At 37.0% G+C, this 72,089-nt stretch overlaps 2 pseudogenes; both read right to left on the reverse strand.

Moving 5' to 3' along the window:
- Positions 1-8,105: 8,105 nt before the first annotated feature.
- LOC112306679 (actin-related protein 2/3 complex subunit 3 pseudogene) lies at positions 8,106-20,819 on the reverse strand (annotated as a pseudogene).
- Positions 20,820-70,341: 49,522 nt separating this feature from the next.
- LOC128779899 (U2 spliceosomal RNA) lies at positions 70,342-70,438 on the reverse strand (annotated as a pseudogene).
- Between the last annotated feature and the right edge of the window lie 1,651 nt (positions 70,439-72,089).

Here is a 72,089-nt window from a genome sequence, read left to right on the forward strand (position 1 = left end):
TTTTAATTTAATTTTTGTTACTGAAAGCAAATTTAAAAATAAAAAATATAACTATGCTAAGATTTACCTTTATTAGGAAGAAATGCCAAAAATTAAGATTAAACTCAAGAAGTTAAGAAAAGACAAAAGAAATTGGAATAAATAAGTTTTGTGGTATATAAATTATTTAATGAAATAATAAATTGGATAGGTAAGTGGAAATTTTCTTAATTTTGGCATTTATCATTTACATTAACATTTATTTCTTGCTCAAAGATTATATGTTCTATTTAAAGATGAGTATTCAAAGTTGCTTCTCTGTTCTCTATTAATATGCAACAACTCAGGTTGAAAAATATAGCAGGTGTGACTGTATGTATATGTATGTTTTGTATATGTGCTTGTGTACATGTATATGTGTATACATTGCATCTATATTAACATAATGTCCTGTAGTTTAAAAATATAAAGATGATTAAATCTCATCATTCTTTGGGTGAGTGCATTATGGTCAGAATCTTATTTTTCACAGGTAATTTGGGGGACCCCATAATGGAGTAATTTAAGATAGGATAGGTTAAGGGCAGTTAAGAGGGCCCTACTAAGGTCATGCCAAACATACAAAGGATCAGAAAGGAGAAATATTTGGTAATGATTTGAGGGAGCTTGGGGTGGAGGAGTACAGGACACCCACCAGATTACGAGCTGAATGCTTGTGGCAATGACCGACATTAACTGAGAAAGGAACTAGGGGAGGAGATGCAATTCGAGGCGGCGTGGAAAATGTTTCCAGTTTGTGACCATGCTAATTTTGGGTTATTTGTTGGTCTTATAGGTGAATACGTTTTACAGGGAGAATGTAAGGCTCACAAGACTGAATAGAATGCAGACCAATCTTAGGATCCATAAGCATATAAACTGCAGTTAAAAATTCAGGGTAGGGCCCTGGCTGGTGTGACTCAGTGGATTGAATGCCAGCCCGTGAACCAAAGGATTGCTGGTTTGATTCCCAGTCAGGGTACATGCCTAGGTTGCAGGCCAGGTCCCCAGTAGTGGGTGCGTGAGAGGCAACCACACAATGATGTTTCTCTCCCTCTCTTTCTCCCTCCCTTCCCCTCTCTCCAAGAATAAATAAATAAAATCTTAAAACAAAATTCAGGGTAGGAAGATACTGCTCAAGGATAATCCATGGAGTGAGAACAATGGTAAGGTGGAGCTCTTGGGAAACTACTGTAAATTTAAAAGCTTCATGCAGAACAGGAGTTGCCAAACTTTTTGACATCAGGGACTGGTTTTGTGGAATACAGTTTTTCCATGGGCCTGGGGTATGGGGGACAGTTTCAGTAGGATTCACTCACATTATGTCCAAGCTCACCTTCTACTGTGTGGCCCACTTCCTAACAGGCCCAGGTGGGTACCAGTTTGTGGCCTGGAGGTCAGGGACCCCTGGTGTAGAAGATATTGGGGGATAAGGAGATCCAGGGATATGGAGGTTCACAACATCAGGAGATGAACAAACATATTAATTATCAATGACACCCTAAACAGCAGGAATATTTATTAAAGGAAGTCTGAAAGGCAAAAAGTAGGGACTTTAATAATCTAAATCTAGGTCTTACTATAGGAGTAGGGTATGTGTGGAAACAGGGTGCAATTTATACATGGTGTTAGTATCAACAGGGTGAGTAGGTAAGCAAATGAGGCCTTTAAAATGCAAATGGTCTGTGTTAGGCGACTAAGCCATGTGAGAAGTAGATTGTACTGAGAATGAGATCCTGGATTAAGATTTAGTAGATAGAACAGTTTCAATGATGACACATCATCTGGCTTTTAGTATGGGTGAGTAGACATGAAGGTTCTTGGACTTAAGAAAAGGTGCTATCTGAGGATCCTTCAGGTGCCAGATGAGTCGCCCACAGTAATCTGAGGTCTCCCAGGATGATTATAGAACCTAAGGAGGCAGATCACTGTTAACCCGGGAGCAACATTGTTTAGAGATCATTAGGGAACGTGGAGAGCTCAGTGGGCGAGAAAAGTGAATCGACCAACATAGAATAAGGACCGGGGAGCAGAAATGCGGTATCAGGCAGTGTCTAAAGCGGGAGGAGGATGGAGCTTGCTGTGCTGGGACTGAGTGTGGTCAGACTGAGTGTGCAAAGTATAAGGAAGTGTCGGTGCGATCATTAGGATGCGGGGGAGAAACCTAGACGTTATGAAGTGGGGAAGGGCTGGTGCCGCTGGTCCAGGAGTGAACGCAGTCTTTAATGTGGGTTTGAGACACAGTAATGTCATCAGACTTCTGGTTTCTACGTGAATCCCTGCTGTAAACAGTGAGTTTAGACACAGTCATATTAAAAAAGTAATTGTGATTTTGTATATTGGTGTTAGGGCTGAAATTAGCAAATATTGACATAGATATAAACTTTCCTCTTTGTCCTATCAGTAGATGCATTTACTTTTTATTTAATATATTTTGCTAACTAAATGAGTCAGTAAAAATATAGGTATGGGAGGTTATGTGGAACCTACAGTTCTATTATCAGTAGACTCCCTCTACTGGTGAGTTCAGTATTAACTACTGAATTCTGTAATTTTCACATGGTTTCTCTTATATTTACCTCATGGCCCAGCTGAAGTACAGTAACGTAGTATGACTGAGATATTAATGTCTTGGAAAATTTTATCCAACCAAATGTACTCAATTGCGTGTTTTTATGGTATATTATTGACATATTTAATTATACTGTTGGACAAAAAATTGAGTTTCACCATTAGCCACAGGCCACCATGAAAAAGGAAAACCTAAACCAGTTATAACAACATTGAACTTTCCGACTAATTAGTAAAGTCTGAGGTGCTGTGTATATCATAACACACTTTTAATTACTTTTCCGAAGTACGTAACTTTCGGACGAGGTGCTCCCAAGCTCCACGGGAGGGCAGAAAGGCGTGTTGCGGAAGGATGCGAGCAGGGGAGGTGGTGGCGGCTGTGCAGGCCCGTGGCCATGAGTCGGGTGAGGGAGGACACTGACCCTAGGGAATGTGGCTGGAGTGAACTGGAGACAGGCTGAAGTGTAAAATATGCACTGGATTTTGAAGACTTAATATGAAAAAATGTAAAATATCTCGACAACTTTAAAAAACTGACTGCACATTTAAGTGATTGAATGTTCTACATACTGTGTTAAATGAAATATATCATTAAAATTTCCATTCTATTCTTTTCATTTTAAAAAAAAATCGGACTTCTAGCCAATTTAAAATTATATATATGGCTCATATTGTATTTTTATTCAACAGTACTGCTGGAAAAGGAGGACCAAAGGCAAATATGTGAAATCGATGTTTGTTGTCTTTGTTAGTGACATCTTATACATACAACTACACAAAATGAAGTCTTCAGAATCCCCTGTAAACTTTCACACATAACACCAGTATTCTTTCTTTCTATCACACGTTACCAAACGAGATTTTAGATTGCCCTCAACCCTAAGGCATTTTTCCACCTTCCTGCCTCCCCATCGTGGCTGGAAGAAGCCTCATGCTGAATGAGATTGTTTCTCTGCACTGCCACTGATACAATAGCCTGAATAGGAAGACGAGTCGGATTTCCATACTATTGCTGCAGAGCCAGCAGCGACTGTTGCCCAGGTAGTAACACCTGAGGAGCGCCTCACTGGAGTCTCCTGTTACTGTGACATTTAAATGTGATGGCTGCAACAGTGTCTGAAGACCCCTCGCGACTCACTCCTGTCAGATACACTGCCAGAGGGATTTTTCTTCAAAAGGTCTTGTTATCAGCCTCACTCCCCGTCTCTGAATACATCTAGTCCTAGCCTTTTGTTAAAGTAGGCAGATATGAGCCAGATGCCAGAAAAAAAAATCATATAAGTTGCTCAAAGAATTGGTAAATGTAATAATGAATGGGCATATTTTATTTTCAGCATTTTTGACTGACAGGTTACAAAATGGATTTTTTCTTTTCAATTTGTCTTTTAGTTGTGTCTAAACTGTAAAAAGAAAATGTCTGAAAGAAGAAAACTGAGATATAATCTACTCAATGAGTGATGATTCTGCAGAAAAATCCAAGCAGTCTACAAAGATACTGAGCGCTCTCTTCCCAAAGTGCACTGAGTAGCTGAAGCACAAACAGAACTGGCTTATGACAAGAGGTCATGTTGGGACAGATTGCTCCAGTTAGTAAAGTTAGTTACCACATATCGGAGAATCTCAGCTTTATCGAACTCATCAGAAACAAGAAAGTGGGAGAATGAGTGAGTAACCAAGTCAGGAATAGTAAAATTTTTTTGCAGTGAGCTATTACAAAAATAATAAACATTAATTAGGATAAAATAGCAATTATATTTATGTAATAAAATTATATCTATACCTAATGTATTATACTTACAAATTGCTGTCTGTATAGATTTACTAGGGTTTGGTAAAAGAATGCTGTTTCCAAAGTCATAATACCTTGCTCAAGTATAAAGGAAATGAAACCTTAACTGACCTCTGCAAGGACACGGGGACTTTGGGACTGACGGAATGATAGGCTTCTCCTGGGCAAAATGGTGGGCTTAGGCATGTTTGATCAGAGGTGCCAGACCTCTCTTTTCGGGGCTTCTCTGTTTTAGAAGCCTCCATGCTTCATTCTCAGGGAACAGTGCCTTCCTGTTGCCTAGAGAATACCCAGTACCCATGTGGGGTGGCTATGAATATTAGTGGACAAAAGGGTAAACCAAAAAATGTGTACAGTGTATAACTCCACCTGCTGAGCTGGCATGAAAGACAGTTCCAGCCTGAGCTCTCTGTTCTTTGGATTCATATAAGAATCCTGTGCATAGTCGGGCCAGGTGGCAAGATAAGCATCAGGTCATTTACCTCTGACTACAAGAGACTTCAGCAGAGATCTGGTCACTGCCTTCAATTCTGAGGTACTTTAGTGTCCTCTGAGAGGACTCAGGAGGGTCTGGCTCACTTATGAAAGACAGAATAGTCCCATCTGTTTCTCCCTGCTCCAGCTCTGCCGGTGGGGACATAACTCTCTGAAGCTGTGTGTTTCCCTCTTCTGCCTGCTCCCCGTTGCTCAGAAGAAACTCAGCATGGCCCCTCCTTCTAGAGCTTGAGCCTCTTCCATTCCCCTCCCTTCGGCCCACCATTACCAGAGACAGAGAGCAGTCTGGTTCACCAAGACTTTGAAAAAGAAAGCACAATATGGCTTCCTTGTTCTGAGATACGAGATGTTCACACTGGTCATTTCTTTGTGAGTTCTCTCTGTTGCATAAGTTTCAAAGTGAAAGCCTTTCCTGTCTTCAGCTCTTGATACCGTCTCCAGCTATTGAACGTGCTCCTCTCAGAGGACGTCTAGCACTGGGCATTGCACTAAGTGTCTCTCCCAATACTTGCAGAGCACTGGCTTTCCACAGCCAACAGCATACCTCAGACATTTACATTTTGTGATTTTAAGAACATTTAATATATTAATAAGCCCAGTGTATTTTAGAGTCTCTTCAGATGTACCGAGACAGCATTCCTGTCCATTCAGAGTCATTTTTTGTTATACAATTATGCATGCCTGACATATTACTAATGATCATTTGGGAATATTCTCAAAAGCAGATTTCTGAGAGCTGGGGTCAGAGGGTTTGCAAAATGCAGTGCTCTTTTCAAAGTTCAATAAGCACACATGATAATTGTGGAAACTCATATATGTAATAGGTGAGACTGTCAGGAATAACTATGAAAATAGTGTTAAGTTAAATCTGTTAGAAGATAGATAGAAGAATGAATGTGGAATGGTCCTTTATACCATCTCATTGTCTTCAGAATCATCTTAGTTATTTGTTGTATGCACATTAATTGTATGTACATGAGTCGTATGGTATTTCATTCAGCTCACTTACATAGTTTTGTTCTGTATATGTTGTATAATGTTTGGAAACCATTTAGGTTATGACATTATCAAAACGAAATATTCAGTCATGAATTATGGGAAGAATTCAAATGAGCCAAGCCTTCAAGCAGTTTCGGCACTCAAATGAGATGCTTTCCTGGGTCATCTCACTGGGTCATATTCCAGACTTTCCTCTTACGTTGCTGACAAACAAGAGCACAATAATAAAAACATCCAAGGGTCCGAAACAACTGCAGGACCTACGTACCAATAAACAGACATTTGAAGTTTAGATGTAGTAACAATTATTTATATTCCTGTTCCTTTGATCAGAACAGACCCATGTTCTCCAAACACAGGTTAAGACTTAAATGTGAATCAGCATGGCAAAAAAATAAATTGGAAACTTACAGTAATTTTTCACATGAAAAATGTTTTAAATTTGTTTCAAGACATACTGTTTCAGTTGCATTTAAGAAAACTCATTTGTACTGATCTCTTCCATAAGCTTGGGCCCTTTTTATTCCTGTCACCACCTTCCCTCGAAACACACGTCATCACCACTACGGTGCACATGAGGGCTGTCGCTCAGAAAATTACGCCTGTAACCCTGGAGTGCACAACCAAAAGAAAAGGGTGTCCCCTCCAGTCCTTTCGGAATGAAGCACAAGGAAAACAGTAAGAGAATGCCAGGCGATCGGTGGGAGAGCTGACCAAAGCCTCTGCTACTGCTCTCTCCTCGAGCAGTGATTTTCAACGGTGTACCACAAGAATTTTTAATACGTGCAATACCTGGCTTTCGAGTCTGGGGCACTGATCTCCTTTCCCTTAGATTGTCAAATAAAAAGAAAAGGACAATAGCCATCCCATATGAATGAATCAAAATTGTACCTATTTTTGTCAGATCCTCCAAAAATACAATGTTTTTTGGTGTGCCACAGAATTTAGTAATTAGCTTATGTGTGCCATGAGATGAAAGAGGTTGAAAAGCGCTGTACTAGAGTAAGTTGATGAGAGAGAGTAAAAAGGAGTTATAATTACTTTAAAACCCAAGGCTTGTATACGAGTGAAAGACAGGCACTGCTGTCTTTGTGACTCTACTAAAAACATCCGTTTTTCCAAGGTGCGGTTTCGTGTGAGAGAGAATTAAGATAGCAGCTTTGAAAATGACTCAGGTGGATAGCTTCATGTAGTTTCTCAAATCCATAATTACCTCTTTCTGGTCGTGGGAAGTGCTTCGAACAGTCAGGATCTGTGCTTTTGGGAAGAAGAGGCAACGGGTGATTTCACTTGCTTTTTCCTAACCTCTCTCGAAGCAATTTATTTCAAAAAAAGATTTCTTCAAGCAAAAATTTCTTTTGTTTGGCTGCCTACGGTAAGAAATAGGAAGTGTGAAGCTTCAGTGTGCTGCAGGGAAAATAAAGACACTGTGTCTCTCCACGACTATATTTTTTGTAGGTGAAAGGTTCATATTTCTGGTGTCCAGTTTTTTATGTGAGTTTTATGTTTAAACTCTAAACAAGGCAGTTGGATTAGAAAGATGCTTTTCAAACTTGTTTAAGCAGCACAGATTCTTTATTTAAATAAAGTTTAAGCATGAGTCGTTATATATAGATGCATAAGTAAAATTTTATTGAAATAAAGTTTCTTGTAAACTTTGGTTCATCATGTTTATTTGTGACAAAGACACAAAATGGCACAAGGAACTTAATCAACACACAAAAACTGAATCTAATTTTATGCTTAATGAATTATTCTATTAACATTAGATTCCAATTTGTTTCTGTATTCTGTGTATAGAAAATCCTGACAGTTTTTTAAAACCTTTTTAAAGCATATTTTTCTATTTCAGGATTCTCTAGTTAAACTAATCTAGAAATTTACAAAGGATGCACTAGGAAACTTTTATGTCCAAGGTCAATCACTTAAAATTTCTATAAATTGCTCACATTCCTCTTAAAATTTTTCCAGGTGGAAGAAATTAAAGTTTTTTGTTAGAAAATTTCTTTATTATTAGTTATAAGCAGCAGCTTAATACTGTAGAAAATTTCAAATCACCCTTTGACAACTCATTCTTCCTCTTCCCCCGGATTCTTGATAATCAACTTTCCAAGTAAAGGCATGTTCTCTTCTCTCTTCTGCATGAAACTTTATGAAATAAAGGCAAAGAACTGTGTTCATCCTGCTGTAGAAAGCAGCCCTCGGCTGTGGCAACAGTGTCTGATGGCTCTCCTTACTGTCCAGGTCCTGAACGACTCTTGTTCATGAATTGTCCCTTCACCAAGCAAGTCCACCACGTGCTGGGCTTGTCATTCCGAGGGTCAAAAACTGTCTCACAAAGTCTCAGTCCAGTCTCTTGTCTTAGCTGGTGTGCACAGGCCCGCATCATTCATCTTCCTGTCTGTTTGCAGGTTGGCATAAATTGTGTGAAGTGGAAAACCAGGCTCTCCAGGAATGGGAAAGTTAGTGCTTCCCAGTGTATACATTTCTTTCTCTCCTTGGCTTTTGGAATTGCACTTTTGGAGTTTCTTTAGGCACTCAGAAATGTAGAACATTATGTATATCAACTGTCCTGTCAGCTTTGTTCTTAACTTCATAGTTTTTGAAGAAGACATCGGCCTTGAAATAATGGCGGGCTTCATCCATAACATGTATATCTTTTGTCACTCTAGGGGCGGGCTCCGTGGCGGGCAACAGTGCCTGCCATGTTTCCCATGAGTTTGGTGTTGGGCCCCATGAGAGAAGAGTGATAAGTCAGCAACTTTGCAGCCCCCAAGTTTCCTAAAGAAAGCCTTTAAGTAGGCTTACATCTCCCAGTTATGAAGAAAGTGACAAAGTATTTTGTATTATAGTCAGTGACATGCTGGTAAATGTTTAATAATGGCACACAAGGTCTTGATATGTAGTACTTGCCAGTTTTTGTAGTGTAAACATTCAGACCATAGATGACTTCACGATATTAACAGAAGCTCACTAAACTGAAAATTGGGGAAAGATACACCCTGTGAGCCCTCCCATTCTGATTCCAGCTGGCCCGACCATACAGATGAATTAATGTTGTTTATATGCATAACGCTTAATAACCTCAGGCACCTAGGACCGTCTCCTGGCTTGATATTGAATAAAGGTTTCACAACAGATTTGTGCGTGTGTGCATGTGCGTGTGCCTCTTGCATCCAAATTTGAAACATCAGCCTCGTTCCTGATAGCATTACATATTGAGTGTGGTGATAGTCTTACTGCACTGAAAGTTTAGTCGTTTAAAATAATACCGGCTAACCATACACACACCCTGACGCCCTCGTGCTTGAGAAATAGAAAAGAAATGTGGTATCTGTCATCACTTGCAGTATTCCTAGCAGTGCCTTGCTTTAGAACAACACATAAAATTTGATTTAAGTAAAAGTTAATTCTGGATTTTTTCCCTTTAGATTATAGATAACTGCAACTTTTAAAATTCACAACTCATTAAATTTACTAAAGTTCACAATTTATTTTTACACTGCTGTGAAAGGAGCTAGCATCCATGCAACATGCCACAATGACATAAACTCACTTATAGCCACTCCTGAAATTTTCTTGTTATTTTGTACCTTGAGCAATAAAATGACACTTTTTTATTACTGAAATTATATGGAGGCCTATTAAAACTGATCTGAAAGATAGGCTTTCTCTTTATTTGTGTGTCAGATGTTTCATATCTATGATTTCCTTAAAACTAGCAAACCATCTACAGGAAAAGAAAGATATTGTGAACATCTAAACACTTCACCAAATAATTATAAACACCATCTTAAATATTAGCCCTTAGCAGATCAAAGCATTTCTTTGGCTTGTATTTTCACTCCGCAGAACTGACTGCATTCTGGAGTGTCTTGCTAGTGTTAGGTATTTGCTGTAGTGTCGGGAGTGTTGGGGTGAGGAAGGGGCTCCCTGACAGTGAGTGATTCCTCCTCGTGTGTGCAGAAGTCACTTATTTTCACCTGCATTTTCAGTTTCAGTTTTAGGTTTTAGAAGCATATTTTTATAATGATAAAGCTTTAAGCTGCAGAGATCTATCTTCTATTTATTCTTTGCCCTGTTCTATCTCAAAATGATATTACAATTTGATGGCAACCACTGAAATACTGTAAAAACATTTTTTTTAGTTAAAAAAAAACCAGGGACTGGTCATTTTTATTATCATAAAAGTGGCCTCTTGGTTACACACACACACACACTGTATATATTATATATATATAGTACTATAGATAATGTATATATGTAGTATACTATATATAGTATATATAGTATATAGTGTATATAGTGTATATATAGTATACTATATACTATATGTGTGTAGTATGCATAGTATATATACTATATATATGCATAGTATGTGCGTGTATATATATATATATATATATATATATACACACACACAAATCCTCCTAGATTTGTCTTTAGGTGATTGTGTTTTTGACACAAAACCCTTATTTTGTATCCTTCTATTAATATGTTCAGCATTAAAGAATCATTCATTGCTAGTCCAGGCAAATCTCGATTTATGTGTTTTACTTTATTGCTCTTTGCAGGTTTTGAGTTTTTAAAAATTAAAGGTTTGTAGCAACCCAGATGAGTCTATTCGTGCCATTTTTTTTTCAATAGCATTTGCTCACTTTCGAGTGTTTGTGCCACATTTTGGTTAAAGTTACAGGTTATTTTAGCAGTCAGTGTGAGAAAGGCTGATGCCCTGGGTAAGGTGGTGGACGTAAAGGTAAAATGAATAGATTCAAGCACATTTTGGAGATACCATTACCCAGACTTGCTGATAAACATTGGGAGCGAGAGAAAAAGATTCTGAGAGTTTTCACCTAATCAACTGTGTATTGTTTTCTAAAATGGGAAAAAATATAAGAACATGAGACTATAGAGAATAATAATTATCTTGGATTACGTCTGTTGTGTGCTTATTAAAGATTCAATAGCAGTGTCAAATGAACACTAGAGTCGAGAGTTCCAGATTGAGAGGTCAGCATTGAAAATAGCTTTTTGATAGTAATCAGCAGGCAAAAGGTATTTGAAGCCACAAATCTCGAGATCAGCTACAAAGAGAGTCTAGTGAATAAAAGTTCCAGAAGTGAAGTCTTAGCTATCCCGACTTCAGTGGTAAGGAAGAAGTCAGAAGATGAGAAGTAAGCAAAGGGAATGGGAAAGTAGCCGGTGAAACAGAAAGAAAACGCTAGGTGCCCAAAGAGGACGTGCTGAGAGGGGAGAGGATGTCTGTTCTGTTGAAAATTGCTGACACGACGAGTAAAGTGAAGCAAAGTGATTATTGGATTTTGCAACTTGGAAATTATTGTTACCCTTGATCAGCATGAAGAGGTCAGGAAGGGGTTCAGTGTAGAATTGGTGATTGTGAGAGGACACTTGACACACACATCTCTTCTATGAAAGGGAACTAGAGAGATGGTGGACAGCAAGGGCTGTCCTATGGAATCAAATTACGGCTTTTTAAACAGACTGATCAGTATGTCTGTAGAGATACTGAAATCATCTTAATATTAAAGAAAATGTTTATAGTCATATATTTTATGACCATATAACCATATGTTACCTGGTTATAACATTTCATAGAAAATGTAACATTAAATTATAGATGAACTATGTTGATTATATATTTCTGGCATAGGTGCTATTTTATGACAATAAGTGAAAAAGCAGAACCAATGAAATCCTGGGTTAATGTAACATTCCCTTTCTATTTATTGGCAGCTGTTTTTATTATACTCCTGAGCATCTGGTAGACTGCTGTATTTTTTTTCAAATGAATTACATAATTATTTACATCCTATCCTTTCACTTCTCTTTTGCAAAATAATGAGCTTAAAGCTGTGCTTTGCATTTTCACAGTGCGAGTAGAATTGATTTAGGTAACCCTTCTACATCATTGTAATGCACAGAAGACCACAGGGTTATTATTGCCTAATTTTTAACACAGAAACTTCTGAAGACATCTAATTCGCTGGTGGTTCAGGGCTGCTCACTGGAATTTATTGCTGATGGTTCGCAGGGATTACCAAAGGTTGTATCAAAACTACAGAGTAATATGCACATAATATTCTTCTGGGTTGTCGTGAACCAAAAGGCCACTGCTTATGTGTGGGATTATTTGAACAGAACGGTTGCCTTGACCTATGCAATTAATTATACTCTGAAGTTAATAATAAAAAAAAAAAAGATGAGATTGGTGGATGGGGGATGGTTTGGGCAACTCAGAAAAGTCTATTAGGTAAAAGTTTTTAAACAGATAACCACAGGAGATATGAGTGTCAGGTTGTCAAATGAGAAATAGGGAGCTATGTTAGCTGTGGGACTAGTTTTGTTATAGAGAACTGCTGTGTAGCTGGTCCCCCACCTCACAGGACAGCTGCAGGCCCACTCACACTAGGGTGAGGTGACTGGGGCCCCCACTGCTGTGCAGCGCACCCCTGACATGAGCCCGAAGGTCGTGTCTGGAGGAATTTGATCACAAACTCGAAAGAGGAGCCAAACCGAGAGAAATGATGCAGAATTTGAAGGATGTGGTGTTAGAATTAAAAGACTTTGTAAAATAATGATTTGTTCCAGTTAAAGAGTTAATATACGCACATTACAGGTTGTGTAGAATAGCAGCACGAAAGAAATGTCCATCACACAGTGTTCACCTTGCAGCCCAGAGTGCGGCTTCATCAAAGCCGTTCGTTGCTTTGTCCTTCTTGCTTCCGTAGCTCTCCCCTCCTGCCAGCTGCACCACCTTTGCACTGTTGGCACAAGTTATGCAGCGATGTGCTAATAATTAATTTAGCTATGCAGATACATAATCTGCATTTATTGCCCATAAAAATCACATTGCCTATTCAGTAACAGAGTACTCTTTAATGACCTAAAACAAACAATGACAATCAATCTCCCAATTACTACTAATTTCTAAAATCTTAAGAAAATTCAATATAATTATCAATGATTTATTGCCAACATATTTCTTAATATATTCATAAAGGACTGGCCTAGATTATTTTAAGATCAATGTCATTATTTATTAAATATTAAGCAAGGTTGCAAGTTTATGAAGAATATTCTTAATCTTGATTTTCTATAGGCCAAAGATCATTTCCCAACACAGTTCAATTAAAATTATCTTAATAAAGTAATAAATACTAACATAGGAATGAATGAATAAAAAATGAATAAATGGTAAGATATATTTTGTTACTTTATATTCTTATTTTATTTGTAATGCTTGTTAAATTTATCATATATATTTAGAATATGTATTTTTAAAATATTTTGAAAACTTTTAAAAGAATATATCACTGGAAGCGAAACAATACAGTTAGGGCCTTAAACAGTGTTTATTACTTATGTCCTTTCTATCAATTGGCTATATTTGCTATTAAACACTTCTGTTTCTTGATAGTCATTTAAAATTATGTTCTAGTTGAAAAGCTCAGCGGGCCAGTTCCTCTGTCATTTTTAAAAATGATTTTAAGTTAGGTCACTATTGGCTTCTAAAAAATACTTCCTTATCATCCCCATGTCTAAAGTTTTCCACACCAAATTTCAAGGTGAGTCTTCTTAGTAGTGGAGCTGCAGTTAGGTCTTTCGGGAACTGGTATGGGTTATACATGACTTCATATCTACCTTACTCAAAATCTAACACTGCTATTTAAATATGAAAAAAGCCTGACAAAAATGACTGATTTTCTTCCAACATACATTCAATTAGTTCAAAAAATGAATACACGAAATTTATAAGAAGACTTATTTTAAGATTCTCGTATGGGAAAATGGGCAATAAATGTGAAAAATGGGGATGATTTTTCAAATGCTCCAATTTATTACAACCTAAATTTGAAAATAAACTCCAAAACTTCTCATTTCACCTTTGTTCTGCATTTTTCATCACTGTATGGTGAACAGTGGCTTCTGAATAAAATTCGTGACATTGAACAAATAGGAATATACCAAGCACAATATTATAGTCATATTTGTATTTTACATTTCATATGTTTCATTCTCAGAAATGCCTGAAGGCTGAGTTTTTCAGTTTTGATTTTGTTTTTCTTTAATACCACTTTTCCTTTTCATTACCACTTCTAAATTCACTCCTTTATTTTATTTCTAATTATCTGTGACTATAAGTCCCCAGGTTTCATGTGATAAGAATGAGTTTGTATGACTTTCAAATTTAAAGTTATGAAATCCTAAGTAAATAATTTAATAAGTCTATAGCAGTATAAGTTATTTAATCATATACATTTATCTATTTCCTGTATTATCAGCATTTAGATAACAAGTATTAAAAAAACAAAAAATTCTACTCATCTTATTTCTAGACTAGATACGATACTCTGATGATTATATTTATGCATCAACATGACTGAGCTAAAGGAAGCCCAGATAGCCGGTAAAACATTATTTATGAGTTTATCAGGGTGTTTGGGGAAGAGACCACCATTAGAATTCCTAGACTGAGTAAAGAGATCTGTTCTCACCAATTTTGGTGGACATCGTCTGCTCTGCTGCGGGACCAAATAAAACAAAAAGGCAAAGGAAGGGCTAAGCTCTCCTCTTGAGCTGAGACTTCTCTCTCTCCCTGCCCTTGGGCATCCAAGCAACTGATTCTCAAGATTTCAGAGTCCACCAGCAGCACCCCTCGCCCCTGATTTCCCTGTCCACCCCAAGTTCTTGGAACTTCAGCCTCAAACTGAATTACCCCACCTGAATCTCCAGCTTGCAGGCAGCGTATCATGACATATCTCAGACTCCATAATTACTTGGGCAACTCCCATAATGAATCTCCTCTTATATATCTACGTGTCCTATTAGGTTTGTTTTCCTGGAGAATCCTGAGTAATATAGGTACCATTTGGCTTTTGAATTATATGGCTGATATGATCAGACCTGCATAGATGCTCAGACCTGCAGTATGCTTGGGTCCAAGAAATACATCTTGGGTCCAAGATGAGTTTGCATCTTACCAAACTCATAGTATATACTAGGAAGTATAGGGTAGGATTTATGGGTAGTCCCCTCAGAGAGAAAGGTTTCCTGTTTGTTTCTCTTTATTGTTATCACATCTGGTAACAATTTCTTTCTATAACCATCTCAGTAATTCATTAAAATCCCTTATCTATTCTCAGTCTGGGTCATAATTGTGTTCTTTATTCATGTTTATAGCAGGTTGTCAGTGCTGGATTGAGTCTTGTTTAGGTGGTTCCAGATGGTTAATTCCTTTATTTTTGCAAAATGTTGTGACAAATCTGTGATATATGTATTTCTGGAGTTTGAGTTCTGAAATATGGAGAAAAAAACATTAGACCTTAGAAGGGTAATAGATCAACACACACACACACAATACAACCTTAAAAAAAGATTCCAGAGACTCACATTATGACTCCACACATTTATGCTGATGGGTCTGGGGCAGGGATTTGCATTTTCCACACATTTAAAGCCCATCTCCATGGAATTAGACTTTCTTAATTAAAATGGCAGATTTTGACTCTAATAATTCCAGAATATCCCTTTAAACTAAAGTGTTCATTAAGTATTAGCATAGATAATAGATCAGAAAATTGTGTTCTAACAAGATTGTTAGCAGTCATTTAAGTCAAGTTCTTTATTTGATCGGTAAGGGAATGGGGCCCAGTTGGGTGAAGTTAATGCTGAAAGCATCAGTATCAGTGACACTGCATATGCTCCTCAGCAACTGGTCAAGCATGTATCAGCCAGTCAGTATATTTATTGCTGTTACAATTAATTATTATTATGAATAAGTAGTCAGGAGAAAAGTTTAACAGATCAAAAAATAAAACTGTGTTTTGAGGGAGAAGAGACTCTTACGTGTTTCAGGCTTCTTTACAGTATAATTCCTTAGAAGGAGGGGTAGCGAATCCAATGAGTTGTCTCTCTAATTATACGGTAGGATGGTAATGCTGTCAGAGGGCTGGTTTCATCCTTCAGGCGTGTGTACTAATTTAGCTCGTATTACATATCTGTGGGACGATTAAGAAATTCTGCTGGTTGAAACTAATTGCTTCAGGTCTTAGTTTCCAGATAATATTCTATGTTTTCTTTTTCTCTGTCTCTTAGACAACACAAAATGTGCTTACTCATTTTCTTTCACTTTGAGAATTTGCTCTTTTTTCTGAATGTTTTGTCTTCCAGTTATGTTTTAGAATTCTTTAGTTCAAAAGAAAGATTAAACGCAGCTAATGTAATTCATAAAAAATACTACTGATTTCAATAATGACGCAGAGAGGGTAAAAATACTTGGGATACTTAAGTTCAAGTTACACACATTAAAAAATTGGTCCTCCTGTTCTATATTCAGATTTTTGAAAAGGTTAAATTTTAGTTTCCTTGAGTTTCTGTGGCTTGACTCCTTTCTTACAGGTCGATCCTGGGAAATCATACCTTTTATTCTGCTTAATTCTTAAGTTTGTTTTAAAAAAATGTTTAGATAAGATAACTTACATGATACAAACAAACTATATTTACCACTTTATAAGGAAAATAGTTTCCTTTCAGAGAACTGCAAAATCAGGTGGAAGGTAAGAAGCTTTTATGTAGTAGGATAAAACATAAAGAACAGGAAGAGACAAACAGGAACTGTCTGATTGGCTGGGGCCACACAGTCCACCCTATCTGGAGTGACGAGGCCCCGAGTGGTCATGCCCTTTGGGGCTGGCTGACGATAAATACTGCATTTCTGGTCAAGTGCAGCATTTACAGGGACATTAAGTTCCAGTTTGCTGGTGCGACGCGTCTGGTAGGTGCGTGTCCTCCTAGGACCTAGGGGTATGTTTCACAGTACCCCAGTTTTGAGTATCTTCCTGACCATTGAAACCATTGGACCCAAATATTGGTCTTAGCTTGGGTTCCTTTTACAACTGCCTCTTTGGGTCTCAGGGGAGCACACAGAAAACAATGTCAGGTTCCTATTTTTGGAGCTAGTTATATTCTTCTGTTCTCTTTTGTTGTTTTAGTGACCCACACACATTTAAATTTTTGAAGGAATGCAGTGTATTAGGGAAACAATAATAAATACCAGCAACAAAACAACTCTCATGGTTTGGAGACCACCCCTGAGTCAGGGTCCCCGTCATGACCCAAACCAGCTGGAATCAAATAAGTCAAGACATAATCCCAAATAATAGGAGAATTTTTAAGCAAATTGTCCCATTTATGTATTTGGGACACCTGTGTCTCCACATTTCCAGGAGAGGTTATCCCGTGGGATTAGTTTAGAAAAACTGAGGCACTGCATAAGTGTGTAGTGGGCAGAACTACAGGGAGCACCAGCAGCATAGCACAGCCACCAGTGGGTTGGAAGCTGGACCCACCTCCTTTGCAATGGCCCAAGATATGAAAACAATGGCATTAATTTTTTAGGCCAGGACAAGTCAGAAGGTGGACAAAAGAATCATAGACACCTTCCTGGTGCAAGATTATGCAAACAATGGTTAGGGAGGAAAAGAGGAATAGAAAAAATATTATTAACCCAATATCTTAAGAGGAAGAAGTCTACCTTGATGTCAGCTTCTTCTCTTCCTAATCAATTTAATTTTAAGTTTGAGTTTGCTCAGGGACATATATCAGGTGGAGTATTCTTCAGTGACAAAATATGGACCCACAGCTCGATACCTGTAATCTGGGCATAGTGTCAGTGGTCAAGAGTACTTAGCGGGTCCTTTCCATGGATCTCATTTGTGCAAAAGCCTTAGAGAAAAAAAATAACGTTTTTATTTCATTTACCCACATTCAATCAACATTGTTCCACATTGGCTTTATTCTTCTCACTATGCCACTTGCATAGTGAGTTGCAGACAGCATGTCCTCTAAAGAGTTTAGTGTATACTTTCTGTGAACACGATGTGTACGTCTCAGATAGCACATTGCAATTTTCACAGGCTAATGAAGCATGTAGAATATATTAGGTGAACGATACATGAAAAATAAATGCAGAAAACAATCTTTGGATTTTCAACTAGTAGAGGAAAATAATTCTGTTAAATATACTCAAGAAAGAAACTTTAACATTCTTGAATTAAGCTGTGGTAATTAAACTGTTCGCAGTAGTCATTTAATATCAAAATACTTCCTTTCTCCCTGAATTGTGTAGAAAATGCTGACATATTTTTTGTTATCAGTGTTTCTTTTGAAAACTAAATATCTTATTATCAACTTATCATATCTATAATTATGACATCCCTAAATATTATGGCTTCTAAAATAATTTAGATTATATTTTATATTATACTGTTCTAATTCATCTTTGAATGATGAAAGTTTTAATGAAATGCTCTGATACTTTTGGCGTGGATTAATTCTAGATAAACTTCTACATATTTCAAATGCCACATCCTTAAGCATTTGCTAAGCTGAAGTCACAATGACCTATTATGATGTAGTCTATGTTCACTGTAGAAATTCACTGCACTTTGGACTCAGAGCTTCCTACTCATAGACCCGATACATGCTGAGCGGCATCGGGTTTGCTCCAAGGTTATCTGAACATTTGGGTACCATTTAGTGAAGTGAAAATTGTATCTTATTCCACTGTCTTTACTCTGTGGTGCACGTCAAATAATTATCAACTTTTCTGAGAGAATCTTCTAGTTACTCTACAACTTGAAATTTAATTTTTTTCAGTGTTTTGGAAAATAAAAAGTATAACCATTTTTACCTTTTAGATATTTTCTGTGGAAAAATAAATTAAAATGCATAAAATTGGCTTTAATCTACCAGATTAGTTCTTTAAAATAAGAATTCAGAGTTCACTTTCTTCCTCCTCTACTCCCATCATCTTTTAATTGCTTTTAACATTTTTCTGCCTACCATTTCTTAATGACACTGTTGTACACACCTGCTTCTATTTGTCCACGATGGGCCTGCTTAGCCAGGGAAAGCCCATACACAGGGAGTCCATCCTCTTGTATCTCACTCCCTTGCCCCATCAGGGCCATGTTAGTTTAACTTCGGCTGTAATGAGAGAGGCAATAATTTGGGAGACAGGCAGAGCAACCTTAAGTTGCCTGTTTCAATTAATATTGGCAGTGATTTAAAATTGTTATTAAATTGCACCTAATTTCCCTTCTTTCCTTTATCCAATTTTTAGAAAAATTGAAGTAATTGGGTATGACGCATTCTCTTCCTTCCTTGTATTGCTGATTTACATTTGCGATCCTTCGTTCACCATGTCACTGTTACAGCTTTGTGTGGTGCGTGTTGCTTTTCTCCTGCTCAGAGGCTGAAGGATGCACTAAAGTGTTGGCGATATAGAGAAAGATTCGAAGTCATTTGATTTCTCTCATTGTGTTTATTCTAAAAAATGCTTGTGTTACCGTGGAAGGGCACGACCCTTTCTATGAAGAATGTGCACTCTGTCCGCTGAATGGAAGGAAGAAAGAAGTCAGGAGAGTGTGACTAGTCGATCATATGGCTTAGCTTGTCCCATCTGGATATAAAATGGCATCATTAATCTTGATACAGAACCCAAGAGCAGGAACAAAGGAATTTTGTTATTTTCCTTTGTTTTCTTTTCAGGGTTGGGCTTAGAGGGCAAATGTGAGTCAAGATTGCATTTGAAAACTTGCAGGAGGAAATGTGCAAGTTTGGGGGTCCAGTAAAAATATTAGGGCACATTGAAAAGTCCACCATGTTCTTTGAAATAGTAGGAGTCATGTGTATTTTTTTAGTAAAAGTGGCTAAAAACAACTAAGCACATATTTATGTGCCATAAAACTTTAAATGACATTTATAATACATCAGATGAACTCAAGTGTGGTATATCTAAGATGTTAAATTATTTCCAGTCACGACAATAATATGTTCATTCAAATTGAAACCACTTACATGAAAATTTTCCTACAAAAAATAACTTTTCACTATATTGTTCTAATACAAATAACTCACAATTAATGTATCCTTAGTTTGAAGTGACTCTTTTCCGCTCTGAGTAAATGGCATATGAAGCTTATATTTTTCTCGAGCCTTTCTGTCTTGTGAAATGAATGTCACACGTTGCTGTTTCATAGTCATTTGATTGCAAACATACTTAGACAACTCGATGAATGAAAATTTAAATAATGATACATTGTTATTTAAATGTATTTTACAATGCATCATTTAAAATATGTACCAATAATTAATCAATGGTCTATTATGTTCTATGAAAGTAAAAACATATTAGACGTAACTCAGATACTTAGACTGAGTTGACACATTCCATGTGACATGAAAAATTGAAACGTTGAAAACTGATGTGGTAATTCTAGAACAGCAAAAGTCCGACTTTGCCATATTTAATTGAATGTGCATGTAAGAGATGTGTTTCCAGCCACATGAAATTCACTTCTCCTCATGAACATAACTTGCCTGGCTTAATTTTCACATTTCTTCACTATGTGTTATTATCCCCATTACTCTAACTTTTAAAGGAAACATCTCAATCTTCCTGATACCTATCTATCTCAATTCATTACATATTTTATACATTTAATTATATGCATAAATTACATATTATTCAGATTGCATGTAGGCCATCATGTGTATAAGCTATGTAATGTCTAAATGATTCACTAGATTTATGTTTTGGGGATGTCCTAAGATCATTTACAGTTAACACATTTTATTCAATACCTTCCCACTTTCCCATTCATAAGTATCTTCTTATCCTATCCTACCCTTTTTATTTACTAGATCCAGGAGAATAGATCTAGTAAAGCAGAATAGAATCTGCTTCTTTGCAGATTCACCACCTAGCTGTGAGTTGGACATGCTTACCTCCTCTCCTTCGGCACCGAGTCCTTCTTTCCATGAGTGGCAACTCAGTAGGCAGGTACACATTAGCCATATTCAACAGCTCTGACTTCCTAAACCCACCGTGCTCCTTCATGGCTGTATTATAGCTTTCATTCATGCTGTCACTCCCAAAGTGCACTTGGTCAGTAACCACTCTCTAGATCAGAATCAAGACAACTTTCCTGTAAATGTGAGACAGTAAGTATTTCCGGCTTCTTAGGCGCATGATCTCTGTTGTGATCACACGACTCTGCTGTAGCAAAGAGCCCGCTGTTGAACAAGCAAGTGCAGCAGTGTGCCAGTAAAACTTTCCTAGAGCTATTGAACTGTTTTAATGGGCCAATGCTTTTCTAAGCGCTGATAAATAAAATCAGAGGTTGCTCTTCTACGTTTTGAAAAAGAGTTCTGCCTTTCCCCTCATCTTTCTGTCCTACTAGCTGTGCGCCTTTTACCATTATCCACCCAGGTTTCCCAAGTGAAGAACTGTTTCTGTGCAATCCGTTTTTCACATGGTAAGCCCCTGGTGAGTTCCTTTGCTGAGATGTATCATACAAAGGAACACTGACTGTTATTCTCATTAGTGTTTATTCACGTAATTGTCATTATCATCATTGCCATCATTTGTCTTTCTCCAACTGTTTTCCCCTTGCTCCCTGAGGTTTTCCTGCTACACTTCATTCCTTATTAGGAATTTGTTTTATTTGGTAGATTTATATTCATTACTTTCTCACTGACGTATTTCTCCCTACCAGTTTACTGGTGTGTGTGTGTGTGTGAGAGAGAGAGCACACCTATGTATCAGAGTGTCCAACCATGTTTTAAAAAGCAGCTAGTACCTGTGTCTGTGTGTAAAGTAATGGTCGGGACTTAAGGTCCATCATGCTGCCAGTTTCACTTCTGTATGTGCATCTGACATATTTTGCTTTGTTCTGTCTGTTAAATAAACACTCCCTCAAGGATTGAGTAACTGGTACAATGAACAATGCCCAAGCTGGGACAAGCAGAGATTATTTAAAATACGAGTTCCGTGAATGATCAGCCCAGTTCCGTTTCATTCCTATGTTCCCAAGTGCTCTGTGATGCCACATTACAAAAATGCTAAACCATGCGCAGAAATCTCCTGATGTTCGGAGGATGTACTTTGGGTGGGAGCATCTAGGTCTCAGGTCCTAATGGGGAAGGGATGCTGAAGTGATACTAGGTCATAGCCAAGAAACGACATAATTTTAACTGGGAGCTGTGACTACTATTTTTGTACAAAGGTTTTCTTAAATAAAGTAAAATTTAGGTTTGGAGAAATATTTTAAAATAAAGACATTGTGTCTTTGTTTCTATCCCCCACGATGCTTAAGTTCTTCCTAGGTGTTAAGATAAGCAAGGAAAAGGAAGAAACTGTTTCAGGTCATTATGACTATTGAGCACAATGTGGAGACTCGATCAGTAGAAAAAATATTGCACTTCCTACAGTGTCTAAACAGCTTCTGCTGAAGAGCTCAGTCATTAGACAAACACGGACTCTTCCTCATTCAGCGTTTGTCTTTACAGAGCAGGAGAAGAGCCCATGTTAGAGGGTTTTATAAAATCAGAAATGCCACCCACACGGCATAAATCTTCACAACACACAGGTAGGCCCAGTTAAAAATCATGTACTCTCTACGCCTTTTCATCTTTGTCCTTAGATTTTAGTGCTTAATAAAGTACAATATGTAGTGTAATAAATTTTATTATCTGAAAACATACAACACAAAATAAAGATAAAACAAGAGTAAGTAAAATTGGGATTCCACTATTTGGACTCTGTTAGTTACTATTACGATGTTCTCTAGCTTTTTCCCGTTCATTTATTCACTTATCAAATACCAAACAAGGGTCCGTGTCATATAAAACGTTGATCCGAGGGTGAGGAAGGGTCTAGTTATGAACTGGGTAGAGTCTCTGCTCTCCAGGAGTCTGTAGTGTTTTCCACAGGGCCTTGCACAGGACTCAGAAGGACCACAGAGGTGACTCCGAGCCGTCCTGAGTCTGTGCGGCGTGCGGGACCCACTTGTTGACACCTCCTTTTCTCCACTGTCACTGTAGTAGCACCTTTCATGCCTAACTTATTTATTAAGATTCTTAATAACATTTCATTTGAAGTAGGGAGAATGACTAAAAATTCTGCTGGAGTATATAGGTGGGCCTGAGATTTACCTTAATCCCACTGTAATTGGGCAACGCATTACAACCTGCATTATTATTTCATTCTTCTAACTAGTAAAATTATTCAATTTTTCCTTCTAAGTGGCTAAAGATGATAGTGAGTGATTGTAAAATTGGGAAAGCTTGGAGCTAATTTCCAGTGATGTTTTTCTGTTTTACTGGATCAATTAAAACCACCTTCTAGATTAATAAACAGTGGCTTCCTGACTGTGTAAACTTACTTTGGTCTAGAACTAAGCACTATGTATAAAACAAAACACACTTACATTCTATGGTACAGTGACTTAGCAAGGGCTTCATTGTATAGCTGCAGGGGATTTCCAAGAGGGGAAGACGTTGTCTGGAATTTGTACAATGTCACTTCTGCCGTATCCCGTCATTCTACTGCACAGAGTAAATCAAAGCCCAGCCCAGATTCATGAGCAGGGAAAAATGTTTCAACATTTTGACAGGAGGGGCTTAAAAGTATTGTGAAGGAAGACTAAGAGGAGTGTTTAGAAGAAAACACCATATGATAACATTTATATATAATTCTGAATTTTTATGTTGTTAACCACGGGGATTTTTAAAATTTAGTCTCTGAAAAAACTTATATTCTCCAAGTATTTCTTTTATATTGTATTTCTCCGTAAAACTTTCTCTTATATTAAATAAATTTGAGCTTAATAAAATTCTATTATTAAAAAGAGATTATTTTTTTCTGTTAAGACAAATATTTGTTGAGTTTGTGTAAGCCAGAAATTTTGTTATATGCTGAATAAAGTTTTAAAATGCAGTTCTAACCTTAAGAAGCTCATCATTCAGAAAAAAGTTCCAATAAATGAATAAATAAATATGTTCATTTGAATTACATTTCTCTGGCATTATATACAACTTTATTAAGCTATACCACAAGTAAGCCTTATAACTTTTATTTTTTATATTTAATGGGATTTCCTTATGAATACAAATATTATACATAAGAGTTGGTCAATAAATAATTGGTAAAGACACCAACGATGATGATGTAGATACTGGCATCTTATCTTTTCCAAGATTAAAAGCCTCTTCTAAATATTTATCATTTATTTTTTGCTTGGATTTTACTTTTTCACAGGCTTTTATGGGCAGAATTTTGACCATTTCTGAGCAAGGAAAGTAGGTGATCGATCTTTCCTAATAATTGATCCTATGACTTCCTTCTTGTAATTTCTCTTGCCATATCACTTAGCTGTTTTCATGCCGTAAATGCACTTACTGACTGACACTTTCAGAATACTGTAATTTACATCTCATGCGTAATAGTTTAATGTGTAACTGGTACTTTATTGGTGCAGCATTCGTCCCTGTGGACTATACGGAGGGGTGATACACTAGTGCTGTCTACTCCTCTGCCTTCCTGTGTGCGGGGGTCTCTGCCAGAGACAGTGTGCACTTGTCTTGGGATGCATAAAGGGTGAAATTTATTCAGTTTCAGAGCAGTAGAATTAGATTGCATTTCAGGCTTCCAGTTATGAGTCTGTGTAGTCCTCATCTCTACAGCTTATGAGAAAATAAAATGTTTTATAAATATTAATATTTTATATAAGAGAAGTTTGCTCTTTCAAAAAATTCAAAATGTAATCACTTTCATGAAAAAATTTATCTGACTTATTTTATATTCCTATCATAAAAAGGTTACTAAATATATTCCAACCTTTCTGATAACTCCGGGGAGTACAGAGGGATCGACTGCTGTTCTCTGAAATGACTTAAGGGTGTTATTTCCTTGGGCTGTGGGATGGCTGAGTCATAGGAACTTGTCAGGAACTCTGAGACCTGGGCATTGTACCAGACATGAACTCTGGGGTGCTTAGTATGTATCCATAACTTTCATAGCCACTGTACACATTAGTTTTACTTCCACCTTGTTCAGAAAATATGTTAAAGCTCTGGGAAAGTTAAAAGAATGGTATAATGACCACCCTTCACCCATGGTCAACATTTTGCCACATTTTTTGCTGCTGAACCATTTGAAAGGTCTGAAAAAGAAAGAGGCAATGAATTAAATAGCGGTTGTAAGTGAGCGGATGTGAAGGCTTTACGGTCCTGTGGATGGTTTCAGCAATCCTAGAGAAGGGTCTTGGTCCACATTATTCTGTCGGAAAGATGTCGAGCTGCTTTTGGTTCAAAGTTTGGTTGCAGTGAGCAGCATTTCACAGGCTTGTAACAGTATAAGATGCTTCCAAAAGGCTAAAACCCAGAGTTTTCCTGAACTCGACAGGCAAGCAATCTCAGAAACTACTTTAGCTGGTATCTGACTGTACAGGAGATACCAAATATATAAACCCCATTTTGAAGAAGTTAGGAAATGTCAGTCACTAACTTAAATAACTTTTAAAATGTAATGATTATGGTTATTAACACTATTCAGGTGACATTTGATCTTATTTAATCAATACACTAAAGTGCGAATTGGATGTTATTATACTTGCTTTATACATGTGGACACTGATGATGTAAGAGGCCCAACAAGTTTTGTGAGATCACACAGCTAACAATGGTATAGATGAAATTTAAATGTAAAATAATCAGGCTCCAAAACCCCTGGGCTCTCCACCATACCTTACCAACTGTCCTTTTGAAAACAGATACCTCTGTGCAAAGCCTACTAACACTTACTTGCCCAGTGATAACTTACTCATATAGTTTGTTATTTATGAAAGGGTCATGGCAAACTGAGCATCCAATGGCAAATTAGCATAGTAAGTTTTAGAAGACAATGGGAACACAGAGTTTAGCAAGTAATATGGTAGGAAATCTCTGCATATTTTTTATATTTTTGATTTGCCTTGAATTTATTGTGATACTAACAAATAGTTATGAAACCTGATTTTAGTTAAATTAAGAGCACTCTTGGAGATTTTGTATAATGTACCTTTTTACTTGTTCAGCCTTTATTATATACTAAGCACTGTGCTAATAAGTTTGCATACATTAAATCATTTAACTCATAGAAAATTACTTCTATTTTACATATGAGGAAACTGAAGCTCAGTAAAGGTAAATGGCTTGCCAAAAGCACGTTGCTGTCAATTACCAGTACAGGTGATTATTGCCGTACTACTTACATCTCATTCTGCACTGCCCTCCCCTGTGAGGCTTATAGGGCAATGCGGTGTAAACTTGTATTCTGGTCAATATAATTTTTTAAAATTGCTATTCTTATAAAATGTGAAGGTGTATTTTATAACGAGGCATTAATTCAAGTTACTCATTTTTAAATATGTACTCTTAGGTATGATCTGAATGAAGCCATTATTATAATAATTGGGAAAGGTAAAAACAAGTCTGTTTTATTTCTACAGTAGTTTAAATGAGTGAAATTGATTTGTGATATATTACTATACTGACTCATAACACTATATTCTATCAAAAATATTCAGAGTGTGCCTATTCTCTGCCCGACACTGCTCTAAGCCCTCCGTACACAGGAATGACAAAAGCATATAAAACACTTTCCTCCATAAAACTTACCCTCTGCCATGTTGTTGAATACATCTATAAACAAGACACGTGGAGATGCGATAGACACGATTCAGATCTTATGCGGGCGTGGTTGTAGAGCCCGTCAGGTGTTACAGTATTGATCAAAGAAGAAGTTACACAACTGACATCTGGAGGTGCTCTATTTTAAATGGTTCACACTAATTAGAAGAAAATACTATTTTTTGTAAGGATCTGGCACCCCTTGGAATACCTTGCCAATCTCTGACAACGATGCCTCTCACACACGCAAGGTGGCGTCATCAGGCTGCCCTGCCGGACGCTGTGGAAGTCTGAGTGTGTACCCTGCTGCTGAAGTGCTAGGCTGCCGCAGTTGCATCCGTGCTTGCATAAGGTCAAGACTCCTGCCACGGACACAGGGGCTTTATTACACATATAGCAAGCGGCATGACCTTGATGTGACCTTCATGTTCCCAGTCCCCCGAGCCCCATGGGGAGCCTGGAAGCCAGCCCTGAGTGATGCTGCTGACCTGTACCACCCTGGAGGAATCTTGAGTTTAGGAAACTCAGTCTTTTATAAGAGATCGCAAGCCACCTTGGCCCCGAGGGGAAGTATTTCCATAGTGTGCAGGACAGCACAAAAATATGCTCCACAGGAAGACCATCTCTGTCTTCTCCAGCGAATGGCTATGCAAATGGTTTGTACACTTACTGCTCAAAAGGGAATGTCAAAGCCTCTGCCCACAAAATGCGCATCAATGTGAAACATGGTTTAAAAGTGAACTATCACTAAAAGCAATTACTTGTGTATGTGCATATAGGGGAGGATGACATATTTAGATCAAAATGTGATAGGACTGGTCATAGTGTGTCTAGCTGACAGACGAGGAGAGTGAGGTTTGTGGAGATATTTTTACAACTCAATATTCCATAGTTAATAAAGTTCAGTGTCAGGATTTACATACTGAATACTGAATTCTTCTGATTATTGAAAACATCTGAGATTAAATCCTGGCACTGAAATTTCCGTGCTGAAAAACAACGGCTTTCAGAATATCATGTCAATGTGACACCTGCATCTATTTGGTATTCACCCACATTGTTGGCTTTCACCTGAGAAAACCTTTCCATTATGTAGTTCAGTCTACTGAAAAATGCGCTGGCGTGAGCTGCCTCTCATGGGTTAGAGGAACTGGTGCAGCTCTGACTGGGTGCATCCGGAGGGGTGGTCTCTCCAGGGCAACCTGCTGAAGGGCCTTCCAGCCCTACTGAGCTCTGCATGTGTCTAGATTAAGAACATCTCCAACTTGTTCATGAGTTAGACTCTACAGGTAGATCAAAGCAGGAGGCAAGAGCATCTAATGGGCTGTGTGGAAGAACTGCTTTTCTTTCCCCCACAATGAAATAAGCTTTGTTTCCTACCCTTTGGTAAATATTTAAGTGTCCTCACTGAACAGGTCGGCATTTTTAAAATACCAACATGATATAGCAACTGGAAACATTGCAATATAATATTTAAGGCTCCCACAAATATACATTTCAGAAATTACTGTTTAGAGTGATCTTTTTGTGTGTGATTTCTTAAATCCCCATTTTCCAGCTGACCAAGATTCATGCGGTTATATATTTGAATTAGTGAAGACCATGAAACCACTGTGACAGAATAATTGTCTTTAATTACACTAATTACATAAATGGATAAAAATTGATGATTAGGGCATTGCTCTGTGAAAATAAGAGCTTTATGTTAACAATTGGATCTTCTTACAACTTATCTTCCCTATCCCTCTCTACCTCTGCTGACCTACACTTGACATTGAAAAGTTTAAGAAAACGTTTGAAATCAAATTGCCCCATATATACTCAGAGTTCTATTCTTTTTTAAATTAAAGAAGATAATTCAGGTTGCCAGGTTGAGCAAATAAAAATCCAGGCCCTCGGTTAAATTTGAATTTGAGATGAAGAGTGAAAGGTTTTTTTAGTATTAAGCAAGTCCCAAATATTGCAACATTCGAGATGATTCCTGTAAGGCAGTCCACTCAGTAACTGTTAGGCAGATGCGTGTTTAGAGGATATAACCTGTGTTCTACTCATTATTTTCACAGAATATAGCAGGAAGAGTCGTAGGGATTTTATTGAAATTTGAATTGGTTGAAGAGTTAAGTTTTTAATGTTTCTCTTTAAACTATACAAACAAGTATCCAGTTATACCCTGTAAAGGCTAAATCAGGGTTACATGCCATCCTTTGGTTATAAAATGCACACATGAAATTTTTGTTAAAATGTTGTTTCTGTTCCAGTGTATCTGTTATTAAAGCAGGCAAATTGTTTTGAGTCTATATATTTTCCCCAATCTAATTTTAAAAGAAGGACAGATATTTTTATGATTTTCATTGATTAACAAAAATTTAAATTCCCATGTCTTCATCAAACAGCGGTTCTTCTGTCATGCTGTTAATTGACAATGTCCACGAATTACTTATCAAATAGTGTTGTGTAATGACTTCCTCGTGTATCTGCTTACTGTGTATACATGAATGTGCAAGGTTGCCTTATTTCTGTTGTGCTCTGGTTATTTGATGGAAGTAAAAGGCCGTCAGTGATAGCATTACTTCTGGGCATAAGAACCATTCAGCTGCATAACAAAGTCTGGAATCTTGAACCTAATGCTATGCAGCCCCCCTCAATTCGAGAGCAACAGAACATACTTAAGACTCTGTTGCTAACTTTAAAACATCACTCAAGTGCTAATGATTTTCTTAGAAAAAAATAATTTATAACTACAAGTTTTTAAATAACAAGGAGATCGGTCCCAGAGTCAAACCTTAATGACTGCTCTGCTCTTTTGATCCTGGGACCTGGGCCACATCGTGGAGTTCTGACCTTTCCTCCTTTGAAACAGCTCAGAAGCAGTTGTGTTGGGGAGCCTTTGCAGATGCTAATGTGAGTTTAAACACTGTGGTGTCCTTTACCAAGGAGAGCTGACACACTTCCAAAGCTATCACAACTGGCTAACTCTGGTCGGATTCGTAAGGAATTAATTGGCCATGGGTGCTTGTGAGCTGAAATACTGTCACCATGGCTGTAGATCTGTCAATTTAAAACACAAGGTAATCAAGTCCAGTAATAGACTCTCTATGAATGTTAATAGCTTCCCTAAGCAAGGAATCACTGGAGGCTGTTTACTCGATGTGATATGGAAAAGCATAATCTGGTCTTTTAGTTAAAGATCATTAGGTATTTTGTGGAATAAATTTCCTTTCCAAAACTGTACTAAAATACCAAATATGTTGGGATTATTTTGAAGACTAACTACAAAGGAAAATGAAGCCTTAAGATCCAAAGCTCGAGAAAAAGACTTCAAACTGAAACTAAAATAGAATTTTTTTCTAAATATGTTTACATTTTTTTGTCAAGGTTCAACCAGAAAAAAATATATAATAGAGTAAGAAGTGAAAGTTGACTTTTTACTTGTCTCCGCTTGTCTTCCAGAGATAACCAGGGTTCTCTCTCCAGAAAGTTTGGTATTTGCTTGCAGACAGAGTTTTATATACACAGGCATGTAAAAAGATTTATGAATTTTCTTACATGATGGGATTATAGTAGACTTTTCTTCGCTAGTGTTTCAGTTGCCAATATACTATACATGTATTGCATTCTAACAGCTGCATAATTTTCCCTATAGAGGTGCCCTTTAATCTGGTTAAATATTAATTACATTTCCCTTATAATTTTTTCTAAGGAAATGAAGAAATGAGAAATCAATTATTTAATTTCCTTTTTTAAAAAAATTTTTATTGTTATTCAATTACAGTTGTGTGCCTTTTCTCCCCATCCCTCCACCCCACCACATCCAAACCCCCCTCCCTCCCCCCTCCCCCCTCCCCCTTGATTTTGTCCATGTGTCCTTTATAATAGTTCCTGTAATCCCCTCTCCTCACTGTCCCCTCCCCACTCCCCCCTGTCCATTGTTAGATTGTTCTTAACTTCAATGTCTCTGGTTATATTTTGTTTCCTTTTTTTCTTTTTTTTCTATTTATTATGTTCCAGTTAAAGGTGAGATCATATGGTATTTGTCCCTCACCATCTGGCTTATTTCACTTAACAAAGGGGACCTCATCAAAATAAAAAGCTTCTGCATGGCTAAAGAAAACAGCACTAACATACAAAGAGAACCAACAGTATGGGAAAACATATTTGCTAATGATACCTCAGACAAGGGCCTGATCTCCAAAATATATAAAGAACTCACACGACTCCACTCCAGGAAGACAAACAACCCAATTAAAAAATGGGCAAAGGACTTGAACAGACACTTCTCCAAGGAAGACATACAGAGGGCACAGAGACATATGAAAAGATGCTCAGCATCACTACCCATCAGAGAGATGCAAATTAAACCACAATGAGGTACCATCTTACACCAGTCAGAGTGGCCAGCATAAACAAATCCACAAACAAATGTTGGAGAGGATGCGGAGAAAAGGGAACCCTAGTGCACTGTTGGTGGGAATGCAGACTGGTGAGGCCACTGTGGAAAACAATGTGGAATTTCCTCAGAAAACTAAAAATGGAACTGCCCTTTGACCCAGCAATTCTGCTGCTGGGATTATACCCTAAGAACCCTGAAACACCAATCCAAAAGAACCTGTGCACCCCAATGTTCATAGCAGCACAATTTACAATAGCCAAGTACTGGAAGCAACCTATGTGCCCATCAGCAAACGAGTGGATCCAAAAACTATGGTATATTTACACAATGGAATTCTATGCAGCAGAGAGAAAAATTATTTCATTTCAAGCTTAGTTATTTGGCATATTATTTGACTCGGCACCTGTCACCTATTGTAATGTGTAAGGCAGAATTCAACACCTGCAGCCTTGTGCAATAATTAAGGCACTGACTTTTTTTATATGAAATTTTCCATGTTTCCCTCAGATTTCTCAGAAATGGTTAAACTTCTCATTGGACACTGCTTGAGGATATTTTTCTCTGGCTTCGGTCCTTAGTAGCAGTTGTCCTATGTTAGGATATTATGGAAAGGGAGTGGAGAATGATGAAATTATAAATTGATTAGACAAGAAGCTGACTTGGATGAAAAAGGAATTTCAGCACTAACAGCTGAGTTGAGCAATATTTGCAATGCCAATGTGCTGGGAAGGGGCCGTGAGGACTGCCAAAGACCTCCTGAGATCAAGCACCACTGATGTCATTCTAGTAGCAGCATCCAGAAGGAACTTACTGCACGAGTTCTTTACACAACCTTGTATTTTTGACTGGCTTTTGTAAGCCAGAGGAATGACTGTGGGCAGCCAGTGTACCTGAAAGTGTGCATAGGGAGTGAAATAAACACCGCTGTACTTTATCAGCTATGTAGGCATAAATATAGCTGCAACAAAATTCATGCAGAAAAAAAATTTTAAAGTTACTGGATTTTAAAATTTGTAAATATTCAAATGGAGTATACAAGTATAATTTATCATGTTTACACTCTTGTTAGTAACCAAGAATCCTAATAGTTTCTTATTACTCCTAATGTAAGAAATCATTTGGGCATTCAGTATGCTTAAAAACAAGTTAATTCAGAATACCTGTACTATATTAAAGTAAAGAATGTAAAACAATATATGGAAACAACCAAAAAGGTCATAGAAATGGGGAAATACACATAATGGGGTAAGTTTACATGCAGAGGGCATTCTTATACATTTTTAGAGTTACTGGGAGAATTGGCACATTTAAAGCATTTTCAACACATTTAAATCATTTAATGCATTCAAAAACAATTAGTATAGAGACTTTTAACTGTAACTGTGCACTAAATTTTGATCTCCATCTTATAGTCACCACTCAAGTAGTAGATCATAAAAATATGGGCACATAGCTTCATGAAATAATAATAAAGTCACATCTGTAACTACTTGTTAGGAATTTTAAGTTTTATTAACAAAATAGCATGCGTTCTTAGATTCTGATTACATTTTCATGGACAAGTCTTTGTGACGTGGCTGGCTAGCATTGTTATGGAATCAGAAGAGTTCTTCATTCCCTCTATTGTATTATCCTGTACTCAGAACTGAGGTTGGTCTGGCAGGTTACCTCTTCCACTTTTTTATGTAAAAGAAAATGATTGTTTGGTTAAGTAAAGATTTAAAAGGTGAGAGTCCCATCTGCCCAGAGGTTATACTCTACGGACCCTCAGTGGAAGTAGAGAGGAGGAAGTGCTGTCTGTAGTGGGTCTACCCATGCATCTACTGAGAGAGCCAGGCAGCCCTGGCAGCAGGCCCTAAAGGTGGTGGCACCTGGCTGGGAAGAGCGATAGTTAACAAAAGATGACGTGGTGAATTGAATGGTGAGGTAAGCCCAGCGGGAGAGAAAGACGTAAATGTGCTTGGAACATGTGAATGTTTCTAGAAGTAATTCCAATATTGTGTCAAACAAATAAAGTAAACGTTCTGCAGCTTTACAAGGTTTTAATAATGACATGTTGGAATGTTATACTTAGTGTGATAGAGACCCTCTGAAATTTCTTGCAGTGGTATTCATGTTAGAACAATTCCAGATACATCTCCCGAATGTTTGGCAGAGTATATTAGTTACATCCTCACTCATTTCAGTCCACAGGATCTTAAATACAAAGGATTTTCTTCATTATTGACTGATCATCTGCTATATGTGGACAAAAAAAAAGTAAGCTCTGAAATTGAAGAAGATAAATTAGACCTGTGACCTTTACCTTGAGGAGTTTGAATTGTAGTGCAGGAGATAAAAGTGTAAACATACAATGACGAAACAGGAAAATACTAAAGTAGAGGCGTAGGGGTAGTATTGTGGGAAGAGAAAGGAGGAAGCTGTGCAGGGAAGCCCTCTAGAAATTACTTCTAACATTGCCTGACATTCCTATCACACCTCAGTTTAGCCTGAATGTCTTTCACAGTATCGCCAGCCTCCACTGATAAATACTTACTGAAATCTAAACAGGAAAATCTCCCTTCTGAATAGTTAGGTCAAAGTTTAACTTTTTTACTAAAGTGTCTAAGAATGTATGTGACAGTTTCCTTTGAACCACACGTTTATCCACTTATCTTGAGCCTGGTTTTAATATGCTAAAGTGGAGTCATCCTGAATTTGCTCCAAATGAATTTTTCATGTCCTTGTTTCTTTCTTATCTACATCCTATACATTGCAGAGTAGCATCTGCAGAGGGCACGGGCTGCATCTGCAATTTTATTTGTAAAGCACTCATTACAGTTATGAGCTGGCAGGGCACTTGGCAGCGCTTTATTGGAGGAGAATTGTACGAATTGAGGTCATGGACCCGATATAGAAATTCATGTGAATCTCCTTCTTTGCCAGATTATTTCTTTGTGTATATTTTCTTACATGGTCAGATCACTTGCTCATGAAAAAGGTTTGGCAAGGGTCATTACTCACAGCAAATAAGGACTTAAAATTGTTAAGAGCTTACGAAAAGAGGACTATCATAGGCAACTATAAAATACTCTTCCTTTGCACTTTCCGCATGTGGAGAGCAGTGAGACTTCCCTTGAATGTTAAGAAAAAGCAGCTGATAATTTCAAAAGCCAATTAGTAGAGCTACATAATTATTTATTTGGATTTATTTCCCTCTCAGTCATTTTGTCTGCTAATGTTTTCAATAACAACAAATAGAAGTGCAGTTCAATGTGAAAATCAATGTTTAGTAGAGATCAACAAAACCATAGCCACAAACAACCTTCGAACTGTCATTATTTTTAATCAGTTCACACAACAGTTTGAATTCTATTTCACTGAATTCATCCAAAGAAAGGTGTAAAAAAAAGATGAGTCAAAATAGCTAGAACAAATGAAACAAAACAAAAAAATTCACCAGAAACAAATATATTCCCAATATAGTTCCAGATGTGTTTTGAATAAATAATAAGACATTGAAATATTAAAACTCATTGTGAATTGTAATATATTAAGATTTATAAATGCAAATTTCTTAACCATAACCTTTATGTATTCTGAAATTGTAGAAATAGAGCTAAAAATATTGTTCAGTAATTTCTTTTCAATATTTATTGGATACCTATAATATGTTAGACATTATTCTATACCCCTACAATACATTTGTATATGAAACAAAGAAACTTTCGCTCATTGAACTTAGATTTAATGGAGGGAGAGGTAAATAGAACATAAACAATAGATAAATAACATTGTACAAATACATGTATAATATAGCATGTTAAAATGTAGTATCTGTTATGGACAAACACGAAAAATGTGGAGTAAGTTACAGGGATCAGGAAGTACAGTGGTCAGAAGAGGAAGATGGTGACTCTGAGTAGGGTGAGCACGGTAGGCATCGTTGGGACCTATTATTTCAAATATTAGAAGTACATGAGGCTGATATTAATGTAATATATTTTTCAAGGGGATATGAGAAGAATCAAATCTAGCCACTGGCTTCAATCAACCCTTTTTCTGTTTGAGGTCCCTGAGATATTATTAAGGACAAAATATATGTTATCTTAGCTAGAACTTTCACTGCAAAACCCAATAGAGAACTCTGTTGACATGGGCTGATTAAAATTTTTTTTCTCTTATATTAGGTTGTCCTGAATGGAAATAATAGATATGGTAGGCTTCATCTATTTCTTTTCTTTTTGGAATAAGAAACCTGAGTCTTACAGCTGCCCAGCTATGTGGAAGGGCAGTGAGGTTTTGTCTATGCCTTCCAGTGCCAGGTCAACACAGATTCTGGGGAGAGTCGGACCTGTCTGTCCAGAACAATGGTTCTCAGTGTGGCTGTCCCATAGGGGCAAGAGAAAGAAAGAGAGGATCAGAGGATGAATCCTCTCTACTCTGCCACTTCGGGTTATGAGAAAAAGGAAGACACAAGAAATGCTACATCCTACTTCAGTGCTCCAGTAACTAAAACTGACTCACGATATTCAATAATTTTATCGGCCAGACCAGGGAGTGGACTATGGAAGTGAACCATCATACACAGGAATCTGAGTTATGTTAAAGGGGGCAGCTGTCAGGGTGGGGAGGCGGGTGCTGGGAGGCTGGGGGTGGGGTAGAGGAATTGAGCAAAACAGAAAAAAAGGGAAAAACTAATGGACACAAACAACAGTGTGGTGATTGCCAGGGAGTGGGGGGTAGAGGAAGATAGAAGGGGGTTTAGGGGGATAAACGATGATGGATTGAAACTTGACTTGGGGTGGTGAACACACAACACAGTGTACAGGTGATGTGTTGTAGAACTGTGCACCTGAAACCTGTATCATTTTATTAACCACTGTAACCCCAATAAATTCAATAAAAAAGGAAAAATAAAGGGAATGGTAAGGAGAAAGGGCCTTGAGACTCTTTAGAAGTGAGGACATATCAACACAGGATGTATTGATAGATATACATATTTGAAAACATTTCTTCTCAATTGCTATTGCAACCAGTCTCTTACAGACAAAACACAGTTAGCCCTTTAGTCTTGTTTTTATATTGTTCTTACTAAAAAACTAACCATCCTGACCGGGTATCTCAGTTGGTTACAGCATCATCCTGATATGCCAAGATTTTGTGATTCTCGTCAGGGCACATAAAAGAATCAACCAATGAATGCATGACTAAGTGGACAACAAATCAGTCTCTCCCTCTCTCTCTCTAAAATCAATAAATAAAAAAATAAACTAACCAAAGGTAAGATCATTTTTAATAATATGTACATCCTCCATACATGTCTTATTTTAAATAAAAGTTGGGACATGTGGGACAGGGATGATGTTCATTGAGCTCTTAAAGCACATTATTTAGTAAGAGAAACACAACACAAAATTTTAAGAAAAGAGGACCTAGTTCATCTGCTTAAAATAAGATGATAAATAGAATAAGGAAGGACTTGGGAGAAAGCAGGTCAAGTATAAGCTCAGGTTATAATCTATTACCAGATAAATGCGCACTGAATTAGCCCAGAAATGTGTCTCCAAGATTGATGATAGCTAGTGGGGAAAGGGAAACTGTCCAATTGCACAATTGAGAGTTTCCATAAAACGAAAAGAGTCTAGTTGCTGGCAATGCAACTATTATAAAAAATAATATCACATGTCTACTATTTCAGACATGCCTGTTATATAGGTCACCCTGGACTATCATTTTCCTTAAACATAGAATAGACCTTAATGACTTTATGTTTTTTATCCTGGGGCATAATATCTTTCCGTTAGACCACAGCCCTCATTTCCCTAGTGAAGTCTAACTCATCTGAGTCTCAGCTGAGCCACCACCTGTTAGTAACTTATTCTTTTGCTCTCTTTTCAAACTCCTATACCATTTCTATAATAATTTTGCCTTCCTACACATTTAATAACACATTGATTTATTTTACTAGTTGACTCATTGCACAAATATTTAATGTGTCATATATGCCAGGCAATATATTAGTTGCTGACAATATATCGTTATAGAACAAAGAGTCCCTCCTCTTGTAGAGCTCATAGTCCAGTGGGGCTATGCAATTCATAAATCAGTTATTACAGTAAATTTAGAGGGTGGTAAGACATTTAAAGAAGAATAGTCATGGAGATATAAAGCAAAGCATAGGAAATATAGTCAAAATATTGTAGTAACAATTTAAGGTATTGGGGGGTGGTAGACTTATTGGGTGGATCACTCATAAACATCTAACCACTATGCTGTATAACTGAGACTAATGTGTGGAATATCAACTGTAATTGACAATGTAAAAATATGTATCATGCAGTATACAGATGATGTTTCATAGAATTATACACTTGAAACCTATATAATCTTATTAACCATAGTCACCTAATAAATTTAACTCAAAATAACTAACTAAAGAAATAAAATGGTGATAAAAAAAGAATAACGCAATGAAGAAAATTCAGTTCAAATTGGCAAGATATCTATATATGTGTGTATATATACATATATATGTTTTTTTAATTTTTATTGAATTTGTTGGTGATGACATTGGTTAATAAAATTATTAACATATAGGTTTCAAGTGTACAATTCTATAGTACACCATCTGTATGTTGTATTGTGTGTTCACCTCCCAAAGTGAAGTCTCCTTCCATCACCATTTATTCCCCTTTTACCCTCTTCTACTTAACCCCCACTGTGCTTTCCCTCTGGTAGTCACCTACTGTTTGTGTCTATGAGTTTTTTTTTCCATCATTCCTTCGCCGTTTTCAATAAGGCCTCCAACCCCTCCCCATCCAACAGCTGTCAGTCTGTTCTCTGTATCTGTGATTCTGTTTCTGTTTTGTTTGCTTGTTTATTTTGTCCCTTAGATTCCACATATAAGTGAAATCATATGGTGTTTGTCTTTAGTTGGCTAGCTTATTTCACTTAACATGATACTCTTCAGGTCCATCCATGCTGTCACAGAAGGGAAGATTTCCTTCTTTTTATGGCTGAGTAGTATTCCATTGTGTAAATGTACCACAGCTTTTTTATCCACTCATCTACTGATGGGCACTTGTACTGCTTCCAGATATCGGCTGTTGTAAACAATGCTGCAGTGAACATAAAGGTGCATATATTTCTTCATATTTGTGTTTTAAGTTTCTTCAGGTATATCCCCAGAGTGTAATTACTGGGTCATAAGGCTATTCAATTTTTAATTTTTTGATGAAATTCTTTACTATTTTCCACAGAGGCTGCACCGATCTGCATTCCCACCAACAGTGCACAAGGGTTCCCTTTACCCCACATCCTCTCCAAGACTTGGTTGTTGATTTATTGATGATAGCCTTTCTGACAGGTGTGAGGTGATTTCTCATTGTGGTTTTAATTTGCATTTATCTGATAATTAGTGACTTAGAGAATCTTTTCATATCTCTATTGGCCATCTGTATGTCTTCTCTGGAGAAGTGTCTGTTCATGTCTTTTGCCCATATTTTAATTGGATTGTATTATTTTTGGGTATTGAATTATATTTTAAATATATATAAATTTAAAAATTAGAAGTAGGGCTAACTTCTCTTTTTTAGTATTTTCTTTTGTTATTTAGAATTTTGGTTTTGTTGCTAAATAGTCTTTTCATCTTTGGCCTCTTTGTGCTTGATATTTTCCATCACTTTGGTGCCTCTCATCCTAGCAGAATATTGGCAATAGTTCTATGTATTATGTCCTAAAAGCCCCTAAGATTTCAAATGCTTGGCCCAGGCCAGAACCACTCCCTCTTGTCAGACCTGAATGCAGCAGGTCAATCAGACCTCCCCAAACCGCACAGCTTCTGTTAAAGGGGAAAGTGGCGGGGGGAAATTTGGAACGATGATTTATCAACCACAGTGAACATGTCTGAAATTAGGGGAAACTGGTAGAGTATTCCAGATCCTAATATATGTGATGTGTAAATGTCACATAGGAGGGATTTTCAGATCCATTAGATTATGCTGACGCAGTCTTTATGACACTCTTACCATTATGTACAGTATATTGCATATTAGCAATGACTACTTTTTATTTTACTAGGATGTAGGTATTGCACAGGAAAAATACTAAATACCACTCATTGCTCAATGGACTCAATTTTTTCTAATGAACCTTACTACTGATTCCATGCTTTCCAGTGCATAGTGAAGTCATTCACTCTTAACTATTCTTGTATAAAATATGTGTCACTTGCTAATTCACTAAATTATGTAGAGAGAGAGAAAAAGGTCCCAATAGGTCATTGATCTGTTCAGACTTAATGATCATGATTTAAAAGAAAATATAAAAAGATACTAAAATCACTAAATTGAAAATGTATTTACTTAAAAATGGGCTTACATCAAGAAAGACATCTTACAATCTGTGGTTTTTCTTACTTTTATACAATTTCATATCAAATTGCACATTTGATCATGTCAGATTTCATGTGTAATAAAGACATGTAATATTAATTTAGTTCGTGATGATGCTTCAATAGGAATGCCTGTTACTAATCATGTCAGCCTGGTTCCTTTCTTACTGCAATTTTCAACTAAACATATCTGTTCTATTGCTGTGAAGAGGAGGGAAAGAGAGAAGGATTGTTCAGTTACCAAATCACAAACTTGAATAGGCACTTACAGTAATACTCACTGTGCAAAGCTATTTTCTCTTGTATACAAGTGATTTTTCTAGATTTAAATAAATGTAGCTAACGTGATTAAAGATATATGTCGGGAGGTACTAACTTTCACTGTGCTTTAAACAGGCTTCTACTCATGCTGACTCTTAGTACCACTGAACTACCTGGCTTTTTCATGTTTCGTGTGTGTTAAAGGTTTAAAGAAACATGTAAGATTCTTGAAAGCTACATGTCTAGAAATCTATGATGGCAGTAAGATGAGTGTCTGAGATTCTCCATGGTAATGAGAGCAGAACTCTCAGACAGGTCTCTCCTTAGTTACTTAGAGAGAAAGCTCTTACATTTCTCACATATTGAGGCAAAAATGGGAGGAACATTTGTTGCTCTGAAAGCTCCAGTGAAGTAAAACTTACTCAGATCTTGGACACTACTGTATTCTAAGTGGTTTACTTTTCCTGTCCATTAAGTCAAGTATTTCTGTGGATTTTTCATATGCAAAAAAAGTTTACATGTCAACATGTTAAAAATGACTTTTTTGCCTGGGCCTAGATGCAACGATGCCTGAGTACTGACTTTCAAGAGAGAAAACAAGAAACCAGTCTTCTTTATTTTATTTAATTTGTTTTATGTTATTTAATTATCTTACTTCTGCTTACCCTTCTTTCTCCTAGATGTGAAATGTCCTCCTTCAATCATACCTCAAAAGATATTGTACATAGCAATTTACTTTACTCTGTTTAGCTCACATGGATTAATACTTTCAATAACCGGGGCTAAGAAACAATCTTAAATCTCCCTGTCTTCATATAGTAATTCTACTGATTTTTTATTTTTAACCTCTTTCTAGCAGTTTGAATGATAAGCTTATGATATTGTTTATCATAGTTAATTTTCACAAACATGTTGATTGAGCAGTGCAGTGTGTATTGTTGGATTTTGAACATGATGTTCTTCATTCAGTTTGCCATTCTGGATTTAAATAACGTCACTTATGTTGAGGTTGAAACTATAAAACTGTACATAGGTAATATTCAAATAGTTTTTTCTCACAAAGGGAGAAGAATCACAGTTTTGAGCAAGAAACTAAAAGGGTTCTGATTTTACAAACTACACTTACTTTCCTTGAGTTACTTTTTCTCTGTATTTCTTTGCTACAGTAACAGTTCTGCTAAGCATGGTGATTATTTACCCAGTAAATTATTTAAACCTGGAAAAGTTGCTTTTAAAATCTGTCCTACAATAGACCATCATCATGTACAACATCCAAAATTGCTTCACTATTGCAGTCACATAGAAATGACACCCTTTCGCCATGACAGCTCTTGCTGGCAGGAGCCATAAATTTGTTATATTACATGATGTGCTTTGACCAAAAGACACCCATGCAGCATTGGAGCGCTCATCCCGGAACCTGGGGGTGGTGAGTGTGGCAGTGTTCCCTCCACAATGTAAGAAGTGACTTCTCTTGCTGTTTACCAGTATATAGGAAATTGTAGTGGCAGGGTTAACATTATAATGTTATATTTGACATAACATGAATAAAATATTTTCTCTACTTTATGAAAGTCTCTGCTCTCATTGGGGAGAAAAACAGGGTGAGAAATGTTTAGGGCCATTGCAAGATTTTTATCATACTGAACCCTGGGTGCCGAGCAGCTGGTCAGAGAACCTCGTGGCCACTCTGACCTGATGGCAGCGTGGTTCATTTTAGTTTTAATATCACCAGGTGGGTGATAAAGTAAATCACATAATAAAAATAAATCAGTCTGGTGTAGCTTGCTTATTTTGTAATTAGACATATAATCCAGGTTATATAGTGTAGGTTTATTGGCAAATAGAGTGTAATTTAATGTTATAAATATAAGATTAATCCCTTTAGTGAACTAAAGTATTATAATATATTGGATGACAATTGCATAAGTGTGTGTCAACTTCATTATTGTGTATTAAATAAATAAATAAATTTAATGAGTATACTTTGAAGTGGTACAGTTTAATCTCACAAATAAAATACAGTATAATATCTGTTATTACCTATTAAGCAGTTATGATGTGTCCAGTGCTGCATTATAATCCTGACATTCCTTATTTTACATAATCCTCACAGCAGTTTACGAGGTAAGTAGTGTTTTTACCCCTATTTTTACAAATAATTTAGTAGAAGCTGAGGTAGTTTAAATAATTTTCTTCAGCATCTGGAAATAAATTATTTTCATACATGTGTATATATATCACATATTACATATAAAAGTCAAAAATGATTTACTGTATAATTTTTCCTATTCTTTACATATCATAAAATAAGGTAATAATTACTATTGGGTTTTTATATGAATCATGACTGTAGAAATTAATTAAAATGATGAAATAAGAAAATTTTTAATCATACTCATTTTTCAAAAAATCTGGTTGTATATTTCCTGATGAGGTTTTTCAATTTCTGAAGGTGTAGAAAAGTAATGCTTATTATGCAGTTTGTTATATATCAAAGGCTACTAAATTATCTACTTGGGATTATCGTTGTCCAGAAAAACTATAATGGGGACAGGTTTTTTTTTTTCTCTCAACCCATATTCTAGGTCATTACTGCTTTTTTCCCCATCTTTATTTGAGATGTGTTGACATGTAAGTTTAAGGTGAATATCATTGATTTGAGATTTTATATATAGGTTTATTAGATTTACATTAGATTTATATATAAATATATAGTTTATATTAGATTTATATATAGCTATCTCAAAATGATTACTATCAGAACATTAACTAACAGAAGCATCATGTCCCAAAATTACCACTTTATTTTTGTTGTGAGAACATTTAAGATATACTCTTGTAGTAACTTTCAGTTATATAATACACTATTATTAATTGTAATTACTATGTTGTACATTAAATCCTCAGAATACTTGGCTGGGAATTTGTACCCTTTGATCAATATCTCCCTATCTTGCCCACACCTCAGCCTCTGGTAACCCCATTCTACTCTATATTTCCACAAGTTTGGCTTTTTAAGATTCCACATAGAAGATTATAAAGTACTTCTTTGCCTGACTTACTTTCCTTAGTATCATGCCCTCAAGGTCATCCGTGTTGTCACAAATGGCAGAATTGTCTTCTTTCTCATGGCTGAAAAATATTCCATTATTTATAATCTCACATTCTACTTATCCTTTCATCCACTAAAAAAACTCTTAGGCTGTTTTCATATATTGGCTTTTGTAAATCTCTTTGAAATCCAATTTCAGTGTTTTTGAAATCACTAATCACTTGGGCCAGTACTACTATTCCTGCGGTTTGATTTTGAAAGCACTTGGAGACTGATCTTTGACTTCCTGTCCACCCTTCGCTTGTTACACACGGAAAAGATTTTGATGGAATAACATCTCTGTGGAATCCCCACAAGGCCCCTGCTTTCTAACCAAACTAAACTAAACTAATCTAAGCTAAAATAAAATAAGGATAATGGCTTACTAGTGCTGTGTATGCTGAGGAATATTTGTCTTGGACTCAGGGTCTCTTCCATAGATGGAACTTCACAAAACTTCTAAATCAACCCACTCAGTCCTGGTAAGTGACTGCCATGCGGTTTGCATCTTGGACATACCTCATGGTGTGTACGTAGGGATGTGGGGACTAATGTGTGTGTGATGTCGAACATCTCTTCATGTACCTGTTGGCCATCTACATGTCTTCTTTGGAAAAATGTCTCTTCAGGTCTTTAGTAGTAAATTTATGGGGAATTATGTTCAATGGAATTATTTCAAATGATGACATTTGATACTGTCTATAAAATAGGGATTTTCATAGAGAATAGAGGAATGAGATCTTTGGGTTATTATTAAAATGAACGTATTGGTAATCATTAATCTATTTTATTTAAAAATGTATTATTTTTATTAAATTAATTGGGACAACATTGTTTAATAAAATTATATCGACATCACCCTGGTCAGGTAGCTCAGTTGGTTCGAGAATCATCCCAGTATGCCAAGGTTATGGTTCAGTCCCTGGTCAGGGCACATGTAAGAATCAACCAGTGAATGCATAAACATGTGCAATACCAAATCAGTGTTCCTCTCTCTGTCTCCCCCTTTCCCCCTTCCTCTGTCTCTAAAAATGTATATGTATGTATATACACATATATATGATTCAAGTATGCAATTCTATAACAATTATTCTTAAAGGGAGAAAACTCTGGTACTGTATACTTTTCTGACTTTAAGAGAATCCATGCTTCTATCATATCGAGTTAAGTAAGCAGATCAGTGAGGTCATAGCTGATTAGTAAGAAAATTCAAGTTCTTATGACACAAATATTTCAGCAAATACAGTTTCCTATTAAAAGCATGCATAATCTCAAGGTTTTAGGTAATGCTTATTGCAAAATAATCTTTAAATATTATTTTTATTAGTAAGCAGACTTAGACTGGAATTCAACCTTGTAAGGAATACATAAAGAGTAAATATACATTTAGTTTACGTTATTAGGTAACAGAAATGTAAACTCTACGAGGAAGAGATTAGAATGCACTAGAGCTTTGCGTTCTTAAAGGCATTTGTGTCAGTAAACATCTTCACTTTCATTAACAAAATTTATGGACTATAATTTTTTCTAAGGATGAATCAAAGTATTCAAGGTATATATCTGTTTGGGAAAATAGGTATTTTGCTTGCCTACCCTTCATTTCCTGCATTTCCTGTATTGCAAATTGGGTGTGACTTGGTTTTTCCATATTGTTGATGTCACAGCTGCATAAATATTCCTTTTAATGCACGTAAGTGAGCATAAAAAAATGAGAACCTGCACAATCGGGCTAAACTATTTCTGAGTTTTAAAGTTGATAATTCTGCAAAACCAATGTCTGTTACTGGTGTGTGTGTGTGCTTGTGTGTGTACTGTAATTCAAGAAATTCATTGTGACTGTTCACCTGTGCTGTCAGGGTTTAAACACCCCCAAAGGGGGGTCCTCAGGACAGCTGCAGATGGCTTATTTGAAGTGCATGTTTAGACTCTTAGTTTGGTGTATAAACTTTAGGCCTGTGTTTCCTCCCTAGAATATATGAATATTTTAAAGTTAAATTTAGTTCTTCACTCTAAATGCATACTCTAGTTGTCATTTAATACGGTTGCAATCAGAGATCAATAAATAGTTCTTGTATTTGTATACTGTGTATATGCAAGACTAAGCAGATAGAAATATTTAACTAGTTTAAATTTCGAAACAAGTATATATAAGAGTTATCACAGCTTCCAAAAAATGGGTTTTTTTATTGAGTTTATATTGATGTTATTCTAATTCTAATACTATCGAATTAAGCTTTACCAATGTACAATAATTAAACCCTTGTCTATTTTTTGCAGTGCTTTCAATTTATTTCATGGCTCACATTGTTCAAAAATTAAATGTGGTCTACATTTAATTTTCTTTTAAAAATGCTTTTCAAAAAGCAACTTAAGAAAATATCTATATTCTATATCTTTGTTCAAGTGTCCTAGCATGGTGTATTGTCAACCAATTATGGCAATGATATAAAAAGCATTTATTTAAGTTATAATTTTTAGATAATACACTTAGCATTTCTGTGAAATATTAGCATGCTACTGTTTTAATGTAAATGTTTATTAGTTACAACCCATAAAATACTATTTTATGGAGAAACTAAATGCTTAAAATATCTTGTAATTTAATGCTTAGCCATTACAAAGTATGAAGTGATTTTAGTATTAAATTTAGAAGAGAGAACGGCACGGAACAATATACACCAGGGGCTTTAAAGGCTTCCCTTGCAATGACCTACTACACATGCTAATCTTACAGTTAAGTGGGTTGCTTATTTCTAGGTTAATGTGGTCTGAAGGATGGACTTCATTTAGTGAATGTCAGTTATGTAGCACCAGTTACTTCTGAAAATGCAGTGCAAGTCAGAGGAAGAGCACAACACAGAGTCACTACGTCCTCGCTTGTCCCCGGAGGGAGGGAGATGGTTATGAATGAGCCGGTGTCATTTAACATTATATGCACAAGCTCTAGATTTAAGCAAAGCTGGGTTTGATTTCCATTTTGCTTCTGACTATAAATTACCAAGAAAACTTTAGTTCCCTCTTCTGTTTTTGAGGTCAAATATTTTAAGGCAATATAATAAGTATATAATTAAAGGTGCCAATTATTTTTATGTTTGATTTTACTGATGGATTCTGTGTGTTGCAGTATTAGTAGTTTTCATGCTTTATCCTGAATTCCATGCCATCTAAAGATTACTAGCATATATATATATTAGCATATATATGCATATATATATATATATGTCCCTGACTTATATCTACTCACTACTTTTTCAAAGATGATTAAAAAACACATTTTCTATTGAGAAAGACCTCAGATCAACTTAGGACAAAGGGGGAGATAATGATGCTCAAGTGAAATACATAATCGTATTCCCCAGTGTGATCCAAACTGCGGTGTAAGCACTCTGGTAACCCCAGAACGACTGGAAGAGCACAGGGCTGACTAATACTAGCCGTGCAGCACCCCAGGACCCCGAGTTGTGCCTATGTCAGCTCTCAATTAGCGCAGCTCCACACTGGGAAGGAGATTTAAAAACAATGGGACGTCATTAGTGGACATTCAGAGTACAATATTTTGCCAACCTACCAAATGTCTGCTTATGAGCCATCCACAGGGTCCCACTAAAAAGGAAAGCAGTTTCTTAGCCCCTTCAGTAGGCTGTGAAACTGGGAGCACAAGGATGAAATTATAAAGCAAAGGGGAGGAAAAAACCACACACACTTACCCACTGAGGGGTCCGTGTACCTTAACAAACCTGACAGGGGGCTGTGTAGTCAGTTAAGTTGCTCAAGGATCCTCCTCTGGAAGTAACAATTTGAAGAAGTCCAACTCTCTTGACTGAAAGGTAAGCATTTTAATATATCCAAATCTTCGATTTGGAGTAATTTATAATGTCTTCCAGGAGATACTTTTAAGTCACTGAATCTAGAATCAAAGTTGAGGAGGCTGGAAGTGACCTCTAGAATTTGTGTCAGCCTGATGGCTTTAATCACTTACCTTTCTTACTGGTTTTTAACTGCCAGTTTTAACCCATCACCAAAGGACAGGGAGTGGACTTACTGTGTCTGCAGTGTGGCCTGAGGGTGTGCTTGTGAAATAGGCCTGGGAGACCACTTCCCTGTGCAGATGCTGCTTATTGTGTGTGAACTCAGGTCTGCCTCCTCTCCTCTGGGGTACAGAAATGTTATGTTATAGCAGAATTAGATGTGGAATTGTGATAGCACTTTACTGGATAAAAATGGGAGTTTCTAACAGCCTAGTGTGGTAAGCATTCCCGCTGGAATATGATCAGAGATCACACCGGAGTGTCCTCTTCTCATCCCTTTTTATGTTGAGATGCTTTGCTAGTATGGAGATTAAGTAATATCATCACTATCATCTTGGGGATTTTGTTACTCATTATATGCATGGCTGTACAGAAGTGGAACTGCTTTCCAAAACGAACACTAATGTAAGAAAAAGGAGCATTATCTTAAAAATACATGTGACTGGTTAGTTTCAGATTCTTTAGTGTTAGACTTCTATGGTGTACACTATCTAGCTGTCAGATGACCTTTTTAGTTCACTAGCAAAGGCAGATAGAAGTATGGAATCTCTACTTTTCTAAATGGTTATCTGGATAATTAGCCTTTCGATTTGTTAGTGTTTGTGTGTGTGTTGTGTGTGTGATCTGAAGGTGCTTGTAAGTCATATCCAGTCTTTGGAGCATTGATTGACTTTGGTTTTTATTTTCCTGTGCAGACAAATTGACCGAATGTGAATAAGTGCAATTAATAACTTACTCATCCTTGGATAATATTCTAGGAATTATTTTTTTTATGTAATGATTTTTCTTTTCCTGCTGCAACTTTCTTCGAAGATGCTGTGTAGTATGTAGGCATTAGCTTACCCCTTTGGAGGACATCATGGCTCTTAAATCCTATTCCTCCCCTTAGAAATTCAAGTCTCTGAATTTCCCTGAAGACTCTACTTGCACCCCCCAAAAAATAGTGAACAATATATAGCTATTAAGTATTTTTCAGAATAAGAGATAAAAATGGGATATACTCTACAATCCACAGCTAACAAATTTAATGACCTCACAATGCATGTCTATTTTCCAAGGTCTCTTGTTAGCCCCTTAGCCACTGCTGTGTGAGGTTGCGTAGTTGCTGATGCTCACATCTCTAGGATCTTCCTCCCAGAAAGATTCTACCTGCTGGAGTATCATGTATATCGGCAAAGCAATTCAGCCCAGACTCAGTGTTACCTGCCCCTACCCCTACTGTCATTTTCAGATGTACTTCCAAAACCAAACAAACAAATAAGCAAACTGCATTTTTGTTTGTGTTTAGTTTAATAGAGCCAGCTTCTTTAGAAAGCAGTTTAACAACCAACTTTTGTTATCATTGAATGTCCCTGGGATGACTTCATTCCTCTCTGTCTTGACTTTCCACTGAAGGGATGAATATTAATGAATGAAATACTCTCAGTCTGTTAAACCCAAGTGGTCTTTAGAAAGTTGTGTAAACTCCCTGCAAAGCATCAGATGTGTCAGGGGAAATAGAGAGCAGTGTATGAGAAAATGTTATGAACTAAGAGCACTGCTCCTAATAAGGACTGAGTGCAAAAGGACTATTGTTAAATGATCGGAGTTTCACGAGGAAGAAATACATTATTTCTGTTGGGTAAGTGTAACTAGGTAGCTGACATCACTTTATTTATTTTTTACTTTTTATTTGATAAATTTAACATGTTAAAATTTACAATTTTAAGGTATAGAATGTGCTACTTTGGTACATTTATATATTGTAATATGATTGCCATTGAGTCAATATGTATCACTTTACATCATTATAGTGTTGTATTATTGACTATATTCATTATGCTATTCTTTAGATCTCTATGACTTATGACTCACTATGAGTTTGTACCCATCAATCTTATTTCTCCACTCTTTATGCCGTGTTAATTTGCTATCTTACTCTCTGTAATTTTTATAGGTTTGACTTTTTTAGATTCCACATATAAGGGATATCATACAGTACTTATCTTCCCTGTCAGATGTGACTCACTGAACATAATGTGCTCACAGTCCATTCACATTGTTACAAACGGCAGGATGTCTTTCTTCCTCATGTCTGAATAATATTCCACTGTGCGGTATGCCACGTCTTTCTTTGTCCTTTCATCTACCGACCGGCATTTGGGTTGTTTCCATGTATTGGCTGTTGGAAGTAATGCTGCAATAAGCACGGATGCACATATGTCTCATCAAAACCTGTTTTCATTTTTTTGAGTGTATACCCAGAAGTAGAATTGTGGATTGTATGGCAGATCTATTTTTAAGTTTTTGAGGAAACTTCCTATCATTTTTGATAGTGGTTGGACCAATTTATATTCTGCCAAAAAGTGCACAGTGTTCCCTTTTTATCACAACCACTCTGAAAGACTCTCTTTCCCATCCCATTTATGGACTGAACTGTGCCATGTTAGAGTCTGAACCTGCGGTACTTTAGAATGAGACTGTATTTGAAGACATGGCCTTTAAAACGGTCATAAAGTTAACGTGAGGTCTGTAGGGTTAGCTGGAATCCAGGATGGCTATAATTGAAATTTTTAAAAAAATGATAAAAAAGAAAACATGAAAGTTTTTAAAAAGTAACAAAAACTAAGGGGAATTTATGTTTCTTAGTTATAATGCTGATCCAAACGGATACATTTGCACTGTATATTGGCTGTGAGATGTGAGATATTGAAGCTAGAAGAATGAGCAGTGGTTTACTTGAACTTCCACAAAATATGGCCAACAGTTTTCACATTCCTGGCAGGAGGTGAGTTGAAGCAGAGGTGTGGGGGTCAGAAACAGAAAGCACTTAATTATAGTCTGTGATCTGGAGATTTTTAGATGAAGGCTTAAATGCAGAGTAAAAATTGCACACTGAGATGGGTGGTTGACATAGTCTGTTTACAATCTTCATATTCGTCATTTATCAGAAGTTCCAAAATTTTTAATGACTTTCACACATGCCTTTGTGCCTTTGCTTATGATACTCAGTCGGGCTGGAACGGCTTCACTCGTTCTTGCTGCCTCTGCCCCTGATGAACTCCTACTCGGGCTGAGTGCCGTCAGCTCATCAGGCCGCTTTAAGAGAACAAAGTAAAATTTCCCATTATGTGTGTTTCCGTGACATGTCATATTGATATCTTTATATTGATGTAATGCAGAAGAAGATTTGCGTCATTTCCTTTGGGTCAGGCACTGTGCTAGGAACCAGCATACACCTGGGAAAGTGCTAAAATCAATGTTTCTCAAATCCGTTTGAGAGTCTTCTGTGTTGAGAATTTGCGTCCCTGCCCTCAGTCATCCTATCTCTGGTGCCTGATGCTCACTTGGGTAAACTAAGTTTGTTTATTATAGTTTTACTGTTCTGAAGTTGATACTCTGTTTATTGTATACATAGCAAGGTACTATTAAGTATTTGAAAAACCAAAGTTCCCATTCCCATAGCAACTTAAACAAGAGAAAAGTAACTATCAACATTTAAGGCACTTATTAAGTGTCTTTAAATTTTTTAATCATGTTAAAATCCACATGCATCTTTGACATAAAGGTGAGTGGCGAGAAAATCTTTTAGCAGAACAATTTATTACCATCAAATAGAGTAATGGACAATTTTTCATTAAATATTGCATTTTCCAAGCAGTTTATGGTGTGGATGAGGATGTTTGAAGAAGGTGGTGATGCAGACACAGCGCATTTGAACTGTTCCTTTTACATATTGGTTCCAGTGGGTGAGAGTATAGTTCCTTCAATACTCCTTTAATATTCTATTCATACGTGAGACATGTAGAAAAAATATTAGTTAAATACTTATGGAATATGGCATTGGTATTAGATTCCCTGAGCTGTCGATTCCTTAGTCTGCCTCTTAGAAGATATAAAAGTTGCACTTTGATGTAAAAGGTTCAGGACAAATGCATATATTTTCTCTTCTGTGCTCTGTTTAAATGTAGAACTCCAAGTAGTCTGACTGCTTGTTGGAGTTTTCTTACCATTTATTATTCAGTGGTTCATTCCCACAATTTTATTATATTTTTACAGATAACTTCTCTTCTGTTTTTATTATTCTGCCTCAATTCACATTCTTAGGAATTCAATCTTGATAGAACAACGTAACCTTGTCATATCCACCCCCCTACCCCCACCGCCATTTTTTAAGTAGCTACCACAGTCACAATGCATTCCAGCATTTGTTGTTTTATTCCAGGACTGTGCGTCAGGGCCCTGAGATACTCTCCTCTGACTTTTTGATTTGTAACAGCTTCCATGATTGCTGCCTCTGTTTTTATGTCAAGCCCTTTCAAGGTACATAAATGCTAAACACAATGGTTTAGAAACCTAGTTCAGCTTCTCCATTAACTGATTTATGGACTGAAGATAGAGGATAAAACATCTTTTCAATGGGGGTTTATTCTCTGCTTTGATTCACTCTCCAGACAAGTGTCTAGCGAAAGGAAGAGATGAGTGAGAACTGCACAGGTATATGACTAACAAAATGTATTCTAAAGTCCTGAATTTATTTTATTTTATAGTAGGACTTACAGCTGAGCTAAAATTAGCCCTAAGGTTTGTAGCTTCTTACAGAAATATTTTTGAGGCATGATTATTACTTAATTCTTTATCTTTGTCTCATATTATCATGTCTGCATTTATATAAATGCATTTAAAATGCTTTTGTAAACAAGTCATGATTACAGAAGGAGTGATCACTATGGCCTGTTTTAAAAATTAGTATTTTATAAAAATATTGACAAAATGCTCAAAGAGGATAATTATGTATGTTATATTAATATTAGCATATTAATTTTTTTATTTTATTGGTACCCAGGGTGTGTTTGAAAACAGATATGGGAAAGCATGTGCACATGGAAATTACTGTCACGAAAGAAGTGCTCATAGTCACAGACTCCTGGGAACAGGAGCTCCTGCAGGACATTCCACAGAGGGCAAGGCACCAGAGTGGTCAGGAGGCAGGGAAGAGGGAAAACTTGGGCAAGAGCCTTTATTGCAGTTACCATGGGGAAAACTCGGTGACTAAGCTAAGTGGGCTTAGTGGGATTAGTATTGGATAGTCTGAATGATCTCAGGAGACTCTGGGTTACAGAGGACAGTGGCCAAGAGTGAGAGCTGTAAGAGCTAGACAAAGAAGTTGGGGCCGAGGGCTCCACCTTGACTGGTTTGCCTGTCAGAGGCATCCTTGCAGGTGAGTGGCTCACTGTGTCTGGGAATTGGCTAGCCTTGGGCGGGGAGGCAGTCTCTCCCGGGTCAGGAAGGACTCAGATGTCAAGGCATAAGAAACCCATGGTTAATACATTTCTTATATAGTAAACCCATGTATAACCAGTTAAATCCGCAGGTAAGATTTAAAAGTGTGTTGTTTTAGAGCATGATAACCAAGGCAACCTTGTTAGACCTCAGTACTTCTAGTGTAGCAGTCAATGTGGAACGTAGTTGCTTGTGTCTGAACTATAAAATAGACAATCACAGTTGCAGAGTGAGTTATAGTTTATAAAATCTTTTACACTAATATTTTGTTAGTCTTGCCCACAATCTTGCACATGTGTGTTTTTCCCCGTTACAGAGAGACACATGTCGAAGGAGCCTAAGTAACTTGCCAGAATCACTCTATTAGTACATAGTTACAGGATCCCAACTGTCTACTTCTAAATCTTGTTGTCCCCCTTATGTTCTGCTGGCTGCTCCTCTGGGGGAGCGCGAGGGGCTCAACACACAGGTTTGACAGCTACAGGTATGGCTGAGCTTTGCCAGCTCCATGCTCACGCACAAGGCTTAGAGAAGCTGAGACCATTTTGAACGTTTTCCCGCCACCATTCTTTTATCTCTTCTATACAGCATTCAACATTTACTTTAATTAGCTGCTCTGCTGAGATAAAAATGAGGGGGGATAATGAAATTGATACTGAAGAGGGGTCCGGGACACAGAGATGGGGGGTCTACACTCAGATACGACTGTTCCTCAGCTGGGCTATAAACATGTCTTTCCTTAATTAGGGAGATGGTTTGGGGGAAAGCCTGGGTTTTAAGGCTATGAGTGGGGAGTTCCAGAGAGTAAGAAGAGGGAAGAAAGGACCTAGATGCTGTTACTGCTTAAATAATCAGAATACACTCTGGTTCTGCCAGCAGTAAAGCCAAGATCAGAAGCAGTATTACTTCTTTCTTTAATTTAAATTATATTTTATTGTTTGTGTTATTACCATTGTCCTAATTTTCCCCCTTTGCCTCTCTCTGGTCAGCTCCCCACTCCCACAGCCAAGCCCCACACCATTGTCCATGACCATGGGTCATGCATACATGTTCTTTGACTAATGCCTTCACCTTCTTTCAACCAGATGCCCCCTCCCCTCTTACAGCTGTCAGCCTGTTCCCTGTTTCTGTGCCTCTGATTCTATTTTGCTCCTTAGTTTATTTTGTTCTTAGGTTCCATATGTAAGTGAGATCATACTGTATTTGTCTTTCACTGACTGGCTTATGTCACTTAGCAAAGCAGCATTATTTCCAACAGCAATATTATTTCTAATAAAAACCCCATCAAGTTCTATTTGATTCACAGCTATGCTTGAGATTTAATTTTTGGTTTCCTTAAGCAGACTAACTCCATCTTAGTACCTTATTTCACATTAACAGTATCATCAGTGAATACTCGTGAATTTTCGCACAATAGAGATGTAAAGTTATTGATATGATAATGAGTCAGAGACCTTTTAGATGTATTGAGGAGAGAGACCCAGGAGACTATCTGGTGGAAGAGTACATTGTAGACAAAAAACAGTATTCAGATCAGCTAAGCATTTTAGTTTCTCAATTTTTAATTGATATTGAAGATTTTATGCAAAGTACAATTTAATAACAGATTGACCCAACATGCGAAAGTGTAATCTTTACAAAGTATGTCACATGTACAATAAAATGGAATGGCAGGAAAGGAAAAGACAAACAGAGCAAAGAGAGTAGAGAACACGATGTGGAAAAAGTGATTAGTGAAATTCCATTTCTATGAGTGTTGTTGAACAGGAACAGTATGTTTATTCATTTTGTTAAGTGGGAAATATAACTGCTAATCATTTTTAACATCTATTTACTTCCAATTTAACCAATATTTGATGGCCTTCTTTGAGCCAGGCGCAAGCCCTAGGTCATGGAGACTTAGTGGTGACCACGTAGCCGCAGTTCCTGGTGTCGTAATGATGACCGAGAAAATGTCTAGTGACCATTTAAAAAAGGTGGTGTCAGTGGATTATGTACTTAGCATTTTTGCAGGGAAGAATTTTGTTCCTGATGGCCTCACTCTGAGTCCACTGTGATGTAATGGAAACTAACCACCAGCCAGGGTTTGAGGTATTGTCGGTAAATTTCCATATGGGAAAACAAAAAAAGTAAGTCAAAACATTCCAGGGGAAATTGCATTTCAGTACTCTAATTAATTTTACTAATGTTGGCTTCCCCTTATGCCTGTCTTGTCTTCTCACTCTATTCCAACACGCACACACACACTTTTTTTTTTTAATTTGAGAACTTTATTTCTGCCATTTGGACCTAGATTATCTCATCAGTCTAGTTTTACTTCATATTTTTCTGTTTGTTTACTTCTATATCTATGCGTTGTCTCAAATCAGTGTACATTAATGTATTAAATGAATTAAAAATATGCCACTTGGAGCGTAAGGCCTCTGGTGGCGCTACAGATCTCTTAGTGATGATGACGGTGATGTCAAAGGAGCCTCACCTTATGGGTGCTGCTCAAGGACCCAAACGTGTCTGAAAACTGAGGAAGCATCATTCATTTCAATCAGAGTAGCAGATGTTATAGCACTGTTCCTTTTGCTAGGGCGGCCATAACAAAGTACCACAGACTATATGGTTTGAACGACAGAAATTTATTTTCTCAGAGTTCTGGGGGCTGGAGGTCCAAGATCAAGGTGCCCGTGGGCTTGATTTCTTTGGAGGTCTTTCTTATTCACCTGCAGAAGGTTGCCTTCTTGCTGTGTCCTCATATAACCTTTTTCCTCTGCGCTCATCCTAAGTATCTTATCCTATTAGGACGCAAGTCTTTTCTTTTCAACATTTTTTTATTGTTGTTCAAGTAGAATTGTCTCCATTTCCCCCCCATCACTGCCCCCACTTCAGCCATCCGCACTGCTCACCCTTGATCCTACCCCCCTTTGGTGTTGTCCATGTGTCCTTTACACATGTTCCTGAAAACCCGTCCCCATGTTCCCTCCATTAACCTCCCCCACCTCCCCTCTGGTTACTGTCAGTTTGTTCTTTATTTCAATTTCTCCAGTTATATTTTGCTTGTTTGGTTTGTTGATTAGGTTCCACTTATAGGTGAGTCCTGAAGGCCTTATTCTCTATTATAGTTATACAAGGGTCAGTGCTTCCACACATGAATTTTGAGGACACACAATTCAGTCTATAACACTGTCATACGATTTGAAGAATAAAGTAAATACAGTCACGCAGCCCCACTTGATGATGGGAATATGTTCTGAGAAATGCATTGGGAAGTGATTGTGTCATTTTGTGAACATCGTGGGGTGCACTTTACTCAAACCTAGATGGTATAGCTTACTACACAACTAACCCATGTGATAGAGCCTGTGGCTCTTAGGCTACAAGCCTGCACAGCATGTTGCCGTATAGAAGAACATGAGATTAAATCATATACAAGAGAAAATAGTGCAGTTAAGAGACATCATTACTACCAGGTGTATGAGGCTGCTGCCAGTGTAACACAGCATACTGTTTCACAGCCAGCTTTGTTTACCAGTAGAAAGAGTACACTTTCACGCAATAACGAGGAGTGCAGGATGGTAAATGCGCAGACCAGCAACATGGCTGTTTCTTGTCATTATCAAGTGCTGCGCGCTGCAGATGCTTGTGTGCGCTGTACTTTTATTTGACCGGCCGTACGGAGACAGATTAACTGTGCTGTGCACGTGGTAAAGCCAAGTATCGCGTACCGAGCAAAGACCCTAAGTGCTCTCAAAAACTGAAACTGAAATGATCTGCCTGTGTTCTGGCAGCGTGATCAGCACGTGTGAGTGACCGCCATCCTGTTTGCGGAGTGGTTTCACCAACCCACCGCAAGGAGAGGAAAGGCACGTGCAGTACAGTAAGATAACCCGGGAGAGGCCACATTCACGTATCTTTGATCACAGTGTACTGTTGAACTGATCTATTTTATTGTTGTTGATCTCTTCTTGTGGTTAATTTATAGAGACACCGTGCCGTAGGTGTGTGTGTATAGGAGAAAACTTAGTGTACACAATGCTGGATGCTCTCTGAGGTTAAGGCGGCCGGTAGGTGTCTCGGAACTCTTTCCTGCAGGCAAGGAGGAAATGCAGTAGTATAGAAAAAGAAAGTGAAGCAAGTATACAGATTTTCACCCTACCTTCTCTTTGGTGCCCCTTCAGGTTTTGTACTGAAGTGCTGTAGAGCAGCCCTGCCAGGGAGCTTAGCTGGTCGGAGTGCTGTCCTGATGTGCCAAGGCACAGCCTCTGTCATCCACCCCCGTCACCTTAGAATGACTACTTCAGCTAGGCTGCACTTTCCACCCTCTCATTTTATATGACAATTTAGTGATACATAGTCATTTTGAGATTCCACAGGCCTTACGCAATTGTTCATTACCACCAAGAGTGTGAATAAGAGACTCATCGCACTTGGCTATTTATTTTTCTTAAATGTTAGTTTGTTAATAGAGTCAATAACCTGTGTGTTGCTATAAAGGTAATGAAAACCTGTTTTAAAATGAGAGAAAAGAGCCAGTACAATTTTATTAGGGTAATGTTTCAGAGAGAATTTTTATTGAATAATTTTGTGGCATTTACAGAGTTAAATGTTATATATATACATATGTATGTATGATATACACACAAGTGTGTACATATATAATACACATACATATTGCATGTGTGTATATAATACATGCTGAGATGGATACACTGTTTAGAGAGAAATTTATAAAAATATAGATAAAAATTCTATATGTTCTAAACACATTTCCTGTTCTAAAGTATTTGACATATTTGAATGTCTATGCTTAGGAAAGTTCTTTCTTCTTCTGGCCTCTCAGGAGTTATTTTATGCTGTCCTCAGAGGATCCCTGCGTGAAAAGATGTGTGTGTGTGTGTTTCCAACATTTTTCAGTGTGCACCACTGGGAGGCGTCTTCTCGGAACATTGTGAGAAGGATCGAACCATTTATGTTGACCTGATTTCTGTTCTTACGTGTCTAACCTCAACCAGTAGCTCAAAATATTTTATCACTTTTCGTCTCTCAAACTATTTCCTTTTTATATTTCTTGAATATATAACACAGAGAAATATTCTTTTCCTATTTTTAAATAAACTGCCTGAAGCATATGCATTTTAAAAACTGAATTCATGTTGTCAAAGGTTATCCTTAGGCCACACCAGACTGCTGGAAGGCTACGAAGTAGGAGAATAGTACTATAGCTCCTTGAAAAACCATCGTTATTGATACCCGTGGCTTTAGAGAGGGACGTTACAATATTCAGCCTCACTAACCCAGTTCATTTGATGTAGTGATGTCACTAAGGGTATTTGCCACTTGTGTTTGTCTCATATATAAAAATAAACTTTTCTAATACAAAACCTCACAGTTTAACTTTAAAATTTTAACACTAAGAAAACCCTCTGCACTTCCTGGTGGGTTCTCCAGTTTCTGACAGAAACCGGACTATGAAACTGACTATTTTGTCTGTTAGGAAGCTCAATTTTATTTGAAATTCAACTGTTCTTAAATATATGGGTCTTATAACATGCCTATTTCTTTTTTAGCCTTTTTTTAGTGTTGCATTTTTATTTCTGAATTCACTTTTTTGGTATTAATGCTTTATTTTTTAATCACAATTTTACTTTAGATATTTTATTTTAAATCCTTTCCAATCATATGCATATTGAGGCACATGATAAAATGAAAAAAAAACATATTTGTTCCTAAAATATTTAATATTGGACAAGATAAATAAAGAGGTTTAATAGGAAAATGCTTTAGAAAATCATTCTGGATACAAAACATTTTATTCATTACAAAAAATATAAACTCTATAGCTTTTTAGAGATACACATTTTAAAATATCAGTTTGTGTTGTATGAGAATAATGTTATTAAATCTTTGACTTAAAGTAATTATGACTTGGAAATGATTATTGTATTGCAGCTGCACTATGGCACTGCCTTCTTTTTTTTATTTTTCACAGATTTTAAGGGTTTTTCATTTAACAGCAGGAGGTGGTAAGGAAAATTTCAATTGTTTTACTTACACCACAATAATATGTAGTCAAAATAAAGTATATGCACTGATTAAAAGAGTATTTTCCTCCAAAGGACCCCCGAATTACACATGAAGTGTTAGGGACTATAACATATTAATACAAATTATATTACTGTATTGAATGGGTGGGATGAATATTTCTGAATATAATTTAACATACTTTAGAATGCTTTTTCTCTAATTGATTTTAATTGTTAGATTTTTCTTCTATTTTTTTTTGTTTTGGTCAATTCTCTTATCCAATGTATGATATTGATCCAAGTGGCTGCAATTCTTTGTAACCACGATGATGAAAAACGATCCTATTGTAGCAGGTTAGTTTGACTCACCTTTAGACACAATGTGTACCTTACGGTGTGACTGTCCGTCAACTTTATCCCGTTTTCACATTTTGAGTTGTTCTGTCTCAGTAATTTATTGTCCTCTCCTTCTGACTTCACACGTATTTTCCTTCTTTTGTTGTGACTGCTTCACAAATTGTAGCAATAGTGATGTTGTCTAACACTGTAACATTTTGATTTAAACAATTAATCAAAATAGTCAAAAATGTAAGTCAGTTTGTAATGTTGATGTTTTTGGAATTTTAATTTAACCCTGACTTTAATACACTTGGACATTTATTTAACTTCATTTAGATCTCCTATACAAATTATTAGGCATACTATACAAACAATGTTTGCAATTAAATCTGGTACTCTTAGAGATTTCATTAGTTCTAATCACAGCTAATTTATCTATTTCTTAAGAAACTTTCCTGTTATGCTTGTCAACTATTATATTGTGCTTAGTTAATTACTTTTTAGTAAAAATGATCAACTAGGGGCTCACGCAGTAGTTTAGCAAATGAATGCATTTCTCACCCAGATGTCCTAGTCTTGAGGAGGAAGTGTTTTCTGTGTTGGCGGTGCTGGTCAGTCTCCCAATTGGGCTATTTTTAAAGAACCAGGCCATAATTTGGAGCTGCCATTTTTATATATGCTTTATTGGCAACAGGAAAGAGAACCCAATGACTCATTCCCTTTACAAAAGTACAACTCAGGTCATGTTTAAATTTGGTTTTCAGAGTTTGTAGGAAGCAATGCTGAACCTGAGTTTAGAGTATTCCTAAAATGTAAAGGCAGACATATGGTGCTAACGAAATAAATAACTGGATGCATAGAATTGTTCCAGGATCACTGCATACAGTGGTGCAGCGTGCGCCCTGCCCAAAGCAGCCCAGCCTGGGGATGAGTGGGGTTTGGAATCCAGGGGGTGCTTCCTTTGAAAAATTGTGGGCTGGCTCCTGGTTTCCCTGAGAAGGAGCACATTTTTCTAATATTTCTGTCCAATCAAGACACATTTTTGTCATTGCAAAGTGGGGTGTATTTAAATATTGGAGAATCTATAAATAATATATAAAAAGCATGTTAAAGAATTTAAACCACCCATCATATTAATATATTAGAGGAAAAGTCAGGATTGTTTTCATAGGTACCAAAAGACACCTCACAAAATTCAACATTACTCAACTAACCATTAAAACAGGGCTGTGTACTTAGCCTGGGGACCATAGGATCTAAAAAAAGCTTCGGAATGAATGACCATTGATGTAATCTCTCAAATGCGTATGTAGGTACTGTTGGTCTGTTTTCGCTATTTTAAACCTTAGGACTGGAAGAAAGATCAGCCTTCAAAATCAGATATCACCATAAAAGTCATGGGTTTGGTGGTCGTTAATCCATTTCAACATTTTCTACTAAATGTGAATTTCAGACCTATTAAAATAAAAGGTTTTTTGGAGACGTTTTTTGTGTATGTGTTGGTAAAATGAACAAAAATTGATGAACGGTTGTCTCAGTTCTTACAATGCCTTGGGATTAAAGAAACTTGGCTTGCTCATTAATATATTTGTGTTTCTAGCATTTAGTTCATGCCTAAGAACTATTTTTTAAAAGAATGGCAGGATGAATGTGTCAAATGTGTCAGTATTTCAAGAGGGGTAGTGGAGTAGAAAACGACACGTATGGAATGCCTGCTGTCAGTGCTTTACAGAAGTGTGTGTGTTGTAGCTGAGCCACGCAGCAATTCTCTCTGACAGATTTACCCTTATTTTAAAGATGGGGAAATCGAGCCTTCGAGAGATTAAGCTAACTGCCCAAGGTCACAGCTACTAGGTGACTGATCCTGTATTAAATTCAGTTCTGTCTGACTTCAAAGCATATCCTTTTGAGAAGCACACTTTTTCTGCCATATCATCATAAAATTGACTTCCTGCAGTGTCTAGGAAATCTTAACTGCACGTGGAAGAAAGATGAGTTTTAACATTTAAAGAAGTCTGTCAGGATTTAATCTGAGTGTAAAAACAGCATGATTTTAAAGAGCATTCTTATCTAACATATGAAAGTGGATTAGTTATATAATTTTTTAAATGGTTAAATGGATTTGGTCTTTTCCTTGCGATGATAATAAAAGGAGCTATGTTAAAGAAAGCCAATTAATTAAAGTATTTAGAGTGTTCTTTAAAGGCCTTAGCAATCCTCACTGCTGTTGTTACAGCTTACTGTCTTACACAAACACACTAGATAAACATGTGGATGCACATTACTGTATAACCACGAACAAGTTACCACAGGGCTACATCCCAGAATTACAGCATGTGGTGTGTAATATAATTTAACAGCATAAATTGTATGACTTCTGATTTTTAACACTGGTACAACTCATGTACATGAGTATGATTTAGAGGGTTACGTGGGCTAATTTCTCATGAAGAAGAAATTAGAGAAGAAATCACTATTATTAAAGCATCAATTCAGTTCACTGACATCTTACTGCTTCAGAAAAATTAGAGGGAAAATTTCTGCTCATTAAACTTCAGAGACACCATAGCAAATTCTAATGAGTTGCTTATTAAATTAGCAATCTTCTATAACTGGCATGATTCATCAACTTTTCTGTCATTTGCAGTTTTCAGATTAATAACTAAAGCCCAAATAGCTTGACATGGCTCTTCAATCAAACTTACCGTTATTAAGAGACCACAGCCACTGAAGGCATTTTACACCATCTAGTGAAGAGCAGTGTTTCAGGAAACATTGTTTCCTAGCTGCTGTCCAAACGTCTGGTGGAACTATGTATGAATTTATGGCAGCAAGGAATGCTGCCTGATGGATTTGCTTATTTAACATATATGGAGCGTCTTCTACAGATGTATCAGCCCAGAACAGAGTTTCTGCCCTCACGGAGCCTAAATAAGTGATGAAGTGTAGTGTTAGATGTTATAAAGAAAAAAATGAAGCCTCATAAGGTGGTGGGGAGTATTGAGGATAGTACGTTAGATTGCATGAACTGGGAGATCTTTTAGATGGCATAACACTTGAACAGAAATTGTAATAAGAAATAAGTCACGTAAATATCTGGACCTAGACCACCGAGTCAAAGAGAAGAGTGACTGCAAAGGCCCTCAGACAAGAGCATGTTTGCTGTCTTCAAGGACCAATAGGCGGCCAGTGTGACCAAGGAGAGAACAAAGGGTAAATTGTAAAATACGAATTTTTTTTAAAAAGCCAAAGCCAGATTTATATAGCATCTCAGAGATCACGTATCTTAAATTGAGTTTTGATTGTGATAGGAGACCATAGAATGTTCTGATTAGAGTGGTAATATAATTTGATTTAACATTAAAGGAGTATATTGGTTAAAATATAAACTGTTAGAGGCAAGTTATGAGGCTATTGTATCAGCACTTGGGAGACAAGATGGAAGCTTGCTCCAGGGTAGTAGCGATGGAGAGGTGAGGGGTGCTCAGCTAATAAATTGCGGAGCCAGCAGAATTTACTAATATATATGAAATGGCATTTGAAAGAAAGTCATCAGAGACTCCAAGGCATTCAACTTGAGCACTTGGGTAAATAAGGATATTCTTTATTAAGATGCAGAACAACTGAAGGGAAATTGGTTGTGAGGATTTGGATCAATGATTTTGTATTTTGGACTTAAGTCTGAGTTGCCTCAGTTATTCATGTGGCCCTGTCGTGCAGAAATCAGGGCATGGCATTTTGGAGATCAGGGATGATGCAGAGCTGGGACCGGAGGGCTGTGTCTTACAGTCAGCAGTCTAAAGAATCTATACCTCGCCCTCTCGAGGACACAGAAGGGCTAGATTAAATTTCTTGTGTAGGGCGTGTAGATAGAACACCGAGCCCTTGACTGTTCTAACAGGAAATGTCAGGGAGACAAAGAAGAAGCACTAAAGGAAACACAAAAGGAGAAGACATTAATGTGGGAGGAAAAGTAAGAGAGATTTCCAAGTGTGAACACGGAAACTAAGTCAAGAGAGAACTTCAAGAAAGAGGAATGATCAACTGTGTTACTACTTACAAGAGGATGGGGGCAGAGAATGTATAAATGGATCTGACAGAGTGAAGGTGATTGGTGAACTTGTCAAGAACAGTGGGGAAAGGAAAAGCTTGATTAGAAAATCTTAAGAAGGTAAATCTACTCTCTTAGTAAATCATTTCTAGATATTGTATTCTTTTGGAAGTGATTGTAAATGGGATTGCTTTCCCAATTACCCTTTCTGATGGTTTATTATCAGCATATAAAAATGCAGCTGATTTCTGGATATTAATTTTGTATTCTGCTACTTTACAGAATCCATTTATCAGTGCTAGTAGTTTCTTGGTGGGTTCCTTAGGGTTCTCTATGTACAGTATCATGTCGTCTGTAAATGATGGCAGTGATACTTCTTTTCCAATTTGGATGCCTTTCATTTCTCCTCCTGTCTGACTGCTGTGGCTAGGACTTCAGTACTATGTTGAGTGAGAGAGGTGAAAGTGGACGTCCCTGTGGTGTTCCCTATCTTAAGGGGCACATTTGTCGTTTTTGCCCATTGAGTATCCTGGCGGCAGTGGGTGTATCATATATGACCTTTATTATGTTTACTTATGTTCCTTCTCTTCTCACTTTGCTAAGTTTTTATCATAAATCAGTGCTGGATTTTATCTAATGCTTTCTCTGCATCTATTGATATGATCATGTGGTTTTTATCCTTCATTTTGTTTATGTGGTGTATCACGTTTATTGATTTGCAAATGTCGTACCAACATTGCATTCCCAGAATAAATCCCCCTTGATCATGGTGTGTGATCTTTACACTAAGTGAAATAAGCCAGTCACAGAAAGGCAAATACCTTATGATTTCACTCATATGTGGAATCTAATGAACAAACTGAACTGACAAGCAAAACAGAGACAGACTCATAGTCAGAGAGGAGGCTGACAGCTATGGGGGGGTTGGTTAGGGAGCAAAGGGATTGAGCAAATGGACAAAAGAACTCCTGGACATGGACAACAGTGTGGTGGGTGAGGGGGAAGGAGTATGAGGGGGATAAATGATAATGGGAAAATACAATAATAAAAAAAATGTAGAAAAAGAAAATCTTAAGAGGGAATGAGCCTAGACAATGTATATAGACAGTGAGTGTGGGAACTTTTAAGGAATGTAGCCATTAAGAGAAGGATGCAGTCAGGACATAGAGGTGAAGGTAGATCAAGAGAGGTTTGTTTGTTTGTTTTAAAGGTGAGGTATATTTTTTCATAGTTTAAGCCTGTGAAAATGACCAAGAGAAAAATGCCGACAATGAGGAGAAGCAGGGTTTTATTGGGGAGCTGAGTGGAGGTGTAGATAGGAAACGGTAGGGTCCAGAGCACCAGGGGGGAAGCCCATCCACAGGAGGGGCAGCAGACACTGCTGTTGTGAAGGGCAGTGAGACCGCGTGGGAACAGCTGTGAGGGCCTGTAGGGCCCTGGTGCTTGTGGGGATGAGAGAATGAATTCCGCGGTGGGATAAGGAGCAAGACAGTTCCCTGACCCTGGGAAAGGCAGAGGAAGTTGGAAGAGCAAGAATGTGTAACAGATTCGTTGCCTTGGAGAGAAGAGTTTATTGACGAGGGAGTATAGCCGCCTTATCAGGGTGCCCCATAGACTTGTTGTATTAAATGTGAATTGACAAAGCCACGAAGCCCCAGTATTCTTCTCTCTGCTTGTTCTGCATAGCATTCTTCTATTCAGGAGGAGGTGTGGAAGAGAGTAGAATTGGGTTTAACTAGGGTTGAGGCTTTATTTTAGATGAGTAAATAAGAAAAATATGTGAGAGAAGTGTGTTGTATTCACTGGTCCAAATATTTTCATTATTTTAAGAAGAGAAAGGTCCAACTGTTGATAAAAACTATTGTTCATTTTTAATAGTAGTTGGATAATTCATTCCCCAATAGTTTATATAATAGAAAAGAAAGTTAAAAGCTTGATAGGGTCTGCAAAAGATGAATATTTGAGTAATCTTATGTTGCAATTACCTTTAGTTATATATTTGTTCGAACATTTAATTTTCATTCGGTTTCTCAGAGTGTTTTTTTCCTTTTGCAACAGTTTTGTTCTGGATATCATGTCTGCATCCTGTACTTTTACATATTTTCAGTGCCTTACACATTGTGTAACTTAATGAAGTTAAAATATGTAAATAAAGGAATTAACTTCTTATTAATGTGAGTCTCTTCACATCTACCTACTATTCCTCCTCCACTCCTTCTTCTTGTTGTTGTATTTTTTAATTTCCAACTTCTTCATAATTATTGATTGATAAGCCTTTTACTACACCTTTCCTTTCAGGTGAAAATCAGCCTTTTATTAAAAAGAAGTACTAGTTTTAAGAACTGACTTTTTTCATGCACTTTTTTTCACAAATGTGCTAACAATCAAAATGTGTTAGGAATTTTGTGGTTGTTTGAAGAAGAGATTTTCTAAGTAATTTTCATTTTCATAAACCTAAAAACATAAAACTCAGAGATTGATAATTATCACCAAGTTTCTTGCCAAGGAGTAGAATTTCACTTATGGAATGACACTGACAAATGAAATAATGGTTTCAACTTATTTTTCACCTACTACCTATAAGGCATTATATGTATGTGCATATATATTTTTTTAATTTAACCCTCACAATAAAACTTACTCTGAATGGCCTTGGTCTTGTTTGCATAGGAAAAAAACTGAGGCTAGTAGAAACTAACTGGTTTGTGGATATCCAGAATGTATATTGCAAAACCTGGATTTTTTGTACATCACTGTACTTCTTTTACACCATGCTAGTTTGTGCCTGTGTTTTGTGACAGGTTGTTATGCAAGATATGCAAATTACTTTGTATTTAACATAAGAAAATCGAAAATGTAGATGGGAAATTTATAAATACTCAATATTATTTTCTAGCAAAAAAGTCAAAATAATGGAAAAATATAAATAACTGCTTACATTTATTTTGCTGTAATTATTGAATACTCTGTTAGTGTCATATAATTCACAGCTGGGAGGCATCTTTTTCCCCTTATTTATATTTATTTAAATTAAAGTTCAAAGTGTTTAAGTGCTTCCCATCTCATTGGTATATTTTTCCTTAATTAATTTCCTAACTTCCATCCCACTTTATTACCATATTTTATTTCATCTTCTTGTATATATACTTACACAGCAGGTATTATTCTGGTTGAGAATCCGCTCCTTCCAAATTTTCAGAATAACTTGCCATCTGATCTGCCCCTGGTTTACCTTTATACCCCATAGTGGGTGAAAACGTGTATGTTAGTATCGACCATGCTCCTCTCATTTCTTGTTGTGTCTCGTTTTCTTCCAATCAAAGATGGCAGGGACGTGACAACATCAGCTCTCTGGGTGACACAGTGAGTGTGTACCGGCTCAGTGTTGTCCACAGTCCTCACCCTGGCCGACAGCAGTGAGTCTGAGGCTGAGGATTACCTGCTTGTACTTACAGATTACAGTATGAAATTTCATGTAGTAAACAATTATATAGCCATGTATAAATACAATTGTATATGTATACACATGATGCAGAAAACATGTAATTTTTAATATCAAGTTAGTAATTAGCTACTTTCCTGGAAAATATTATGCCTGGAGCCAAATTTCTATGATTATAGGATTTAGGTTATAACTAATGTATAACTATACATTAATGTGTATCTATATACTAATATATTTAACAGTTATAATAAGATAAAAATACTTTTAAGAAAAGTCAACACCTGTATTTTTATTACCCCTTGACTCTTGATAAAATCTTATGACTAGTTAAATTTAACAGTTTAATTTGAAGTTAAACTATAGCAACTTTAGATACCAGAAAAATCTTTGTTTATCCTTCTGCAACATAAATTTCACTTTCCCAGAACCAGTGCTTAATGGGATCAGTGTACTAGGAACTATGATGTGCTATAGCTTAAGGGTCTTCAAGAATAATTTCACATAGGAGCTCATTTTATTAAGTTATTGGTGCTGAACATCAAGTAATGGAATATTTTATTCTTATAGGAAAATGAACACATTGATGCTTGCTTTGACCCCTAGAAAGGTGATCATTGGAATGATGAGTGCTTATTAAATAGGAAGGGATCCTTTGATTCTTCAGGGGAAGGGACCAGACAAAGAACATGTATGAATGACCCACGGACATGGACACCGGTGTGGGAATTGACTGCAGGAACCAGGAGTGGGATGGTCAAAGGAGGGCAAAGGGGGAAAAATTGGGACAACTGTAATAGAAAAAATATAAAATTATTTTTCAAAGTTTAAATGACTAAATGTTGGCTTCTTTAAATGATGATAATACTCAGAAGCAGACTGAACTTGCAGCAAACACTGGCGCGGTGCAAATACGTTCGAAGTTTCTAACTATGGATGCGAGTATACTGACTGGGCAGAGAGACAGCAGAGGAAGACAGGAAGCAGCGAGCATTCTGAAGTCAGCGATGAAAGAGGGCCCGTTTGGGGGAGCCAGGGTATTAGATAGCTAGACAGACTATTGTTTCTAATATAAAATAAGATTTAAGAGTTGGGGCAGTGAAGATAAAGCTATTTAAAGTATTGTAAGACCCAGTTAGAATTGTAGTGGGTGTCTTGTGGGAAGATGGAGATAATTGTCCATGAGAAAGTAAAGAGATTCTCAAGTACATTTTCGAAAGGCTTATTGGCGGATTTACTGACTTTAATAAATATCATACGTGGCGCAAGATGAAAAAAGAGATAGCAGCTCATTGTTGAATTCACTAAAGAACCATATATCAGACAGAACCAGCTGTATAAACTCTTAACTGTAGGAATACACATAAGTATGTGAGCATTTAGCCTGGGATCGGAATTCTAATGTGTTGTAAATGAAGAATTAATATGTTTTTAAGATACGTAATACATTAAAAAATGTTATGTGCCAGTACTGTGCTGATTGCTTTACATAAATAGCCTCATTTGATCTTCTAAAAATCCTCCGATTTTTTTTCCATTGTGAAGATAGGGAAACTGAGGCTTAGAGAGATTTGCCAAAAGTCAGTGGTAGTAAAGCCAGAATTTGATTCCAAGCATTCTGACTCTAGACCCCTTTCTCCCCACCGTAGTATCCTGGCCATTCTCTTGTAAAAATTGAGTTGAGTGAATCCACATCTACTAATTTGTCCTCAGTGTACAGTGCTTTGTCATACCACAGCAGTAGCAGACATGTTTTTTCCGGACTCAAATCTCTACTACTGGTTGTAGAACATTGGACAATTCTCCTAAACCCTGTGGATCTTTGCTTCCCTACATCCAATGTAAGATTACACTAAGCTCGTTTTGTTTTGCGGTTTACCAATTTTAAATTTACAAATTATTTTCTACTACACCCACTTGTGAAAACATATCTTTGTTGTCTTCCGAACTTTAACATTGTGTGCTTTTGGCAGACACACACACACCTCTGAATGCCATGCGGTATTCGCGTTGAAGCCAGTATATACCATGCAAAATAAAATGAGACAGCATGTCAACTCACAAACGCACTTTCACCATGGAGAAGAGGCAGAGGAGTGGAAGAGAGATTGGATAATAACAAATCTTGACCATCAGAAAAGAAATTGTCAGAAATGAGTATGTCCAGAAAAAAAAATTGAATCTAAAATACAGTAATTTTTGCCTGTTATTACAAATGCAAAGCAGCATTCTTTTTGCTCAGTAATTATTTTCCCAAGGATATGTGAGGAGAGGAGGCGTTGACATTCTCTAAGCTCAGGGAGGCTAATGCGTTAATGAACAGTTCGTTATCAGCTGGCACTGGCTCTGCCTGGCTCGCAATTCCCAGCCTCATTCAGTCAGGAGAGAATCTTTGTGTTAAGTGTAAACATCTTTCATCCTGAAACATCCTCAATGCCTTAGTCCCTAAAGTTCTCATATCTGGCATTTAATTATCTGTTAATTAAATCACACAGTTTAGAGGTGTTTTAGATTAAAGGAATATTAAATGTCTGATTCACTTTTATAAATGTGATACAATGTCACCCCATATACAATGAAGGCATTAATGGAATATGCATTTTAGGAAAATGCAATTTTCTATTGCCTGAAAAAGCAGCCAAAGTACAATGGTAGATAAATCAACTGTTTTTATGAAACTACTGTGAATTGCCAATGAACTCTTTGGAGAGTTAAGGTGAAAGAAGTAAGGCAACTGATACATATAAAATTCCTCTGATAATGATATAGCTGTTGGAGGCAATTTGGAAGGTTTTAGTTTTTAATATTTTACCTTGGTTGCACAGACTGGAAGTTCTGTGCTCCTCAGTTCACTGACTGTTTTCTTTATTGATTAGGTCATTCCTTTGTCTCGTTTTATGACATGCTCCTGTCATTTCTAAGCCTGCTCCCATTCCCATCTCCTTGTAAGTAACTGTGTCAGTGAATTTACGTCCTTAGAAATGGACGCGTCTTTGCAACTATGTAACATCTGTCTGTGTACGAGCACATCTGATTCGTATAAATGACTGTGTTATGTGGACTTCAGACTTGTTCTTTCACATGTTGACTAAAATGAGAATACGTACCCATGCTGCTATATGTAAGTTAAGATCACGGAGAAGGCTGGTCTTGGCACAAATGTGGTCCAGGTTTGAGCCACGTGCACGCTGGGGACGAGACGCAGGCCGTCTCCTACTCCCTGCTGCCACCACAAGCGTCGTGACACATGTCCCCTACGTGCAAATTTGAACATGGCATAAATTCTCTGGAATGTTGCTAGTGGTGCTTACTTCATGAGCATCTACTATAATTTCTCCTACTGTTTTGCATTGCTGTGGTAAATAAAGTTGTGTGTTCTTGTAAGGGTTTATTTTCTAACCTTCCGTATTGTTCTAGGTTATTGCTCTGTGATAAAAAGGGCTTCGCGAGAGAGCCATGCATACTCCCGAGTGGCAGAATATCATTAGTAGTGACTACCACCATAAAAATCATCTCTAGTCATTTTCTATTACCTGATTGCAACGCCCCAGCCGACTCTGATTGAGCACTCCCTTCCCTGAAGCCAGCTGTGGTCATTCATTTCCTTGGACATTAGCCACTTTGTTTTTTCAGGCAAGACAAGTAATTTGTTTTCCAAAGCACTGAAGAGTCTTTTCATTTTTATTTCTTGTTTTGGTTTATGTTGATGTATGTAATAAGGCTTTTTTGTGAGGTAACTTTTTTTTTAAATCACTGTGTTTTCTCCTTACATTAAATATTGAATTTTGAATCTAAATTTGGAATAAATTTAGAATCTAAACTTTGAATTTTTGATTCTAATTTTTGAATCTAAACTTTGGATAGGCAAACTGATTATTTTCTGGGAAGTAATGAACAGGTATATTGCTAACCTAACAATCTTTTTAAAGGAGATTTTAGATGCCAACATAATATTTTATAAGAATCAGTTTAAGATCTTTCATTTAAGTAACCATGATTCTGTAAGGAGATCTGTAGAAATGGCAATAAGGTTTACTCAACTAAAAAGCTTTAGTCCAGTCAGTGCTTTGCTAAATGCTGGGGTGTTCAGTGTGGCCAAGAAAACCACAGCTCCCGTCTCCATGAAAATTAGAATCTGTCAGGGGAAGCTGGAAGTAGGCAAATCTTCAACTAGTTTCTTGAGTTCTAGGATCTTACTTTCCATGCTGAAGACCCACAGAGAAGTACTCTTAGCACTAACGGGTGGTCAAGACAAGGGGTGGGGAGGGTTGAATGTGGGAGGTGGGTGAGAATAATGCGGGGGAAATTGGGATACCTGTAATTGAACAACAATTTAAGAAAGGGGGGATCAAGCCCCGAGGGAACTGATTGATAACATTATAATGGACAAAAACAGAAGTAAATGCTGGAATGCTAATTAAATAATTTGCAATTAGAATTAATTGTAAAAAGAGTATGAATATGCAAATATCCCAGATCAATAGATTCTTTTACTGCATTAAAGGACAGTCAGTGTTTCAAAGAGCACTTTCGTAAGAACAGAATAAAAGAAAGCTTAATTCATACTGTTTTACAAGTTTTGCAGTTAGAATAACGTTCACGGAGAAAGCCTTGCCCAGGGATCCAAGGCCCTTTACAGAGCACGAGTTTCTCTGCCCTGCCTGTGCTTGATGGACACTGAAGGTTGGATTAGCCCTCGCTTGATTTTTCTCTGTGTCATAGTCCATCAATTGTATGATACTACACTTGATCTTAGCCAAAAGGCCGAGAAGCGATCAATTGTATGATAGACTTTCTCCAAAAATTAATATCGGTGGATTGGTTCTGTGTTTTGTAATCAGTGGCATCTTACAACTGCTATCAGCCAGTCAGCAGTTACAGTTTAGTTGTCCTTACCTTCACCTATGCAAATTATTAGGAATCAAAATGTCCTTTTTCAGGTGATGTTATTCATACCTTTGCTATCTAGGATTGGCTTATTCTTTCTTTCCAAGAGGCAGTTAATCATTCATTAGTTGACATGAATTTTATAGACTCTGCCACCTAAATGTGTTTATAAAGATGTTTAGCTTTTTAAAAACTAAGTTAAGTAATCCAGCATTATATTTAAAATGCATGCAGCTACATGCGTATTTATTGCTTCTTTTTTCAAATCAAGACCATTCATTCGTTAATTCAACAAATTACGTGTCTTACCCAAGTATCTTGTGTTCATTCAGATAGAGGTCATCCATCACTGCGGAAAAAGCCATCCTATTATTTGGGAGCTTAAGTTTTAGTGCAGAGACAGACAATAAAATAATAAATAGGTAAATTTATAATACATTAAAAAGTGAATGTAGGTTGAATTCTAAGTTTATATTTGCCTGAACACATTGTTCATAATGCCTTCACAATATGAAATTCTTTGTGCTTATATCGCATGCATAGTATTTTTCTTCTTTTTGCACTGAATTACACCTGTTGGGGTGACAGTGGTTGATAAGATTACATGGATTTCAAGGGTTCGGTTCCATGATGCATCTTCTGTCTGTGGCACTGTGTGCCCACCGCCCACACCAGGTCTTCTTCCCTTACCATGTATTTGACGCCCCTTACCCTTCGCCACCTCCTACTCCCTTTCCCTCTGTAACCACCATATTGTTGTGTCTGTGAGTTTTTGTTCTTCTGGTTTGTTCATTTTTTGCTACCAGTTGTATGTCCAACATAACTGTGAAATCGTGTTTCTTAACTTTTCCTGCCTGACTTACTTTGCTTAGCATGACATTCTCAAGATCCATCCATGTTGTCTAAAATGGCAGTATTTCATCTTTTCTTATGGCCAGGGAAGTACTCCATTCTATATATCTACCATGTGTTCTTTATCCCTGCACCTGCTGAGGGACACTTCGGTAGTTTCCATGTCTTGGCCACCATGGACAATGCTGCAGTGAACTTAGGGGTGCATATGCTTTTGAAATAAATGTTTTCAATTGTTTCAAGTGGATACCCAGGAGATGGGTTGCTGGGTCATGTGGTAATGCTATTCTTAATTTTTGAGGAGCTTCCATACTGTACTCCATAGTGGCTGTAGCAGTTTGCATTCCCACCAGCAGTGACTGAGGGTTCCTTTCTCCCCGCAGCCTCTCCAGCACTTGTTACTACCTAGTTGAAAACAGCCATTCTAACAGGTGACATCATGTGCATAACTTTAAATCCTGTAACACTAAAGCAATCTTATGAGTCTCATAACTTTAAATCTTGCAACACAGTCTTATAAGGCACATGTATTTGGTTGTGGAAGTACAAATCCATATTCAATATGTAAAATAACCATGCAGAGCAAATTTTAGAATTGTAGAACAATTCAAACAAGTGGGAGAAATTACTTCAAGATAATATAAGAATAATTTTCAGGCCATAGTATAACTCTTCCTCTGAAAACACT

The sequence above is a fragment of the Desmodus rotundus genome, chromosome 13 (genome assembly GCF_022682495.2).
Source record: "Desmodus rotundus isolate HL8 chromosome 13, HLdesRot8A.1, whole genome shotgun sequence".
NCBI lineage: Eukaryota > Metazoa > Chordata > Mammalia > Chiroptera > Phyllostomidae > Desmodus > Desmodus rotundus.